The sequence below is a fragment of the Leopardus geoffroyi genome, chromosome E1 (assembly GCF_018350155.1).
Source record: "Leopardus geoffroyi isolate Oge1 chromosome E1, O.geoffroyi_Oge1_pat1.0, whole genome shotgun sequence".
Taxonomy (NCBI): Eukaryota; Metazoa; Chordata; class Mammalia; order Carnivora; family Felidae; genus Leopardus; species Leopardus geoffroyi.
The window spans coordinates 49,850,859-49,922,208 of record NC_059330.1 but is presented as its reverse complement, the minus strand read 5'-3'; the positions used below and the strand labels follow the sequence as shown (position 1 = coordinate 49,922,208).

The following is a 71,350-nucleotide window of genomic DNA, read 5'->3' as shown; positions in this document are numbered from 1 at the left end:
CCCTCCTCTGCGCTGCCTGAGGGTCTCCACAGGAGGGATTCTCAGTGTTCAGGGCTGCAAATGCCTCATTTAAAGCATCATAGGAGGTAATAACCCATCAAAACTGTAGACTCCTTTACTCCTTCTTTCTTTTTTTTTTTTTTTTTTTTTAACAATTGATGAGGTTTGGAGTGATGGGGGTTCTGGAGCCAAGGCCGAGAAAGAATTCTTGAGACGTCTTGGGCGCAAAAAAAAAAAGGTGATTTTCTTAAAGCATGGGGACGGGACCAGGGCCAAGAAAAGCTTCCCCAGGACCCGGAGGAGAGACCGGTTATATACTTGGCACTTGGGGGCTGGGGGAGATAAAGCCCTGAGGAAGTTTCTTAAAGAGATTTCCATATGTGAAGAGCTAACAGATTCCTGGAGGCTTAGCTATTGTCAAGCTAAGGTTGTTTTTCCCTCTAGGGAAGCATTAGCAGTAAGACCGCAGGGAGCGCCTAGTTACACTCCGTAGTTGCCAATGGGCTGCAGGTTATAAGGAAATGTTACCTGCCATTTCCTTCTGGCCTTGGTTCCCCACATCACTGAGGAGAGGGTGATATCAGGGGCTCCAGGGAACTGACTCTACCGGTTTCTGGAAATTAGGCTGTTGAGAAGATTGCCCTTTCCTTGTAATTTACTAAGGTATTCGTAAACTGATGGAGTCTAGCATGACTGAATCTCTATCAGTTAACTATCTGTTTTTCCCCTTCTCTTTGTTCTTGGGCAGCTGGGAGTGCCTGGGGAATATCACACTTAACCCACTGTCGTGGGGGGCGGTGGGGAGGTGGGGGGGGGATGTTGCTAGCTTGGGCTTTGCCCTCTGCTTGTCTCATGCTCCCTCATCAGAGTCAAATGGGAGAGTTCCCCGGGGTAACCAGTTCACTCGGTGGGATTGATGAGGGAGCATGCGACAGGCTGATGTGCATGTCCCCAGGTGGGATATGTGTGATACTCCTTGGACACTCCCGGCTACCCCAAAAAACAAGAAAGGACAACAAAACCACTGGTTAAACAGAGAAGATTGCCCATTGGTTTACCAGATAAAGGCAATCCCATCAATGGCCTGAAGTCCAGGAACTCCCTAGGTCTTAACGCTAATGCTTTGCCAGAGGGAAAAACAACCTTAGCCTGACAACAGCTGGGGCTCCAGTAGCCTGTGAGTCCTCTTTAGCAGATGAAAATCCCACTGGAAACTCCCCCTGGACATTACCTCCCCCCGAGTCCCAAATATATAACCCGTCTCTCCACAGGGTCCAGGCAGCTCTTCCTGCCCATGAGTCCTGTCCTCATGTTCTACTAAAATCACCTTTTTGCACCAAAGACATCTTCAAGAATTCTCTCCTGGCCGCCAGCTCTGAGCCCCATGAACCCCGCCGTCACCGCAAAACCTCATCAATGATCTCACAGTTCGTGGGTTCGAGCCCCACGTCGGGTTCTGCACTGACAGCGTGGAGCCTGCTTGGGATTCTCTTTCTCTCCCTCTCTCTCTCTGCCCCTCCTCTGTTCACATGCTCTGTCTCTCTCTTTCTCAAAATAAATGAACGTAAAAAAAAAAAATCTAATGCAATGTTACAAGGAATAACTAGAAATGGCAATGTACCTAAAGCGACCTGAGTGTTGCTGACTTCGTATGACAATGAAACAAGTGAAGAGTAATTCATACTGTTAATGTTAAAAAATCTATTTTCCCGTCTTGCTAATGTTGCCATAGGGGCCAAGGGCAGGCTGCTCCAAGATGGGCTGCTTTGGCATAAAGATTATTTCAAGTTAAAAGTAAACAAAACCCATTGTGACACTATATGCTAACTCATTTGGATGTGAATTAGAAAAATTAAATTAAAAAAAAAGTAAAGAAACCAAGCAGGTGCAGGAAAACCTCTCTGCTTCCCCCTCAACTGCCGAAATCTGCATTGGAAAGGAGAGCCTGTACCCAGAAGAGAACTGTTAACTGAGACTCCCCTTTACCTAATGATTAATGAAGTTTTGGGGTGATGGGAGGGTCCGGAGCTGATGGCCAAGAAAGAGTTCTTGAAGACGCCTTTGGTGCCAAAGGGTGATTTTATCAAAGCACGGGGACAGGACCCGTGGGCAGAAAGAGCTGCGCTGGGGTCGTGACGGGTAACTCACTACACGCCCTCAGGTTGGGAGGGGGTCAGGGATAGAGTCAGTCTCTAAGGTAGTTCGGAAGCAAGGTTTCCAGGACTTTGAGGGGCTAGCTGTTGCTAGGGAAACACCATTTATTACCATTTAATAAAACCTCAGTCATGGGACCCTTCAGATGTAGATGGGGTGGGGGGAGGGCATAAGCTTGGAGTCTGATTGCGGGCATATATCTTGGGGCAGTTGAGATAAAGGAAGTTTCCAAAGGAATTTTTATATGTTCAAGTAAACTTGCACGATCCTCGAGGTTGGGATAATGTGAAGCTAAGATTCTTGTTTTGTCCCCCAGCAAAGCGTCCTCATGGAGGCAGCCGAGCTCCCAGAGGGAGGTCACTCTGCCTGTTTCAAGGACTTGTCTGTCAATGGGCTGTAGGCAGTAAGGGAATTTAATTTTTCATTTGCCTTAGTTTCCCACATGACCGCGGGAAGCACTTAAACCCCTTTCCTTTGTTCTTGGGTAGCTGGGAGTGTCCGAGGAATGTCATACATATTCCCCCTGGGGGGGGGGGAGGGGGGTGCTATTAGCCTGTATTTTGCCCTCAGCTTGCCCCACGGCTCCTTCATCATGGTGGTCAGTTTTATGTGTCAAATAATGCCCAGTTATTTAATCAAACACTGACCTGGGTGTTGCTGTGAAGGTAACTTGGGATGTGGTTAATATCCACCATCGGCTGACTTTAGGTAAGGGAGATTACCCTGGTTAGTGTGGGTGGGCCTTGTCTAATCAGTTAAAGGCCTTAAGAAGAAATTTTGCCTCAAGACCATAACATCAACTCCTGCCCGAGTTTGTAGGCTGCTGGCATTCCCTACACATTTCGAACCTACCATCCCCCACAACTGTGCGAGCTAAGTCCTTAAAGTCTTAACAGGATACATACATATTCTATTGGTTGTCTTCCTCTGAACAATTGTGACCAATACACTACTTTTTTTTTTTTATGTTTATTTATTTTTGAGAGAGCACAAGCGATGGAGGGGCAGAGAGAGGGAGACAAGGAATTGGAAGCAGACTCCAGGCTCTGAGCTGTCAGCACAGAGCCCCACGTGGGGCTTGAACCCACAAACTGTGAGATCATGACCTGGGCCCAAGTCGGATGCTTAACCGACCGAGCCACCCGGGTGCCCCAATACACTACCTTTTGTTAAAAATATGGGCGCCCGGGTGACTCGGTCGGTTAAGCGTCCAACTCTCCGTTTTGGCTCAGGTCATGATCTCGGGCTGTGTGCAGAGCCTGCTTGGGATTCTCCCTCTCTCTCCCCCTCTCTCTCTGCCCCTCCCCTACTCACGCTGTCACTGTCTCTCTCAAAATAAAGAAATACCTTTTAAAAAATTAGAAAAATAATTCAGGGTGTCACAGGGGTAAACCCAGGCCTTACTGGTCAGCTTGTTGCCAAAGGGAACCGATTCCCAACTCCGAATTTGCTAATCCCACGAGCAGGGCCTGCAGCGCTCACTTGCAACGCAAGGTGGCGCTCCTGCTCTGCTCAAAAAGGTCCGGCTTCTCCGCGGCGGCCCCGCCTCCCAGCCCTTCTCCCCTCGGATTCCAAGACAACCCGATGACTCAGCAACGGGAATGAGGAATCGTAAAACTTGGACGAAGGATACTGCCTACGTGCCCAGTGTTCACAGGCTTGCCGTCACCACCAACTGGAAAAATAAATAAATAAACTTTTTAGATGAGCCCTTTCCTGGAAGTCTGGTCCTTTGGGAGTGTTTAGCCGGCTCTACGCAAATAACCCCTTGGGCAAGTCCCATAACCGCCCCCCACCCCCAGGACCAGTGAACAGGAAGGCCCCAGGGCTAATGGGAAAGGAGACTATGCGTTGGCTGAAGGTCGGCTGGCTGTGACCACCTGCCACAGAAGAGAGGCCACCTGCTTATTGTTCTAGGTTTTCTGTCTTTTCAAGTCTTTGGGATTGTCCTCTCCTCTGGGGACATAAGCCACTGTCCCCCAAGGGCGCAGCATGCCTATCTACCTGCGTGTCTGTGCACACGGGGCATGACTCTTCCCGATCCCCGGGTGTCAGCCCTCCCCTGTCCTGCCAGAGGATTCTGTGCCTGTCCTGCAAACCCCTCGGTTAACCCTGCTGGTGGTCAGGGCCGGATACCCTGTCATTAGGTCGTGTACTTGACCGCAGAGCTCAAAACATTTTCACAGCATAGGCTTGCTTAATCCTTACGATATTTTGTAAGAAAAGTCTGAGATGACTACTGAAATTTCTGCTTCGTGTCTGTGGAAAAGGAACTGGATATGTGGAGCGATCCTGCAGTGGTCACCCAGGAATTCAGAATTCGAATCAAGGACAATTGGGGCGCCTGGGTGGCTCGGTCGGTTAAGCGTCCAACTTCGGCTCAGGTCATGATTTCACCATCCGTGTGTTCGAGCCCCGTGTCGGGCTCTGTGCTGACAGCTTGGAGCCCGGAGCCTGCTTCGGATTCTGTGTCTCCCTCTCTCTCTGCCCCTTCCCTGCTCACACTCTGCCTCTCTCTCTCTCTCTCTCTCTCTCTCTCTCAAAAGATAAATAAACATTAAAAAAAATTTTTTAAAGAATCAGGGACAATTGACCTTCCATCAGGGGTGGCTGGCTTCTAAATCTCCTCCCCGCCCCCGCCCCCCACTAATCCTTTCCTCCTACACATGGGATATGTTTGCTTCTTATTTATACACAGTCACCTAAGTACACAAATCCATGCCTGTGTTTGTGCAGCTTGAAACAATGTGCCAATGATGTTGTGTTACTGATATAACCCCAAAATGGAAGCATCGCCTACCTTTTGCCTTAGAGCCTGACTTTTAAAATATACACGTGGTCTCCCTCTTAGAGATGCACAATTCAGGATAGCAGATTTTGAGAAGCCCTGAAAAAGCCTGTAGAAAATTAACTGCTTCACTCTATTTAACTATGTATTTTCCACACTTGCATGAACATAGATGACTTTTCTTTTCACGGTGCCCTTCCATAATTGCTGGAATAATATTCCCTGGAATGGCCTTTTGGAAATGCTGAAAACAATCATCATCTCTTTGCAGCATAGAGCTGGGAGTGTAGGGCAATGCCTCTCAACTGAGAGGAGTTCTAAAGTTCACAGAACTTGTTTTCTCAGAGTTGGTTGAATTTTTGGGGTCTGCTAGGCCATCTCGATGGTTGACAAAAGCCAAGGCCAGTGGCAGTTTTCCAAGACTGAGATTATGGAATAGAGTCGATTAAACAGTAGTCTCTCCTACTTCTGATGGACCCATCCCATCCTTTCAAACAGCACAGGCATCTCTACTCCAGGCCATTCTGTTGGCATCACTGGGGACCTCCCTTTCCTAGTCTTTTGGCTGTGTATTTAGGCTACCTTCAGTCTCTTGCGAGACAAGTTGAAAGACAAATTGAGGACAAGGTGATTCCTAAAAAACGGCTCAGTTCTGGGATGCCTGGGTGGCTCAGTCCATTGAGCATCTGACTTCGGCTCAGGTCATGATCTCGCAGCTCGGGAGTTTGAGCCCCACATCGGGCTCTGTGCTGACAGCTCAGAGCCTGGAGCCTGCTTCGGATTCTGTGTCTTCCTCTCTCTCTCTCTCTCTCTCTGCCCCTCCTCTGCTCATGCTCTGTCTCTCTCTCTCAAAAGTATAAATAAACATTAAAGATAAATAAATAATAAACAAATAAATAAATAAACTGCTCAGTTCTTCGTGTCTCCCCAAACCAAAGCCATAACCCCGGGGAAGTCATCCTTTTTTCTGCAGTGATAAAAGTCTAACTCTCCCTAAGAACACACCCTTCATCCCTTTGATTTGTCCAAAAGAGTGGGCAGCTTTGTACCAGATCCAGGCTGGTGACACTGTCCCTGCTAATCTTCCTAGTCCTAGGAGCTGGGACGGGGCACGTGCTTACGTGGACGTGTTTTGGTAGCCAGAGACCTCACAGCCATGCGTGTGTGTGAGTTTGCAAACTCTGTGGAAGTCTCCCGGCTCATCTGAGAAAAACATGCTGACTTAGAGGGATACATCTGCTGGGCAGCATGGCCGTCCCATGCTGGACGTTTCGTTCTGGCTTCTCCACGAGACTTGAGAAGACCTGTCTTCGCTTCGGGGCTCGTGGAGACGACATTCATATGATGATAATACTCTTAGTTCTTCAAACAATTACACCTGTTAAGCCTGAAAGGCGGGAGGACCTCATAGGATCAGCCCTCAGCCCCTTTTCTGGTAGGAACTTGATTTCTCTTGATCAGATATATTCCTTTAACAATGAATAAATTCCCCAACTCTACCCCACCCCCCAACAAAAACCCATTATATCCACAGGACGATTAGCACCTGCGTCTAGAGACGATCCTACCCAAATACTTCTTCCTTCCTGAAGCTTGGGGTCCAAAGCAGATGAAAGAGACTCCTTTGTGAAGATTTTAAGGGGTGAGAATCCGGGGCGCCTGGGTGGCGCAGTCGGTTAAGCATCCGACTTCAGCCAGGTCACGATCTCGCGGTCCGTGAGTTCGAGCCCCGCGTCAGGCTCTGGGCTGATGGCTCAGAGCCTGGAGCCTGTTTCCGATTCTGTGTCTCCCTCTCTCTCTGCCCCTCCCCTGTTCATGCTCTGTCTCTCTCTGTCCCAAAAATAAATAAACATTGAAAAAAAAAATTAAAAAAAAAAAAGAGGTGAGAATCCAATTAACTTGAATGACTTGAGTTCTATCCAGCTGAGCTATGGAGGAAGAAACTCATCTCTTAAAGAGTTCACTTTGGCCTGCCTCTTCCGGGAAGCCCCCCCTGACTACCACTCTAGACAGCTCCTAGGTAAGCTCCTCTCTGAGCCCTTAGCACCAGGGATAGATAGATCTCCATTCACCGGTGCGTGTGGCACAGAGTCGTGATGCCCTGCTCCTCGGCACGAGGTCTAGGAGTCATTCACCCTGGCGGGTCTAGCGCCTAATGGTTTACTAAACTAAACTGAACCTTCTAGGCCAAGGATTCTGGGGATTCAAGGATGGGAGAGGACAGACGCTGCCCATAGAGTTCATCTAGGCAACCCGTCGCCCTCCCGACTCAGCCTGCATCTGATGGTGGACGTGGCTCCTTCCCCCACCTTCAGTGCATAATGAGCTGTTCATTCTTACGGTGGGGAGACGACCAGGAGGACTGAGTATAGTCTGCTCCCACCATCCCCGTGCCAGTTTATCTGAAAAGTCTTTGTTGGGCCGTCTGGGCTCTCACGGACCTTCCAGCTACTACCCTGTCCACGGCAAAACATCACGAGCCTGTGAATCGGGAGCCTAATGCTAAGCATCTGGCCTGTGAAGTTGGAATGTTCAGTAGACAAGAGCCACAATCTTGGGACCAGCCCGCAGCTATCTGTACGCAAGATGGTGAGTGGGGACTCCCACATGGACCAGGGTGGAGGTTCTAGAGGAATAAGCGATATGTTGGAGCCCATTGAAATCATCTCAAGAGAGACGATTGTATATCTCTCTTTTCAGTTCCATCTACAGTAGAATTAAAATCTATCACAGACTATTACATCACACAAACTGGCCAATGCGACCAGCTAGGGCTGTTTTCACTTTCAAGAGAGCTCTCCGTTAGACGTTGACCAGCACACCCCTGGGAGAAACACACTTTCCTCTTGATCAGGACCCTCTGATGTTTGCACAATTATAAATAAAGGTCAGAGTTCTGTCCCAATCCACCTCTGGGCTCGATAACTGCCCGAATATGACAACCCACATTAAACAGATTCCCTTGACGTTGCATCGGCAGCTAGCAATCCTTTCTCCTTACATATTTACGTCAAATCTTGTGGAGAATTACTTCTATGTTTGCACACATATTTTTAAGCCGCAGTCACACAATACCAGCCACATTCACATCAGGCACCGTGCTCAAACAAGTTAATAATTTATGGCAAATGGATGGAGAGAAGGGCAGTGTTTCTAACTTCAACATCTTGCCAGAAATAAATAAATCATGTTTTTTAATTGAATCGGATCCCCATCTTGAGAGAGGTTCATGATTTCTGTTGGTTTGCAAGAATGTAAGGGGGCAGCATTTCTTAATTTGCAAGTCTAGCTTTCAGAAGCTGTCATATGGAACTCAACGATTCAGGCAGTTGCGCTGATAAACATTTATCGGTTCTCAAGTGCAGCCCAACAGCCAGGTACTCAGAGCCTAGGACGTTCTTCAAAGACGTAGGTGCTGTCCCTGAAGAAACATGCTTCAGCCAATATTTCTCTACGTCAGGCTGAAAGTCACATTATTTTAGCTTAGTGCTTAAGAGTACAGCCTCCATTGGGGCGCCTGGGTGGCGCAGTCGGTTAAGCCTCCGACTTCAGCCAGGTCACGATCTCGCGTTCCTTGAGTTCGAGCCCCGCGTCAGGCTCTGGGCTGATGGCTCAGAGCCTGGAGCCTGTTTCCGATTCTGTGTCTCCCTCTCTCTCTGCCCCTCCCCCGTTCATGCTCTGTCTCTCTCTGTCCCAAAAATAAATAAACGTTGAAAAAAAATATTAAAAAAAAAAAAAAAAAAAAAGAGTACAGCCTCCAGGATCAGACCCTGTTCAAGATCCCATTCCACCATATGCCAGCTCTGTGACCAGGAACAATTTACTTGACCCCCTTAAATTTTGTTTTCCTCATCCACAAAATGGAAGTAATCATAGCCCTTGTCTGTAACTTGTCGTGAGGATTAACTGAGATAATGCCTCCAAAACACGTCGGGAAATACCTAGCAGATAGTAAGTTCTCAATAAAAATAGCATTTACTATTCATCGTCTCATCGTCTTCTCGCCCCCACCCCAACCAGGACAGAAAAAAAAAAAAAAAAAAAAACCACGGCCAACTTCTGAGTTGTCACCCCACGTCCATTCTCTGCCATGAAGCCTTTCTCAACACCGTGCATCCCAGAAGATCATTTGTTCTCTGGCATCCATAATGCATGTCTCTCAGCATTCATAATAATCGTAGGCATTGACCAAAAAAGAAAAATTCCAAATGCTGTGTTAAGAGGGTGAGATTGAGATCTATCGCAAGTATCTTTGAAAGGCCAGTGGGAGAGAATCATTCTTCTAGTGCCTGTTGTCTATTTGCTTATCTTCGAGTCACCGCTCACTCTCCGAGGGGTCACGTACACGTCTCTGAGCTTCCCTGGGAGGGGACGATGGCTCCATCCAGCTGTGGAACCCTACCTCATCAGTCACCCGACAGCCACTCCCCGAGGACATTGCAGAGACCTTCTGGGAATCGCCATCTGTAAAGCTCCTGGGCAGATTCTCCAGCCATTCCAAGGGCGCAAAGGGTGAGCCTTGCTTTCACTGGCTCTTGCTGTCTACAGAACACGCCTGGCGCTCTCCCCACAGTGAAGAGAGAGTACGATATCCTCTTTGGATTACTTTCCCTTAGCAGAGAAACCCCACACCTTCCTCCTCGAGGGTGTGGTCCCTTAGCAAATCACCTGGAGATTCACAGCTATTTATACCACCGGCAGCAACCCAGGGACAGATCTCCTGCCAGATTCCCAAGCTCTTGGCTCATCATCCTGATTGGGGAGCAGTCCAATTTGGATTGGTTTATCGGAACATGGCGCTCGTGCAGAAGAGATCCTAGTTTAGTTTTCTAACCATGGTTTTTTTTCTTTTAATGTTTATGTTTTGAAAGAGAGAGAGAGAGAGAGAGAGAGAGAGAGAGAGAGCATGAGTGGGGGAGGGGCAGAGAGAGAAGGAGACACAGAATCCGAAGCAGGCTCCAGGCTCTGAGCTGTCAGCACAGAGCCCCACGTGGGGCTCAAACCCACAAACCATGAGATCTTGACCTGAACTGAAGTCGGTTGCTCAACCGACTGAGCCACCCAGCTGCCCTTGTAACCGTGTTTTATACTCAACTGCCCTTAAAGGAGATTAGAAGGTTTGAAATTGAAATCTAGTCAATAAGATGTTTTAAACAGGGTGAAGGGTGCAGGATCAAAGAATCACAATCAATTGATAAAGATTCTCTTTGAAAAGAAACCCTCATAAGAGTTCAGCATTGATCACTTTTTTAAAAACTTTCTCTCAATGTTTACTTATTTTTGAGAGAGAAAGAAACAGAGTGCGAGCAGGGGAGGGAAAGAGAGAGAGAGGGAGACAGAGAATCCGAAGCAGGCTCCAGGGTTTTCTCATAAAACCCTTTCAAAAACTCTTCGGGAAGCTACCATTATTGTCCTCAAAACTAAGAAAACATTACAAAAGCTTAGTGGGATTAAGCAATTTATACAAGGTCACATAGTAAGTTTTTGGTCTCTCTCCATTTCTAAAAACAAAACCAAAAAAACATAAAAAAAAAAAAAAAAAAAAAAAAACACAACAAAACTCTATCTGGGTAAGTCCAGTCTTTAAAACCCTGAAGAGGGGGCGCCCGGGTGGCGCAGTCGGTGAAGCGTCCGACTTCAGCCAGGTCACGATCTCGCGGTCCGTGAGTTCGAGCCCCGCGTCGGGCTCTGGGCTGATGGCTCAGAGCCTGGAGCCTGTTTCCGATTCTGTGTCTCCCTCTCTCTCTGCCCCTCCCCCGTTCGTGCTCTGTCTCTCTCTGTCCCAAAAATAAATAAACGTTGAAAAAAAAAAAATTTAAAACCCTGAAGAGGAAAAGGAAAAAAATATAATTCCAACACTTCTTCGATTGCCCTTCAACACAAGGGTGTTATGGGCTGGTTGAATGAGTACGATCTTAGCTCCTTTAGGGGTTTTCTGGTTGAGACACCTTCCCTCACAATTCCTGAAGCATGGACTGATGTCATCAACCGATTCTGAAAGTAAATTATGGTCTAAGTGGGTTTACAGTGGTTCTTGGTCTCACCTCTCAGGCTGGTACAATCTTCTGCCAGAACACAGGAGGGTCAGAGGTTCAAGACAGAGGCAGAATAGAAAAGATCAGAAACCTTCTGTTCCTCCCAAATTGACTTAGACTACCTTCCTGGTGTGGCCCTCTTGGCTTGTCTGGGAGGTCTCAGCAATCAGAGCCCTCGGCGTCCTGCTGACTCCAAAATAGACACTCCTATTACCTTTGTTAACACTCCCATACACCCCCACTCAAGCTACAGCCTCTGAAGATCATCTGATCATCTCCTGAAGATCACTTCCAGGGCTCCAGAGTGAAGCACCCTTGAGTTGTATGTCCTACATGGGCAAATGAAGACGATACAGAGAACAAATGAGGGTGTATCACGAAAGAGAATCTGCCTTCTCTTTTCTCCTGAAAATAGAAATTCACAGTCAAGGTTCTACAGTGTAAAAACCCGGCATTTAAGGATGCCTGGCTGGCTCAGCCAGTGGAGTGTGCAACTCTTGATCCCGGGGTTGTAGGTTCGAGCCCCATGTTGGGCACAGAGATTACTTGAATATAAAATCTTTTAACAAGAGAAAAAGAAAAGAAAAATCGTAGATGTGACTTAGAAATAGAGCCTTAACACTGACTGGCCGGCGAGAAGCCGGGGCTCAGCTTATATTTGTTTTCATATTCCCCAGAACCTAGGAAGGTCTCAATAAATATTAAATGATACACACAAAGATAAGATGCAAATCCATTCTGGATTCATGCCTCCTACAACTGCCAGAAACAAGCACCTGCCTTCCTTCATGCCGAGCCTGCATCAGCATAAGGCTCTTTCTGAAACACTATCCCCGTTCCACACATAGATCTTGGCCGACAAATTAAAAGGATTGTCATGGGAATGAATCACAGCCAACCCACTATTATATATTTAATGTCCAGAACCTTGTGGGTACATAAGCCTCTTAGAAGTGAGTTAGGATCTCCACGAGGCATTAGCAGAGGAACACAGATGGGTCGGTACCCAATCTGCATAACACTGACTGACATTTGTGGGATGCTTTAACGTCGACACAGTCCAGAACTCCATGGAAATGACGGCTTATCTTCTTTTTTTAGGTGATGAAGATCTAGGACATTCTCTGTCATGCATACCTACAGACTGTTAACACTGAAGGAGTCTTATATCTCACTGGGTCACCCTCCAGAGAAAGGAGACCCTCCTTCCCTGTGTCCAGCAGCCTGGCCTCCTTCTTCTGGTCTCTTGTACTGTGTTGGTCTGCTCGCGTTCATCACAGAGCCAATCTATACCAAGACCCCACTGTGTGGGTCTCGTATAACCAGTTACCACTAGGTTATACTGTGATTAAAACCTCTTAGTGTTTTAGAGCCATGCAGAACACATGGTAAGAGTAGATTTAGTCTCTCGGCTGCTCCCCAATTACATCGTCCGTTACTGACCTAAGCAATGGGACTAAGGAAGAGTGGGGTGAACGAAAAGGGACTATCATCCTTGCATAAGTCCATAAATGCCCAGACGCGAGCAGCCTGCTACGGACATCTACTTTGCAAACACTTAGCCCACTTGTGATTCTCTTTGTAGCTTAGCCTTCATCTGAAGTTTTCGAACAACAGTTCCTGGAAGCCTAAGTGGCTTAACACTTCTTCAATTGTGATTCCTAAATAGAAAACATTATCCCGTGGCAGAAGTGAGTGCTATCGGATGGAGAAAAGGAAATCCAAGCAGAGCCAACGTCTCCAAGAGTCTCTTAGGAGAAAGAAGAGAGACAAAAAGAATCTCTTAAGTACACAACTATGCCTTATGGCACGAATGCTTCTTGGGTGTTGAGAACTCACTCTCTAGTACCTGGAAATAAATTACTGTCATGCTGGTCGGGTCAAAGGCCAGGCTGGGGGACGGGGTAGGATGTCCACCCTCTTCTCGACTTCCCACCATATAACTCTTCTCAACCAGGTATCCCGCAGGGAATTAAGCCCTGATACCCGGAAGCATCTGCTGGAGGTGATGAATTAACTTTTCTCCTTTGCATCTAGCATGGTCGTAAATCTGTACTGAGAGCATTTTCTGTAGGGATTAATGCTTTCATGGAACCCAGGCTGAAAGAGTCTGCATGCAGGGGACTAAATTTTGTTTCTTAACAAGCATAATGTGTTCTAGGCCACCCAGTTTTTGGTCATCTGTCATGCGAGCCCTAGGAAACTAATACAACAGAGTTTTTGTAGTTTTCTATGTAAAGATATTAACATCTTGGTTAGATACATTCCTATTTTTTTACGTTTTTGATGCTAACATAAAAATATTATCTTGAAAAAATGTATTTTCTAATTATCTGTTGGTACGACATGGAAATATAATTGATTTTCCTATACTGGCCTTATATTATGTGTCTTGGCATAAATGTCTTTGGTGTGGATTTCTTTGAGGGGTGGGCTGGACTTGGTCTGTGGGATGTAGCTTGCCAACTCCTGCCTGGCTAACAGATGCGACATAAACATTCAGGCTGGATTTTCTGATTTTACAAGAGAAACTGGAAATAAGGAGTGTTCTTTGATTTGAAATCACCTGATTTTTAAAATATTTCAATAAGCACTAATTTGGTTGCAGGGGTGGCTCAGCTGGTAGGTAGAGCATGTGACACTTGATCTTGGGGTTGTGAGTTCAAGCCCCACGTTGGACGTAGAGATGACTTAAAAATGAAATCTTCAAAAAAAATAAACACTATTTTTTTTTCACCAACGTACTGGATGAAAAAGGAAAACAGAAAGAAAAAGGATCTTCCTGGCCCCATGGACCGTGGAACATATTTGTTACATCATAAATGTGGTTCTCTTTAAAAATGTAACGTACCCTTCTTTGTTTCCTTTAATGCCCTTTGCCTTGGCTTTGATATTGTCTGACACTAAGTGAAGATTCACATTTTCTTTTAACTTATATTTGCCTGGCATGCCTTCTCCCATTCTTTACGGTCAATCTCTATGAGTCACTTTATTTTAAACATATCTCTTTTCTCAGCTTATAGTTGGGTTTTACTCTGTAATCCAGCCATATTTTTTTAAATCTTGATGTGTAGCCCATTTACGGTTATTGATGTACGCAATACGATTCATTTTAATCTGCTTCCTCTGGGATGAAAGCCTGGGCTTCTGAGGGCAAGGACTCGCCTGCAGAAGAGACCAACACTGCAGCAAAGATTTAGAACACGCATGTGGTCAAGATGGCTACATCGATAGGGCTCGATATGTGTAAACACTCCTTGGGGTGTATAACTTTTGGTGTGCTGAATATTGAAAAGATCGTTCGCATTTATCGACAGTTACATCACTGATTCCCTTGAAAGAAAACCACAGAAGAAGAAGAAGAAGAAAAAACTATGCTTCCCTTCCTCCTTTCTTTTTCCAACGTTCAAAGGAGCCCGAAGCCAGCTGGGTGGTGGGTTTTTACGCTCCCCCCACCTTTCTTAGCTTCTGGCTGTCGAGCAGCTGACCGCAATTTCGAGAAGTGGAGAATTCAGGCATGTGACAGTGGGGACTCACTCTGTTGCCCAAAGCAACTGGAAAACCTTGCTCTGGCTTTACAGTCCTGCCACTCAAGCTGCCAAAAGACAGAAAAGGAATCGTGAGAAAATTGCCTCCTGATTGTAGACCTTCTATTTCTCCGTCCTAAGCAGGGGGTGGGATTAATAGGGGAGAGTTGTGCCATTCCTCAATCCACTAGCCCCTCTCCTATGTCACAGGCCCTGAATTCACTTCCTTGCCCCCTGCACTGTCCAGGTCCCCTGTATAAACCCAGATGGGCTGGACTAAGGGGGGTCTGCTGCCAGGAAATGCTGAGAAGGAACAGGAAAGCAGAGAACCTCTTGGGCAGGCTGTGGATAGGATAATGGACTCCCCAGCTGAACCTCCAGGCACCTGCGATGGAAAGAAACATCACCTCTCCTTCCACTGAAACGTAAGGGCTCAGAAGGATCCTTGCAGCCCAAGCTGGCAAGGACCCGAGGCTGTGTTTTCTCAGCCTTGAAGGCCAGCTGCGTTTTGTATAGCACAGCCCAGTGAGGCAGTGAGCCCGGTTACTTGAGCCTCTGTGAGGTCTCCTGTAAGGTTCCATTAGAAACTTCACACCGACCAGAAGGCAGTGATTCAAGTTTTAGGCTTGCAAAAGCCCTGCCCTGGGTCCTAAGGAGTATGTGTATATACATTTTAAAGTTTATTTATTTATTTTGAGAGAAAGAGAGAAAGTATGAGCAGGGGAGGGGCAGGGAGAGAGGGAGAGAGAATCCCAAGCAGGCTCTGTGCTGTCAGTGCAGAGCCCAATAAAGGACTCGAAATCATGAACTGTGAGATCATGATCTGAGTCGGAAATCAAGAGTCAGACGCTTAACCGACTGAGCCACCCAGGCGCCCCTCTCCCAAATATCTTAATGTTTTTTCTCTGCCAGGGGCCTTTGGTCACTGAAAGCCTCAGCACTGTGGAATGAATCCCGAGATGCTTGCTCATGGAATCTTCTGCATATGCTTCCTTCCCATTGCTGTCGGCTGCCATCTTGATGACCCTCTCTGTCCTTGTCTGTACTCTGCTCCCCCTGCTTCTACTAGCCGAGGCTCCTAGCAGACATTTACACACGCTTAAGGCCACCTGTCTCACATGCTGGACAGTCCCTCCCTCCGGGTCGTTTGTCCCCTTCAGAGGAAATTAGAACGAGTACAAATAAGAACATTGATGAGCAACAAATCGCAAAGATTGAATGTAACGTTTTGTTGGCGATCACATTTCATTTCAAGTATTCCTGAGCTCTATTTCTCTTATATTTGGCTTCCTGGTCTCTGTTATTGCGAAAACTGAGCGAGTGGCATCCCCTTCTTGGCTCCGTTCCCCTGTTCCTCCCCCTCTTTTGGCCAAGTCAGTGGAGTTTCTTTTCCAAAGCTTTTCAGGCATTTTTTTTTTTAAAAAAAGCAGATGGCAGGGTGAATGGGGATTTGCTCACCAGTGGCCACTGACCGCTGAACAGAAAGTGTTTCTCAAAACCAGAACATGTGCAAAGATCTGTATGTGCAGATTTTTTGAAGGCCTATTTTTATTTTTGAGAGAGAAAGAGAGAGAAAGAGGCTCAGAGGGAAAGTGGGACAAAGGATCCAAAGCAGGCTCCGTGCTGACAGCAGCGAGCCTGATGCGGGGATTGAACTCACAAACAGGGAGGTCGTGACCTGAGCCAAAGTCGGACGCTCAACCGACTGAGCCACCCAGGCGCCCGTGTATATGCAAGTTAATTGACCTCTAAGAGATAAACCCGACGGACATATTTACAATTTATAAAAGTGGAGAAGGATCAGAAGGATCATTTCTTGAGTGCACAAGCATACAGAGCCCCACAGTGGGGACTGGGAAAATGCCCGAAAGATAAAAAAGTATAGACACGTGGAGCTTGAGAAAATTTGGAGAACACCTTAACCCACCAACCAATGCATAACTGAAACAGTGTGAAAGCGGCAAATAAACACCCAGAAAGGTATCAGACGCACCCCCTCCTGTTCCCCAGATACCTAATTCCGACCCAAGCTAAAGTCCCCTGGTCAAATTGTCGCTCGATCCTTACAGATGGCCCAATGCACTCCAACCTACATGCCATCACCTCCCCTCCAAACCCTTGGAGAAGCGTGCCGTCACATGCTCCGTCTGGCACAGGGTTGTGCTATCTAGAACACTGGTGCAGCTTTGCTTTGCTGTTGATCAGCGTTTCCACGCTTGGTCTTTCCCCCCCCCCCCTCATTGGTTTGGAACGTTCTTGAGGGTTGTGTGAACCGCTCCCTTCTCCATATCCCTCAGAGCACAGGGGGACATAACACAGGGATCACAATGATCACTCAAGAAATATGGTTGATTCGTTAAGGTGTGTCCCATTTTCACCCAGGTCATCAGGAAATAACCAGAGAACACCCGCCTAGTTACTCACGAAGGTAATAATAACAATAATCCTATGGGCAGCTGGCAGGTATGAGTGCTTATTCCGGGCTAAGTGATATTTTAACCCACTCAATATTTAGCACTTACATTTTAATCCATTTAATGCTTAGTAACAAATCCGTGAAAGAAACACGTTTCTTATCCCCATTTTACGGATGAAGAAACTGAGGCACGGTGAACCAGGTCTACAGGTAATAAGTGACAGAGCCAGTTTTGGAACCCAGATTAACTGGCTCTAGAGCCAGGACTCTTAACCACTATGCGGATTATGTCTAAACCCTTCCAGGATGCTTTAAGAACTAGTCTCTGTGCCCGGCACACAGAAATAGACATGTTAATGTGTCAGATTTGAAAAACGTGGACGATACTCCACTACATACAGCATAAACACCTCCGTCTTCCACTGGTAACCCTTCAAGATTTTCGCCAACTTAGTCTAGACCCTTCTCTCCATCTTCCCCGCTGGACCACTTATAGGACCCCGAACACTTTCAAGACTTCCCTCTTTGGCAACTATGCCTAAATCTTACCACTGGGCGACCCGTGCACCCCAGAGCTATCTGCCCAAATTGTGGCTGCCTTATAAGACCCAACTTGGATCTGTCCTACCACACTTCACCCACTCCCTTTCCTTCCCCATCAGAATTCCCTCCCTCTCCCAATAATTAGACGGTATCTGTGACAACGTTACCCTAATGACTTGCATTCAGATAAGCTTCCATGCATGGGGTCAGAGCTGGTCAGCTGGTCGCATGTGAGGCATGTGCCTCAGGAAAAAAAAAAAAAAATTTTCACACTCCAAAGTTTCACACTCATAAATAAGGCGGGAAAAATGATGAAGGTTATTATAACAATAAGCCTGGATCCACTCAAATTTACTTTTCAAAATAAACGCTCCCCACTCAGTACTTTATCATTAGCAACAAATCACTGGTACACCTTTCACGACTAAATCGGACCCACCAGAGTGTGTTAAGAGCAAGGCTTCAAACCGTTGCACTAATTCTCTGGCTGGAAAGGCTCTGCAAGGCACCGATTACGTCCTTCTTTCTTCAAGAGCCTCTCCCCGTGCTTCAGCCATAGGAGAAACGTATTACCTGTGAATGGCATTGACCCGGACTACCTTGACCAGACTCCATCGAAGGTTTGGGGAGACCAGCTCCCAGGGCTGGAGCCAGGGCACGGGTTGCGGGGCGGGGGAGGGGAATTGAGCAGCTGGTAAACACACATTTACCGCACCCCCTCCGGGCACCAAGTCCTGCAAGGAGAACACCCCAGATAATGGATAGTGGAGAAGGGGCCCATCCCCACCCTCTAAAGAGGGTGTATAGGAGACAAGACCAACAAATATGTAATCAGCATAAACACGCAGAGAAAAATACAGTAATTCCAAGAGTATGTTGAGGGGGAGGAATGAATGGGTTAGGTGGGAGAAACGAACCACAAGATCACTGGGAGAGAAGACACTGGTCGTTGTGTCTCTCCCTCACCTAGTTATTAGTACCCGGAGAAGAAAGCCCCAGAGCGCAGTCTGGAGCGGACCTCGAAGCGACATTCTCACTGTTGGCAAAGGCTGGGGACCAGAGGCGGGCTCTAGACTTGTTAGACCTCCCTCAGGAGCATGGGGCTGTCAATATCCACCAGCCTACCACGTGAGAGTCGCCTATCCTCTCCGGCAATCCACCCCTGGCTCCCTCCCTCTATGGTTCTTTCCAGAACATTCTCGTAGCTGCCTGCTGTTCTTGGAAGGGAAGAAAATCCAACGCCGAATATATCTTAGCTGTGGATGACTGTCCCCCTCTTGAGCTCCTTGCTAGGAAGAAATCGTCGTGTGTAACATGGAGACCCAGCTGGCCGTTCGCTACCTCACAAAGTAGGTGGATGCCCCCCCCCCACCACCCAGAGAGAGATGCTCAATGACAAAGGAAGGTTAGGAGATGCCACGCTGGCTTCCCCCCAAGTTCCAATCATTGGTGATTATGTGGAAAAAGGAACCTTTCCGCTAATAAGCTGTCTTCCCCGTAATCATTTATAGTCACTATTTTTACATAAATCTCACAAAATGTCACTGTATATGAAAGATGCTTATTAACTTCTTCTTGCAATGTCATCTTAACGGACTCGAAAAATCAGCAGGCTCTCCCTCGTATATTTGACTAGCCCAAGAATTCTCAGATGATACAGCTTGGCGGTGTTTCAGCATGGCCCCAAAACCTGGAAAAATCTGTTCTTAAACCATACCCCTGAGCAGCTTTGCAAAAGCTATGTATAATCCCCTAAGGATCTAGGATTCCTGTTTCTAAAATAAGTTCGTGAATTAAACTGTTAGGGGGCACTGCCTTGTGAGTTCATAGTTTCAATATCATGCTGTGGCTGTTTCTATGACCATCAATGCTGTAGACTATGCTTCCCTCCCCCGATTTATATAGGAGATCCTAATGCCCAGGTGACGGTATTAGGAGGTGGGGTCCTTTGGGAGGCGGTGAGGACAGGAGGGTTGAGCCCTCGTGAAAGGGATTAGTGCTTTGCAAAAAAAAAAAAAAAAAAAAAAAAAAGACCACACAGGTCTCCTTTGCCCCCTCTGTTGTGTGAGGATACAGCAAAAAGACAACCAGCTAGGACCCGAAAAGTGTCCCTCACTAATCACCGAATCTGCCAGTGCGTTGATCTTGGACTTCCTAGCCTCCAGAAAGAAATAATTGCTTATAAACCCCCACCCCATGGTATTCTGTGATACAATCAGCAAAGTTTTCTAGCAGAGGCTTGTTAATGTTTTATCAGCAACAGTAGGATAGAACGCAAGTGTCCCCAGTGGCACAGAGGACCTGGGCTCCTATCCTGGACTCACCACTAACCAGTTATGCAGCGATAACATGAGCTCCCTGACTCATGTCATGTCATGAGCTCCCCTCGGCTCCCTGACTTCAGTTTCTCCCGTGTTTGGAAGGGAGGTTACCATAGATCCCACACAGAATTGTGGAGGAGATCACATGGGAAAATGCCCACGGGTCTCTTTTGTGAAGGAAGGGATGTATGCATGTGAAGCACGGTGCCGATGCTCGGATTTTTTACCCTCCCCGTGGTCACAGGGGACGGACCACCAGATTGGAGAGGGTCGTAAAATCCAAATCGAGGCTTCCACACAATTCCACCGCGTTCATCAAAACGTCACGGTGTGGCTGGGGCGCCTGGGGGGTTCGGTCACTCGAGCGTCCTGCTCTTGGTTGCAGCTCAGGTCATGCTCTCTGAGTTCATGGGTTTGAGCCCCATGTTGGACTGTGGGCTGCCAGTGCAAAGCCTGCTTGGGATCCTCTCTCTCCCTCTCTCTCTGCTCCTCCTCGGCTTGTACACACTCTCTCTCTCTCTCTCTCTCTCTCTCTCAAAATAAATAAACTTAAAAAAAAATGCCATAGCATGTGGCATTTGACCATTGAGCTTTGAACCCTGGAAATGTACTTTGGTTAAACCAAAAGGGTGAAAGATCCTTGGATAATATATGTGCCCTCACTCTTTTTATGAGTACTTCCCTCTGTATCAAAGCAGCTAAGCTTTTTTTTTTTTTTTTTTTTTCAACGTTTATTTATTTTTGGGACAGAGAGAGACAGAGCATGAACGGGGGAGGGGCAGAGAGAGAGGGAGACACAGAATCGGAAGCGGGCTCCAGGCTCTGAGCCATCAGCCCAGAGCCCGAAGCGGGGCTCGAACTCACGGACCGCGAGATCGTGACCTGGCTGAGGTCGGACGCTTAACCGACTGCGCCACCCAGGCGCCCCGTAAAGCAGCTAAGCTTTTAAAACGTCTTCCTTAAGGAACAAGGGCAAACTGTAACACTCTTCCATGTTCATTTGTCCTTCGGACATCATGTGAGATCAGCACTTTTCCATGCGTGTAGGATGGGCTCATGGGCCATCTGAGGGGAATCCAGATAAATATCTGCGCTCCCAATGCACCATGCATAAAACACTTAGAACAATGCCCGATGGGGCGCCTGGGTGGCTCAGTCGGTTGAGCGTCCGACTTCAGCTCAGGTCACGATGTCACGGTTCGTGAGTTCGAGCCCCTCGTCAGGCTCTGGGCTGATGGCTCAGAGCCTGGAGCCTGCTTCCGATTCTGTGTCTCCCTCTCTCTCTGCCCCTCCCCCATTCATGCTCTGTTTCTGTCTCAAAAATAAATAAACATTAAAAAAAAAAAAAAAAAAAAAAAGAACAATGCCCGGAACAGGGGAAGCATCATGGACGTGAGTAGCTTTGATGGGATCTGTGCAGAGTGAGTGGACTCGACTAGCACCTTGGAATTCTGACCTCCTTCAAAGCCCTTCCAGAAAGTCTAGGGGGTCCCCTAGTGCAAACAGACTTGCCCAGCAACCTTCCAGACCTCGGACACACCCTTCAATACCGGGGTAAATACAGTATCATTTACCAAATTCGGACCTGGATGAATTACAGTAGGTCCCTGCTGGGAGACAGCGCGGCACATGAAGCCAAGCTTTTGGAGTCAGACCGACCCAGAATCAAACCCAAGCGCAGACCCCTCCTAAGTCTGGGACTCTGAGTAGGTTGCTTGACCTGAGCCTCACTTTCCCTGTTATTCCGAACCCAGAAGATTTTTATGTTACCAAGTACTTACACATAATTTACTAAGTACTTAACAAATATCAACTTAGTTAATTCTCTGTACAAGCCTATGATGTAGGTACTATACTAGCCTCATTCTATAGATGAGGCCATCGAGGCACAGAGTGGTCAAGTAACGTGCTTGAGGTCACACAACTAGTTAGTGTCAGAGACAAGATTCCAAACCAGGCATTCTGGCCACTGAATCCACCAACCTATCCACTCTTGAATAGTCAAGCAAGAAAGTATTTGTTATACTTTTGCTAAAATGGAAATTTTATCCATAAAAGTAGTAAGAATCCCTTGTACCCAAGCACTCAGCTTCGACAGTTATCAACATGCCACTGTTCTAAACAACAACAAAAAAAACCCTTTCTCATTTGTATTTTCTTTAAGTTGCGATAAAAAACGTTTTGTCGTTCTTTTTGATCTTGTTTACCCCACTGGCTACATTTAGGTAATTGCCTTTGGTGTTCTTGCACAACCATAAAAATAAGATGGCGGGTCCTTTCCTTTGCATCGTACTTTTTTTTTTTTTTTCAACGTTTATTTATTTTTGGGACAGAGAGAGACAGAGCATGAACGGGGGAGGGGCAGAGAGAGAGGGAGACACAGAATCGGAAACAGGCTCCAGGCTCTGAGCCATCAGCCCAGAGCCTGACGCGGGGCTCGAACTCACGGACCGCGAGATCGTGATCTGGCTGAAGTCGGACGCTTAACCGACTGCGCCACCCAGGCGCCCCTGCATCGTACTTTTACAATGCCATTTTGCGTATTGCTTTGCACACTTGACTGAGAACTTTGACTTACTTCATTGAGTTTTTCAGCAACCATTTTGTTTTTTTAATTTGGATTCAGCTTCGTTAACATATAGTGTACTATTGGTTTCAGGAGCAGAATTTAGTGATTCGTCACTTACATATGACACCCAGTGCTCATCCCAACAAGTGCCCTCCTTAATGCATCACCCATTTAACCCTCCACCCCCCACCCGTCTCCGCTCCAGCGACTCTCAGTTTATTCTCTGTATTTAAGAATCTCTTATGGTTTGCCTCTCTCTGTTTTTATCTCATTTTGTTTTTCCTTCTATTCCCCTGATGTTTATCTGTTTTGTTTCTTATGTTTCACATATGAGTGGATATCATGTGATATTTATCTTTCTCTGATTGACTTATTTTGCTTAGCATAATACACTCTAGTTCCATCCACGTTGTTGCAAATGGCAAGACTTTATTCTTTTTGGTCACCCAGTAATATTCCATGGTGTCTGTATACCACATCTTCTTTTCCCATTCGTCCATGAGATTACTTTGATCGCATCTTACAAATGGTCAGATGAAGCCCAGAGAGCTTAAGGGATCCTCTCAAGGTCACATGCCTAGGAAATGATGGCATCTATTAAAATAAAATTTGAGTTTTAAGGTTTCTAATTGACTTATTCTCTGGATATCAACATACATGGAAAAAATAGTGGATTCTGGAATTCAGTAGACTTTGGCACAAATCCTCATTCCTCCTCTTATGTACGACTTTGCACTAGCGACTCTGATCTCCAACTCCTCATTATTCAAACAGGCAAGTCATACTTACATCACAAGTTTTCGCAATAAGTGCGTTTTAAATAACTATGTAATTAATTACACTTTCAATTATTACATTTTTCAAAATATTATATTATGGATACACCCATGCATACTGTGTATCATCTGGTATGTATGCATGTTATCAATATCTGCACATATGGAAGTGTGCATGCGTGTGTGTGTGTGTGTGTGTGTGATCCAATACTGTGACTGTTTCACGCAGACGCCCATTAAAGGTAGGTTCCCCTTTTCCCTTCTGGATAAGATCAGTTAGAAGAAAAATCACTCAGCAGTTGCCTGTGATACTTCCAGATCTCCCCAAACCTTTTCAGCATGAAGACATTCGCTGGGATCCCTGGGTGTTTTTATTCTTTCCCCAGATTGTCTACTTGTCTGGTTCTCTGTTGCCCTATCACACGGAGACGTCCCAGACTTGTTCTATTACATAATGAAAGAAACCCCGCTATTTTGGACTTGGTGCAAAGCCCGTTGCAATGCTCGCATTCAATATGCTTTGGTTGAATGACTAAACACATGAATGAGGTTATCTAGGCATCTAGAGAAGTATACGAGCTAAGAAATTCGTGAGGATTCTTTTCTCTACATAGGTGAAGTCATTTCCATTGGAGCTAATAGTTTCTTTCAAGCAGTACTACTTGGGAAACCTGTTTTAATGCATAAGGAGTAATAATATTGAATCTTCATATTGATCATCTTATACAAGGAGCTATTTTTTAAGTAGAAGAAAAATTTACTCTTTTCGTTTAAGCGTCTCTCATTCTCTTTATTCTCTTTTTTTAATATTTATTTACTTATTCATTTATTATTTTGAGAAAGAGAGAGCATGAGTGGGGGAAGACAGACAGAAAAGGAGAGAGAGAGAGAGAGAGAGAATCCCATGTAGGTTCCATACTGTCAGCGCAGAGCCCAATGTGGGGCTCGAACTCACCAAGCATGAGATCCTGACATGTGCCAAAATCTAGACTTGGATGCTTAACCGACTGAGCCACCCAGGGACCCAATCTCTCTCTCTCTTTTTTTGTTTGTTTGTTTACTTATTTATTTTGAGAGAAAGAGGGAGAGAATGTGAGTAGGGGAGGGGCAGAGAGAGAGGGAGAGAGAGAATCCCAAGGAGGCTTCGCACTGTCATCACAGAGCCCGACGTGGGGCTCTGTCTCACAAACCTTGAGATCATGACCTGAGCCAAAATCAAGAGTCGGACGCTTAACTGACTGAGCCCCAGGTGTCCCTGTTCTCTCTCTTTTTAAAAATAAAGAGGATGCGGGGCGCCTGGGTGGCGCAGTCGGTTAAGCGTCCGACTTCAGCCAGGTCACCATCTCACCGTCCGTGAGTTCGAGCCCCGCGTCAGGCTCTGGGCTGATGGCTCGGAGCCTGGAGCCTGTTTCCGATTCTGTGTCTCCCTCTCTCTCTGCCCCTCCCCCGTTCATGCTCTGTCTCTCTCTGTCCCAAAAATAAAAAACGTTGAAAAAAAAAATGTTTAAAAAAAAAAATAAAAAAAAAAATAAAGAGGATGGAGGCAAACATCAGCCTTTCTCCGTCCACATAATTACGACTCTTGAGTTTGTGAATTACATGAAGTTGTGTCATGCCTAATGCTTTGTGTTTAAATCGGAATCCATTTCTCTACCTAGACAAGAACCAATGATCCCCAACTTATGCTTGTAGGACCAGCCCACGGGCAGAGGGCATCATCTCGAGGGACGGATGTGTGCACTCTTGTAGACCCCGCGCTCGTAGCTGCTTCCCCAGTTGAGCAACGGCTGCTCTGTAAACCTCTTGTCAGGGGGTCCTTCCGTAGTCTCTTAGCCCATGGTCTCCCGTGGAAAAGCGGTGTCTCCTCCAGCATCCTTCTGCCTGTTCCTCCCTGAAGAAGGCTGGAGTCCCACAAAGCTCCAGTTCGGAACCTCTCCACGGATGGAGCATCTTTGGGGAGAGAAAGAAATACGGTGCCAGATGAGCATGGCCTCAAGGCACAAGGGTGCACTGGGGGTGGGGGAGGGAAGGGGGCGCCGGTGGCCTTCCTATGCGTAGCTGAAATGGTGAATTTGGATTTAAGACACCAAAATTCTAGGTCCAGTTCTATCATTAACTGAAAACTTCCTCCTCTGTATTTAGAAAAAAAAAAAACAAACAAAACCATCTTCTAACCCCAGGGTTTTAAGCGACATCGGAGGGAGTCACCACCACCCGGTGTAGTAGGCTTAGGTTTCTTGGGTTGTTTCAACAGCCCGACGCGGACAGTTGGAGATGAAGTAAAATGACACGGACCAGGCCTGGTCTCGTTATTTCACTGTTTGGAGCCTTCGCGCCCTGTCACAGAGGGTCATGTCCTGACTTTGCATCTTTCTGAAAGGCTGAGCTTCCTGATGAGACGTTTGCTTGCATCTCTAGTGTCTTCAGATGCTGTGATTATGGTGATGGGTTGAGGCCAGTGGTTATTTGGTAACTGCCGGAAGCCAGAAGCTGCCCGGTGAGGCCCTTCTCCCTCACTCTGCGACTGGAGAACGGGGCGAAAACCTTCAAATATCAACAACCGGGTACAACGGAGGAGTGGCTGATCATAATGGGTGCTCGGGTGGATGCATAATGGGTTCGGGTGCTCCCTGGTGAGCAGCCAGCGGAAACTCCCGGGGCATCTGGTGGCAAGAAACAGAAACTCACTCCAGCTAGCTCACAAAGTGGGGAAAGGATTTGAGGGTGTCCACGGGCATTGCTTGCCATCTGTGAAACATGACCCCCATCCCTGGGGCGCGGGTACTGAAGCCTGGGGAGCCGTCAGGAACTCGGGCAACTTCTCTATGTCCCCCCCACCCGCCTCGGCGGGGCCATGTGTGACCTTGTTTTGGCTGCACTGCCTCACGGCCCTTGTTTTGGGGCCAGCTTCTGTAGTCACTCACTCACCTGCACGGCACCTCGTGACTCACGTCTAGAGCTGCAGCGCGTGACCTTTCCGTTCCCCCAACCAGGGCTAACGGCTTCAGTTTCTGCGCCTCAGTTTCCAACTTCTAACGTTTATTTATTATTGAGAGACAGAGAGAGAGAGACAGAGTATGAGCATGGGGAGGGCCTGAGAGGGGGAGACACAGAATCCGAGGCGGGCTCCAGGCCCTGAGCTGTCCGCCCAGAGCCCGAGGCGGGGCTCGAACTCTGAGCACTGCGAGATCAGGACCTGAGCCGAAGTCGGACGCTTAACCAGAGGAGCCACCCAGGCGCCCCTCCAATTTCTAAAGCTCTCTGAGATTACCCATCTAATTTGGCTGTCTCCCCACAACCTGAACCCTATCAAAATGACCACATCAAAGGGTGGTCTTCTCGCGTGTATACACAGTCTCTGTGTTGTAACTCACTAATTTAAACACTGCACAGAACAAAATATAAACAGACGTACTCAAGGCGTGTTTAAAGTGTAGTTTATTACACAGCATATATGTTCATTTTAGAGAAATTAGAAAGCACAAAGGAGGATATAAATAACCCATAATCTAGGAAATTCTATGTATCTCTTTTGCATGTATAAATATAGATACTATTTTTACAACATGAAATTACATTACGCTTATTGTTTTGTGACCTCTTGTTACTCAATCACCTATGACGAGCGTCTTTCAACTTGTCATCCTTTCAAATTAAAGAAAACGGAGATTTTGATCCGGGGATGTTAGTTCATATTTACTGAACATCTTACTCGTGTTTTTCTACCTCCTTCAGCGCCTTGAGCTTATTGAAACTTCACAGGGGCACAAAACAGGAAGCGTTATGATCCCTCTCTTGTAGATGAGAACTCAAGGCACAGAAAGGTTAAGTCACTTCCCCAGAGCCATTCAGATGGAGAGTATTAGCTCCACGCCATCAAGCAAGAGAGCCACATTCTTTTTTTTTTAATTTCTGTTTAAGTTTGTTTTGAGAGAGAGAAAGAGAGACAGGGGAGGGGCACACAAGCAGGGGAGGGGCAGAGAGAAGGAGAGACAGAATCCCAAGCGGCCCCCAGGCCATCGCCACAGAACTCGATGCGGAGCTCGAACTCAGGAACTGTGAAATCAAGAGTGGGACATTTACCCAACTGTGTCACCCCGGGCTCCCCAGAGCCACACTCTTAACTGCGACATCGTAGCAATTCCTCACACAAGTTCTAGTCTTTCCTGGCACAGAGTTTTGGGGACAGGAAAGAGAGACCAGGCAAGAGCCACGGAGTATAAGAGAAAGACAGAGCTCAGTTTATTAAATTCCATCACCAGAGGAGACGGACCTCAGTGGTCTTGGATCGCCACTAAACTCAGGGACGTTTTATGTTCCTTTCCACCAATATATGTGTGTGGCTGACAAGTGACCAAATAAAAGCATCCTGGTTTCTGGAGAAACTGGTGTGTTTATCCATGTGTGGGATATTTCAACTCCTGGACACGCCCGGGAGTCCAAGGGTTTCCCCGGAGAAAAATGAAGTCATCAGAGTTGAGTCTGTTGGTAAGACTACTATAGAAGTAGAATATATAGACTTAGAATTCCAAAGACTTAGAGGCAGGGAATAATCAGATTGAAGACAATTTTCTTAACTAAAATGTCAAAAACAAGGCAGGGGAAAGGGGCAGAGAGCAAAGAAAAAGTATAATAAATAGAAAAAAGAACATGGCAAACATTAATCCAAATAGAACTTCGTCAGTATACAGATACATGGATTACACTAGAAAAGTTCTGATCGAAATAAAGATGTTCTTACCATATAAATGTCAGGTGGAAGAAACTTTAACGGATGTTATGTAAGGACAAGGAAGGTTATCACATAATAAATTAGAAAACTATAAGAAACCAGAGACAGCAAACGTCAGCAACGTAGCCTCAAAATATTAGGTTGAGCCATATGAAACTGTCAATATTTGATGGATGTACGAAAGCGTGATTTCATATGAAGTAATAGTAAAGTAAAGTAAAAGTGATATCATAATAGACTTAGGAAAAATTGAATTTCCTAAAGTATGATTTTAACATTCGTCTGTTACAACATGATTGATCACGTGATCAAAAGATTGATAATGATGTTGGATATTTGAATAGCATGAGTAAGACACTTTATAAAATCCACATGTTTAGAACTTTATCTCAACTCCTAGATAATCTGCATTCCTTTCAAATTTACAGGGAATACTTCCAAAACCTGAGCACATGCCAGGCCATAAAGGGCATCTCAAATAATATCAAAGCATTGATAAAGCATATGGACTCTATTGTCTGACCACAAGACAAGAAGGTAAGAAGTCATTTCTGCCCTACCTACAACCCCCAGCCCCCACCCCACCAAAACAAAAAACAACAGTTAGGACTACCTTGTATGTTTGGAAACTTAGTGATTCTCAATTCTTCATGGGTCGAAGAGGAAATCCTGACAGAAGTTAGAAATAATGCCAAGCTGATTTGTCATGGTCTGATTTTTCCCATTTTGTTCAGTTGCTGTGATTTCACGTCTGTCAATGCCAGGAATACTGATACGGTAGGCGTTGGGAACCAAAAAGCCTGGGTGTCGGTGGCAAGAACTATAAAGTCTTAAACAGTTTCTTTATTGCACCCATTTGTCCACAGATCTTGTGTCTAGATTTCATTTGGTATTTCCTCCATTTTATTCCCTGGGATTCCTCTAAGAAGCCCCCTTTCCTTCATGGTTGAAAAGCCCACAGATGCATCATCCTGTGTTGAATACTTCTCAAGTGACCCCAAAGCTGTCATCACCCGAGGCTTTTCTGCCAACTGTGGGGATTGCTGAGAAGACACCCTTGGGAGTATTTACACAGACAACCAAATGACATCTCAAAATATCAGCTGCTTTCACCTCTCACAAACAAGCTTCCCAATCCATAATATCACGTCCAGATCAACCCTGGTCCGCCATCTTGCTGAAATAAATAGGCGTCTCCCCTGCTCATGGATGTGGGCAGATCTGTGCCTCTTTAGAGTTCCAAGCCCATGGAGGTACATGAATAGGCAATTGTTTAGAACAGCGCCTGCTTCCAGATCAGGGAGATACCCATAAGAACAGGGGGATGTATTTTGCTTCACCACGCACTCCCCAACCCAAGTAAAACGCCTCCTTAAAATGGCACGTGCATTAGAACACAAAAGGGAGAAAACATGCAGAGGTAAGCAGACCTAAAATCCCTTCTGTAGGATGGAAGCTTGTTTAAACAGGCTTGGGGACTCCACCCACAACCTTCTAACATGAACATCATAATGTCACCATTCCAAAGGAGGCCAGAGCCCCAGAATCAGGGTCTAGGATGCCAGAGAAAGGATGGAGAGGGATGCCCATGAGTCCTGGGATTTTGTACAAGGGCAAAGGCTGAGGAGCAGGAAATAAAGTGTGAAATTCTATCAACACTGTTGAATCTGGACACCATCCTAAGAATGTCCCACTTCACCAGTTGGAAGGTCTCCCAAGTAAGCAAAAGCTTGACACCATATGACAATGTCAGGTAACCAGCTCACCTCTCTCTTCCTTTACGTCACCGGGGACAAGTTCTGGCTGTCAACAGCACTGGCTTTCTTATACGCGGGGTTCGGTCAATCTGTTAGCCGATATTTTAACAACATGGATAAAGAAGCCATAAAAAAAAAAAAAAGTGAATGTCTTCACCATAAGGTAGAGGGGATATGGATATTTCTCTGTATTATTTTCCTTGCATGTTATTATATTGAGATGACTTAATAAGAAAAAGTCAACCATCCCTCACGTGACTCAGCACCTCTGACACCAAGGTCCCATGTAAAGGGTCAGTCTTCTGAGGAAGTCAAGGACGGGGCATCAAAATGTACACGACACATTCGGAGGCGTGAAAAAATGAAGCTCATTGTGGGTCATCCCCACTCTCTTACTCTGGAGCTCCCGTTCCTCCTCGATGGCAGAGAGAAAACAAGTTTGTCAGTCGAGAGTAACTTATTCTACTCCTGTTTGAAACCTTTCACTTTGAGGTAAACTCAGCCTCATTTGGGGAAATACTCTGCCACTTCAAAGGCAGTTTCTTCCTTCTCTCCAGGGGCCACTGGCCGCTCCTCCTCCCTCCAACATGGTATCTGGGTGCAGAGGGAAGCCGACACACCCTTTCGGTCGGGTCCTTGGTGTTCTCAGCTACCAGCTGGTCTTGTCCCTGGACGTCCTGGGCTGGTGTTCCTGTACGTGTAGCAGATCTCACTGTCCTCTGTGGGTGTCCAGCTGGCATCTGCTGCTGACACCCCGGGTCCCTGGGGGTCCCTCAGATCCCCAGCTCCGGGTGCTTTGTCGCCTCTCTCTTCCTTGCTCTGACCACAGGCTGGTGGCAGGACACAGCTACTCTTACTCCTTGGCGTCCTCTCAGCAGGGCAAACAGAAACTCTGGGTCTCCGGGACCCCTCCACGCTGGCTGTATTACCACCTGCGGACCATGGTAGGCACAGCAGGAAAGCACAGGGCGGGGGGTGAGCCGAGATGTGCTGAGTGCCCCTCAAACCATCTGTGGTTTTCTGTGAGGGTTCCTAACACCTCATCACCCCAATTTTGCTTACGCCTGGTGGGTTGGGGAAAGGGGAAGCTTGAGGGGAAGAGGCAGCCGCTTCTCAGTGACCAAGCTGTGGACCACACCCAGGTTCTACCGTCTCGGAACTGCCCTCCTGTCTCTTGTAGCAACATTTTCTACTTCCTCTTCCTGTCTGGTGGAAATCGCCCATAAATCTTTTCCTCTGTCATTCCGCACTTTGGCTTTCTTTTGATCTAGCCTCACTCTTTCCATGTTAAAGGAGACCCCGAGAAATGCAGAAAACTCTTTTCTTTCTTCACAAAGCTTGATTTCTCCATTGCCGTGGATGCAAAGTGCCATCTTGAAATTAGGACCCTAGAAATGACTCCGTTTTCTTCGCTTTCTGCTGTAAGGATTCTAATTTTCTCCGAGACAGCAGAAGCTACGTCAACCAGTGACTTACCTCGTAGAATAAATCAAAGTGGTGTCGCAAAGGTATGGGAGAGGTATAGGGGAACAGTGTAGTCATTACCTAGACCCAAGGCCCGATGACCTGAGGGAAGGCCTATGACATCCTGAAGGAGAAAGTGTGGAGAGAGAACCAGTTACTTTCCGGTAGGGTCCTAGCAGGTCAAGCGAAACCCTTAGGGAAGGAGCCAGCCAGAGGAATACATACCAGCATCTTTATCTTCCTTCTTTGGATCCCCAACTGGAGCATCCCATTGGCCAAACCTACCTAGACCCCAGAGGCAAGAGAGTCCATTGATATAACCCAGTCAGTCAGCTCCAGGATGGGGACGAGTAGAGGGTGGAGATAACAGGATATCTACCCACAAAGCTTATCCCTGAAAGGAGAGTGGGGAGCAAATAAAGTACAAGAGTATATGCAAAAGGAAATCTCCGTGGTATTTTTCAAAAATACTATGTCCCTGTGACATAAGTCTGTCTTACCCACGGTTTAACTTCCGTCGGTGTCCGTCGAAGCGTGTATTTCCATTAGAAGCCCACAAATTCTCAAAGCGTTCTGATGACAACAATCGCTGGCCCTGAGTGCTTTCTGTATGCCAGGCACTGTGGAAAGACTTCTTGTTGATGGGATGTACTACTCAAAAGAACCTTCTGGTGGGCACCTGGGTGGCTCAGTCTGCTGAGCATCCCACTCTTGATTTCGGCTCAGGTCATGAGCTCACATTTCATGAGCTCGAGCCCTGCATCGTGCTCTGCACTGACAGTGGGGAGCCTGCTTGGGATTCTCTCGCTCTCTCAATAAATAAATAAACTTAAAAAAAAAAAAAAAAAAAGGACCTTCTGGGGTAAGCATTATTACCGTCTCCATTTTACAGGTGGGAAAAATTGAGGCTAGAAGAGTGAAAGAATTTGTCCAAGGTTATACAAGCTAATCAAGAGTCCGTATAAGATCTAAGACCAGTCTGTCTAAGAGGGGCCGAAAGCTGAGAAGGCACGATTGGGAACTGAAAAAGGCACCCCCTATCATAGCATCAGCTGCTTCTAAGTCACAGCTGACAGTCACCGTCTGGAATGGTGGGGATCCCACGTCACCAGCTCTGATGTCTCAAGAGCTGCTTGTGATGCACGTTGCATGGGAAAATTTCTCATTTTTGTTTTTGTTTTCTAATGTTTATCTATTTTTGAGAGAGAGAGAGAGAGAGAGAGTTTGAGCGGGAGAGGGGCAGAGAGAGGAAGAGACAGAATCAAAGCAGGCTCCAGGGTCTAAGCTGTCAGCACGGAGCCTGATAGGGGGCTCACGAACCACGAGATCATGACCTGAGCTGAAGTCGGACGCTTCACCCGACTGAAGCCCCTGTCTCCCTTTTTTAAGTTGAATTGTTCCGTTCAAATTTGTTAGCCAGTTTCACCGATGGATGAGTTCAACACACTACCAGGCTTCCAGTTTTCAGACTTTGTTGGACGGCGACAGAGAAACCCCACCCAGCACCCCCGCACCCTCCGCTCCGCCACCCACAGCGTTTGTTTTCCATCACACCGACGATCATTTTGTGGGAAGCTTAGCAATAACGATATGATGGGCTGCTTGGGGTTACCAGCATGAAGCACATACCACGATAAGAACTTCACCTCAGTTCACCTAAGTCATGCCGCCTAAACTCCACAACCCTGCAACTTGCGTATATCACTACCCATTTTACGGGTGAAAACATTGGGTTGGGACCCATTAGGTCACAAGCCTGAAGTCGCAAAAGAGAAAGCAACAGAACTAAGGGACCACTCAGGCCTCTCAAAGTCCAGAACTTAGGCTTCTTCTCTCCGAAGTGAAAGACTTTCCCCTTGCACAGCTCTGAGACTGTAGAAATGCAAACCAGAAACCCAGAGGGACGATCGATCCTTGCAAGTCGGGTGCCAGTGAGAACTTCCAGATGATGCATTTTTGCACTGCAGGCTGCTCCCCCATGATCCAAATATTGGGCTTCCTAAAAGCACCATCCAGAAAAGAAAAGGAGATGAGCAAACCGAAAAGGAGATAAGCCAAGTAAAGAGTGGGACTGCGTGTACTCGGAAATAGGCAGGCTGGTGGAAAAACAAACAGAATCTGCTGAAAATTAATAGGAACACAGAGACGCAGCTGAAGAAATGTTAACAGATGCCTTGGTTCATGTTTTCTCATCCGTGATTTTCAGAGAAAATCATTTGTAGGGTTGCCGTATTAAAAAATGGGTTCCGGGTCGCCTCAGTCGGTTAAGCATCCAGCTCTTGATTTCAGCTCAGGTCACGATCTCCCGGGGTTCGTGAGTTCAAGCCTCGCATCAGGCTCTGCAAGGACCGTGCAGAGCCTGCTTGGGATTCTCTCTCTCCCTCTCTCTCTGCCCCTCCCCCTGCTCGCACTCACTCTCTATCAAAATAAATAAATAAACCTTTTTTAAAAAGGAGTTCCACTCACTGAAACTCAAAGGACACTATTAAAATACGTCGATTGTATCATCCCCTAGGCATGCCTTTCAAGCTCCGAGTACTTCTTTCTGTCTACGTCATGATTCTCATCCTCCTTTCCGGATGTTTCCGCCACCCTTCTCAGCTGTTCTCCCCTCACCCACTCCTCACCTAGCAGTTTTAGTCCAGCACAGAAATGAAGTCTGATCCAACGAGAAGTTGCGGGGGAGAAGATTCCCGGTTGCGTATTTCCATGCAGTCTGCCGCTCGCTGGATTTATTGTCAACTCTGGAGCCATCTCTCATCTCCCCAGCTTGAGTTGTCTCGAGCTCCACTGCCCATTCTTCCAAATGTCTCATTACTTCTAAAGTCATAACGATAAATGATAAACCTTACCCTTTCTTTTGTTGTTGTTATTTATTTTTGAGAGAGAGAGAGAGAGAGAGAGAGAGAGCACAAGCAGGGGAGGGGCAGAGAGAGGGAGAGAGCGAGAAACCCAAGCAGGTTCAGTGTTGTCAGCGCAGAGCCTGACCCGGGGCTCAAACCCACACACGATGAGATCATGACGTGAGCTGAAACCAGGAGTCGGACGCTCAACCAACTGAGCCCCCCAGGCTCAGGCGCCCCAAGCTTTGTCGTTTCGAGAGATTTACTGCCAAGAGGCTTCTTCATTTCTACCCAGAGCTGAGAGACAGGTCTCCCGGTTCGTACATTCACAATGGATTTCCAGTCCCCACCTTTCCACAAAGCAGCCATTTCCCCCCTGAGACCGCCCCTTCCCTGTAAGTAACACTGGCACCCCCCTGTCGCTCGGGTCAGATCACCAGCGGGTCTCTGAGTCTTCCTGTCCCTTGTCCCCTCCAGCCAGGGGGGCTTGTCAAGCCCACCCCCCAAACCTCTCCATCCCACCCTCCTCTCCCCACCTCCCACGACACACCTCTCACCTCAGCTGATGCAGCCATCTCCCTTCCAGCCTCACCCCTCCCCTTCCCCTCTCTCCCCACTCTTCTGCACAGATTAGCCAGCCTAATCCTCACGAAATGCAAATCCACGCATGGCATTGTCTCCTGGCTTTCTGGTTGCTTCTGGAATAAAATCTGAAACCCTGAACATTTCCCACGGGGCTTTGCCTGACCGACTCTGGCCTCTCTCCAGCTGCATTTCATGCCACTTTCCCTCTCTCTGTCCTCTCCAGCCATGCTGGCTGGCTTTCTCTTCCTCAAATAGGCCAAGTCCTGGACTGTTTCAAAGCCTTTATAGTCACCATTTCCTCTGCCTGGGTGCCCATCGCCTAATTTCTCTTTGAACAGCTTGTTCTTCCCTTCAGGTCTCAGCTCCTAATTCTTTTGCCCAAAGAGCCTTTTTCGGACCACCCAGTCCAAAGGGTTGTCCTTGACAGTTACTGGCTCCCTTGTTTATTTCCCTTCTGGCACCTTTCACGGCCCACAATTACTTCACTTATATATTTACTTACTATCTTGTTTCCGCTCAACTTCTAAGGTAGAGTTTGGGACATCGTTGGCGGGGGGGGGGGGGGGGGGGACCCAAAAAACAAACAAACAACAACAAAAAAAAACCCTTGAGTGTTGAATGAATGGAGCCCACGGGCACTCTCCCACAGTTTCGATAAAGCACAGAGTCAAAGTGAAGAAAGAGATACCACCGTCTCTGTGTGAGAGCAAACATCCAGTTACACTTATAAAAACATGCTCTTAAGCATAAGTTAAGATCCCAAAAGATATTTGCTAACCGACTATGCAGAGCTGTGGAATGAGATGCAAAGATAATAAACACATTTGATATGAAACAGATGGAGATCTGGTCACTGGTTCCTTGACGTGGGGCCCTTTAAAAAGTATTCTCTTCTCTTCGACATTTCGTGAGCATGTTTTTTAAGTGCCAGAAAGTGCTGTTATGGAGGACATCCCCAGCTCCCCCCACAGTCACCAAGGACAAGACAAGGCTTAATTGTGTCCTGTGGACCTGCTCTCGTTTGCATATCTACCTGGTAAGGGCACAGCTACAACTTTATAAACAAGCATCTCAGAGTGAGTGAAGCACGTGAGGGTCCTTGAATAGGGCACTGGAGACACGTCTAATAACATATTTATTGAGTGTAGATTTCCTTAATGTGCCAGAATATGCCTGAGGGTTGTCAGTACACATGTTACAACTTGCTAGAAAAGCTGGAGGTATCTCTAGTGATCAGACACAGAGCAGATGTTCTTTTCAGCTTAAGAATTTGGTTTTCCTGCAAAACTGCCCAGCTATTTGCAACTAGGCAGCAGACGAACAGCTTAGATCTTTGGAGAGCAGCAAGGGAACCGTCCTCAGCGATTGGAAGCCTCAGGAACTACAATGCCAGGAACCAAGTTGAGACTCACGAAGGAAAAATGACGCACCTTTTCAAAATGTGGATGGCACGGAAAAATGTTTAGGTTTCTGTCCAGTATCAGCGAGGCTAGCTCAATGACAGGCGCTAACATGAGGCTCCAAGGGTAGACGCTGTTATTTCTATTTCTGTAACCCTTGTCTTCTAATTATCACCTCCGGCAGGCTGGCTTTCAGATTAAATTATTTTGGCTTTCGGGGAAAAAAATGAAACCCGCCCGAGATGCTGCCACATAGCGCTAACCACAGCACGCCAAAGCAAAAATCGTGCTCTGCTTTCCGAGCCCTTCCTGGAGGGGCACATTCCTGACGAGGCTCAGCTGGGACCCTCATGGGTACAGAAGCACCGCCCTTGACTTTCTGCTCCTAACTCTGACCCTGGTCGTCACTGCGGATCTGAGCTTGATTATCCACGCCCCTCCCGCCCTGACGTTCCCTTCCACACGACTCATATTTTGGGTCTACTGTCTTTTGTCCTTCTCTACCCTTACCCAATGCTTTGTCACCTACCCACCCTCCATCCATCCAGGCACCCATCCAACAGACACTGAGGATCTGCCTCTTGCTAGATCTGCACTACGTGCTGGGGAGCCGTCCGTGTGCAAGGGAGAGTCTATGACCTCATAGAACATGAAATTGAACAGCGGAAGTAGGTATGAAAACAGACCATTTATTGCGCAACTGGTCATCATTAACATGGAGATACTTCAAAGATGCCAGGGACCCGAGGGAGGGCCGGTCTACATCTAAGGGTGAGAACTGGGGGGGTGTCACGGACAGCCCCATAGAGGAAGTCATGAGTAGGCGTTCCCTGGGAGGAGGGGAGCACGAGGAAAGGAAGGAGGGGAAGTGTTACATTCCAGACAGAGGAGGAGAGACAAGCCCATCGCAGAGGCCCGAGAGCCAGAAGCATCTCCAGGGCACTGGGATGGCTCACCTGGTGAAAGTGCACTGGTTGGGAGGTTGGGGGTGGTGGGGGGGGGGGAGGGGGCAGGGGGTGAAACAGAAAATAGAGAAGGGAACAGGGTCAGATCAGGAAGGACCTTGTGGGTCTTGTCCAGTGGGGGGCACTTGGATGCTTGAAAATCAACAACTGTTTCCGATTTCCCCAAATGCAAAAAATTGATATCATGGGAAGTGGGGGTGGGGGGAAGAAACAGAAAACGCAGTTTGATGTGCAGCATATTCATTGTACCCCTTAAAGAGGAAATTGCTATGGTGACGGATGGTAGCTACAATTGTGGTATAAAGAAGTCGAATCACTATGTTGTACTTCTGACACCAAGGTCACAGTGTGTGTCAGCTATACTCAAATTTTTAAAATTATCACAAAAAAGAATATCGGGGCGCCTGGTGGCTCAGTCGGTTGAGTGTCTGATTTCGGCTCAGGTCACGATCTCCCGGTTCGTAAGTTCGAGCCCCGCGTCGGGCTCTGCGCTGACAGCTGGGAGCCTGGAGCCTGCTTCGGATTCTGCGTCTCCCTCTCCCTCTGCCCTTTCCCCTGCTCGCACTCTGTCTCTCTGTCTCAAAAATAAATAAGCATTTTTTTAAAATTAAAAAAAAAAAGAATATTGCTTGATATTAAAAAAATACCAGATGTTCTGGATGTTTCCCAACCTCCCATGTCTCATCCTTGTAAGAACCGTTTTCTTTGTAATACGTGTGTGTGTGTGTGTGTGTGTGTGTGTGTATAATTCTTCAACAGCATCCCTGGAAGCATAACACCTGTTCTCTGATCGTTCCACTGCTTGGGGGGTATTCCCACCCTACCCTCATTACTGCTCTAAAGCAAATACGCAACGATAAGCCGACAGAGTCAATTTCTTTTCTTCCCAGATTAAATGAGTTTTCATCACGTCGGAAGTTCGGGTTCAGCCACTGCCTCTGACAACCACACGCTCGGCCACCCATCTGGGGGCCGCGTCACCCAGAACCTCACACTTGATGGTGGGTTTTTCTTTTTTTTTTTTTACGCTTAGAGTCCCCCACGAGAGGAAGGAGGAGGACCTGCCTGCACACCAGCCCTTGCCTGATGGGCAGACGCGGCCGAGGGGGGAAGGTGTCCAGATCGCTAAGGACACAGCCGATGACGAGGCTACCAGGGAAGACCCGCCTCTCGGCAAAACAGAACCGGGAAAAGACGCCAAGGGTAAGGCCGGCCCGGGGCTACCGACCCGGTCCCCGTGTATTTTGCAGACACCCTTCGGGTTTATACGATGGGGTCCTGGAGCCGGGGCCTCTCACGCAAGGGTAGGGCTGCTGGGGTAGGAAACAGAGAGTCTGCAGAGCTGCTGTCACGAATAGGACCGAACTTCTGGCTCGAAGGCTCTAATTGGCACACTTAGGTGTTGTCTGGGGCCGAAGGGGTTGCAGCGATTGGAATGAAAGGCCTATCAGCTGGGTGGCCACATCCCGTGTTGTGGGTCCCAGGGTCAACCTCATCTTCTCTGCGACAGGATCCGCTATGCTGCTTGGGAGGAAACACAGAGCACAGCGTCCCCGGGGGACGGCCAAGGATGGCCTTTGCTCTCTGGTCAAGGGACCGCAACCCTTTTCCCATTCGACCATCGCCTTTACTTCTGCCGAGTTGGGCTGCTTCTAAGCCCAGCAAAGCACAGTCCTGAGCCCCGGACGCTGGCCACTGCGGTCGTATGAGGAACGAATCACCTAGTGTCAGTGGTAGGCGTCTTCAGAGCAGGAGGCAGTGGCCACGGTGCTGATCCACGCACGGAACAGCAGCTACGCCAGTAGGAAGCATGCCTCCTTTGTTTTCTCCTTTGGCAAATTCTTTGTCTTCCTCCTCTCTCTGTCCCTTCTCCCCTGCCTCACCTACCTATTACCCAAGGAGTGATTTGTCCTTGCCTGTGGCTCTCCAGCTCTAATTTACCAACCTTGAGTCAAATAGACAGAGCAGCCCGCACTGCCTGCGCCCAGGGAGCTGGGGGAGGCACAGGGGTGGGTCATCTTTCCTTCCACGACGCTCTGTCGAGCTAAAGAAGTCAAACCTCTTGCAAATGCATCTACACGGCATTTCTGCTAAGCGTGCCTCACTGACAGGGGACGGAAAAGCAAGGGGGTGTTTTTAAGGTGAAAAGGTATCTTTAAGCCTCATCATCATCTAAGTGGAAGATGCGACCTTTTCTGATCATTAACACGGAGCTATCACTCACTCCACGAGCTCAACAGAGTGACAAATTACAGTTGCCAGAAGGGGATACATAAATTCTCCTAATTACCTCCAGAGACCTATCCACGCGGAATCAGAAAAGGTTGTAGTTATGCAGACATGGCTCTTTTTTTTTTTTTTTTGCAAAGGTTGGTCTCACTCCCCAGGACTGAAACTAGCAATTAAAGAGAATTGTAGGGTAAGGAAAGAGAAGAGATATAGCAAAAGTAGGAGAGAGAGAGGAGACCCTTTATTTTGGGATAAAGGCCTCAGCCTGGAAGCCAAACAAATTGAAAATCTTCATTGCAGGCCCAGCTGAGAATAAACTGTCAAGTTCAAAGGCGTGTGGGAGAAGCCCCTGGCCTCCTCCCATCTCTGAGCTCAGATGCTTGCTGAGGGCATGCACAGAAGCCCAGGGCTTTTCCAGACACCTCCACATTCCCGAACACTCCCCACCTTCCCAATTTCTGTTCCTTTCCGGGTCTGTTGAGGGCTCAGAGCCCCCTTTGCTTTTGGACTTTAGTGTCTCACACAGCAGCCATTTATCCCAAGCCAGCTAAGTGACAAGAACTTTAGGGAGTGTACAGGAGACAAAAATGGATTCGTTCTTTCGCTCCCCGAATCTTTGTTGAGCTCCCGCTCTGAGGCGGGCTCTGTTCCAGTGCTGAAAATACCGCGGTGAATAAAACCGATAGAGATAATCAAAGACACTAATGCAGCGAGTGCATTAAGGGGCCTCGTTCTGCGCTCCCGCTCGTCTCCAAGCCTCACAGAGCAGCGTTGGCAGAGGGCGAATCGAGCCGCACTCCCACCCACTTACGGTCCAGTCTGGGCCAAATCGGTTCCCTCGGGAGAATGCCAGTGCTTTTTGGCTCCCTAAGAAAGGAGCGCTTCTGGAAGCTTCGGAAACATTTATCCTGGGAGCCTGAGGTTCGGAATCCACAGGCTGCACCCACGTGAGCCCTTCTGTTTCTGATTTTCTTCCCACTTGAAAGTAATCGGGCTGGGGGTTTGTACCCACTTCTGACCCCAAAAGGCTCAGGAAATTACAAAGCAAGTTTTCCAACAGATGCTTTCACCAGCGTCAGACAGTCCTGCACAGCCGCCAATTTGCTCTCACTACATCGCGCAAGCCTGACGCCTTAAGAAGTAAAAGGGGCCTGAACCGAATGGCCCCGCTTGCTTGAGGAGTGCCCAGCTGGGACTGAGAGGCCACCTTCCGCTGCTTCAGGCAGTAGTCCTAAAGCCACAGGAGGCCTGCCAGGCGAGGGATCCTGGCAGGAAACACCCATAGGTGTGGGCTATAAAGATCAACAGTGGAGTGTGTGTGTGTGTGTGTGTGTGCACGCACGCATGGGTGAGGCAGAGGGGGAGGGACAGAGGGAGAGAGGGAGGGAGGGAGATTCATAAATGTTTAAGAAACGGGCGAAATGGGCTCCCTTGGAAATGTGTGGTTTGCACAGCAATTTTTGGAATCTCAGGGCAGAGAGTAGCTGGGGTGACTGAATCCCAAGAATCTGCAGCCACTCCCCAGTCGGAATGCCATGTGTTGTATGAAATCCGAACCACAGCCCTAGCCCACGACCCGCCTCCGCTCAGGGGAGGTGGGGCAGATCTGGGGAGATTTGGTGCTCACAGCACCCAAGAAGCACCAAGGTGGAGAGGCCTTCCAGGTTGTAGTCTGACTGCTAAGAGCCTGACACATAATAGACACTAAGGAACACCTTCTTAATTCATCAGTGACGTCACTGAGCAGAGGAGCAAACGCGTGAATGCGGGGACCCCGGCCCAGCAGCCCCGCAAGGAACAGTTCGCTCCGAAATGCCAGCAGCGACGTGACCGTCGTTGGCAGCTGTGACTGTCAGCGTTGTAAGCAAATCCAAATCCAGAACTGCCTTCTGGAAGCTTCCGTCGCTCGTCCCAAGTCCAACCGTTGGAGCCGGGGTGGGGTGGAGGGGAGATGGGTTTGATCACTCTTGGGCCGGGCAGTCTTTTAGAGAGGTGAAGATTACTGCCGTGTTCTGCCATTGGGTTCTTTTTTTTTTTAATTTTTTTTTAATGTTTATTTATTTTTGAGACAGAGAGAGACAGAGCATGAATGGGGGAGGGGCAGAGAGAGAGAGGGAGACACAGAATCGGAAGCAGGCTCCAGGCTCTGAGCCATCAGCCCAGAGCCCAACACGGGGCTCAAACTCACGGACCGTGAGATCGTGACCTGAGCTGAAGTCGGACGCTTCACCGACTGAGCCACCCAGGCGCCCCTGCCATTGGGTTCTTCAGTCAAAGTACTCCCACCTCCTTCGGCCACGCCCCAAACGACAGAGTTTTAGGGTGTTAATTCTTGCACCATCGTCGTCATCATTCTGTGAATGAGCTGCAGTCTGGGTGCTCCTGAGCCAAATTCAGTGATGTGGCTGTGATCGGACCAGGAAGGGAAAAGTGGGTCTGTCCCCTTCCTGTTCTAGACCCTGTCGCTGTTGATGCAGGCGACAGCCTCACTGGCATATTCAGTGGCTTTGGCCCATCTATCTCACCCCAAACCTGAAAGTACTTTTTAGACCCCAAACAGTTGCTCCGTGAAGGGTTACTCAAAGACAAAGAGCAACTTCTTCTTGGGTCCTCTGTGCCTTAGACCAAATTAAACACATCAGGTCCCATGAGTGATTCGTTATTGTGGTTGAATTCTATTTCAACCACCCTATTCCCCATCCCACACCATTATCCATTGTGCATTCTTCCCATGACTCAGTAATGAAGGAAGGAGGCATCCCGGAGTTCCCCCTCCCTCACCGATTACAACTCCAGAAAAGGATTCTTAAATTGTAATAAAAGTGTTGAATTATTCCTTGCATGTGTTGACACTGGACAGCTGGCCAAGTGTTTTTCAAATGCTTGGGGAGTTTGCTTTATTTTTTAGATTTTTATGTCAAACAGAATTGCACTTGCCCTGAAGGGGTAAAAAGAAAAAATTCCACCAACAGAGAGAGGAGTGTGTTTCCCCCATATGACAAGATGTCCAGAGGAAGGCAGTGCGGGACCGTAGGGAACTCCATGATGACATCAGAGACCCAAGCCTTTTATAATCTACGTCTCCTTATCCTCATGTTCACAACATGGCTGCTCGCCTCTGTGCATCACATTCACAAGCCAGGCGGAAAGAGGACATGTTAGTGAAGAGAAGAGAGAAAGATACATTCTGGCTGACTGGACCAACACAGTAACTTTCCAAGACACCCCTTCTCCACTAACAGACTTTTACACACACACACACACACACACACACGCACACACACACTGGAAAAGCTGGATTCAAATGTGCATTACTACTAGAAGTAAAGACTAGCTTTTCTTTAAAGAAGGGAAACTCTAATAATCATGATGGTCTAAACTCAGAAAAGTAGGTCTGCACCCTCTCAACGGGAGCAAAACAGATGGGCATCACCATGTGACCACGGCCACGTCTTTTGTTTTTTTCTTGAGGTCTCTTTGATGTTCGGTAAACTGGCTTTTGTGCTCCCGGTCCTGATTAACAGAGTTTTCATCATCCCTTCTCCTGCGCGTGACTTACAAATGTGTCTACTTGTGGGGATGGCTTGGACTGCGAGTCTGAAAAGACACCCTTTCCGTGCCTGTGGCCCTGATCCCTACCATGTGCAAAAACCCTATGTGGCATAGGCAAATCCCTGTCACTTCTGACTGCACTTTGTTTCACAAAGCAGCAGGCCTCGGTGTCTGCCTAGCTTTTGTCCCATTTATAGTTCACAGAAAATCAGTGAGCTCCTGCAGATGAACCTTATTTCGCAAGCTGATGGCAATGTCGCGGGTAAACAGCCAGGGGTCAGAAATGGCGGGGTTCCCCTGGAGGCTCCACCGTTCCTAACGTGTGACCTTGGCCAAGTCCTATGACTCCTCTGCACTATTATTCCTTCACTGGTGTATAAGTTTTCTGGTGCCGTGTAACAAATTACCACAAATTTAGCGGCTTAAAACAATGCCCGGCTTAGCTGGGTCCTCTGCGTGGGGTCTTATCGGAGGCCCGTCGCCTGAGCCCATTTGCTTGCAGCCTTAGAAATCAGGGTGGCTGGCTTCTGTACGGTCAGCATGACTTGAGTCTCAAGTCCCCTGAACTTCTTTTAAAGGGCTCACCTGATTAGGCCAGGCCCACCCAAGAGAAATTCCTTTTTCATTCATATCTACTCCACTGATTGGGGACCTAATTCCATCTGCAAAGATCCCTCCATCTTGGCCACAATGGGACGTAATGATGCACCGTATCTCTTCATATTCACAGGTCCTGCACACACTCTAGGGGAGGGGACTCTACAGGGCATAGATAATAGGCGGCAGAATCTCGGGCCATCTTAGAAGTCTGCCTACCACACCCTATAAAATGAAGACACGAATATGACCTATCTTATATGGTTGCTTTGAAGATGTAATGAGATGGCGAATATAACAGGAAGCATCCTATAAGCCGCAGCTGCTATAATTACTCTAGCATTTCTGAGTATCTATTACACGCAGCATTTCTGAGTGTCTATTACACGGCAGGCCGCACGTTAGGAGCTGTGGATTCAGAAAACACTAACGTAGACCTTGGTCCAAAAAAAAAAAAAAAAAAAAACGAATCATGGCGTTTCTCTAATATTCCCCTCACCCCCCAACCCCGTTCAAAAGCTGGCAAACAGCAAAAAAGCTTTCAAATCCAACTAAATGACTTTTGGATACAGAGACTCAGGGGTTTTGCTCACTTATTGAAGCCACTGTCAAAGATAAAAAGTGCTGACTTCAATAGAATACCCTAATCCATAAGGATTATTATTTCTACCCTTAAGAACTCCCCCCCCCCCACTGGTTTGGTCCCTCCGTAGTTCTCAGCCTTGACTGCACACGACTGACTCCCCTAGATGGCTTTTTCTGGGGTCCCACCTGCCAAAACGCAGATGCATTTGGCCTGGGGTGCACCCTTGCTTTGGAATTTTTTAAAGCCCCCCAGGACACCCCAACACATCGCCAGGAATGTGAACTTCAGCGGGAGCCCAAGTCTGATAGCTTCCCAGGGTCTGAAAGCCAAACTCCCCTTAAAGAGAAACCGCCGAGGACAAGACAACCAGACATGTGAGCAGCGATAAAGCATTTTCCCATTTACTTGTAGCAAACATTGAAATTCAACACATGTCACACCTTTCCAAGGGGCTCTCCCAGGTCCCGGCTGCTGTTCCTTTTAGCGGACAGCCCACCCCTGGGTGGGGACTATCTGGGGTCGCGATGAGCACAGAATAAGTTGCCCACGTAGCCAAGAAAGGTGCTCAGCTTGTCTTCCTCATGCTCGTTCAGTGCTTATTGGCTCTGTCGCCTGCATATATGGAGCACCTACTGTATGCCCAGCTTCAGGCGGGGTGCTGGGACTTCAAAGACCAAAGTCTGCCTTCCGGAGCTCAGAGACTAATGCCAAGAGGCAAACACACCCTTCTTGTGCCAGATGAGAAGTGCTTTCTGGATCGAGGGCCCGGAGGTAGATTTTCTGTTGTAAATAATCTTTTTAAAAGCCTTCTTAGGGGCGCCTGGGTGGCGCAGTCGGTTAAGCGTCCGACTTCAGCCAGGTCACGATCTCGCGGTCCGTGAGTTCGAGCCCCGCGTCAGGCTCTGGGCTGATGGCTCAGAGCCTGGAGCCTGTTTCCGATTCTGTGTCTCCCTCTCTCTCTGCCCCTCCCCCATTCATGCTCTGTCTCAAAAATAAATTAAAAAAAATTTAAAAAAAAAATTAAAAAAAAAAAAAAAAAAAAAAAGCCTTCTCAGTCTTCTAAGACGATGCGTATCTCTCTCCAGGGTTTGATCCCTGCAGAGAGCAGCCTCTTTCTGACTTCCCTTCCACCCCCCTGGCAGCCATTCTTTCCCACCCCCACCCCCAAGTAATTATCATCAAGGAGAGGAACGTAAAAACTGCCAAAATGGCACAATTATTCCATAAGAAAAGAAGAGCGACCTGAAGCCCCAGCTTCCTCTTTTCCCATCACTTCTAACCCTCCAGGGTTTCTCTCCCGTACAAAGGGGCATGCTCCAGAACCCCGGGAACGCATCCCGAGCTGGGTCAGGGCTGGCTCCTTCTACCTGCTGAGCCGTCCCTGCTTCCAGCAGGACTGATTGCCAATGCGGCAGAAAGCAGACACTTAAGGACTGGGGAGGCGTTGGCAAAGCCCAGGGAAGCTGGATTCCTCGTTTGAGATAACACTGAGCCCGTGGCAGCCTGGGGTTGGAAAATCAGGACTGGCTGTGGTTTGCCTGGGTCTAGAGGGGAACGTTCCCTACCCCCCCCCCCCCCCCCGCCCCCTGAACCAGAATAACATATGCTCCTACAGAGACCTGAGAGGGAGGTCAGCTGGCATCCATGGCCTTCAAAACCCCTTCCCCCTTATAAACACTCATTGAAAGCTTACTATGTGCAAGACCCTGGGGCTGGGCTAGGCTAGCCGCCTCCCCCCCCCACCCCAGCCTCCTTCCACCATGAAAGGTGTTCAAATATCACAACCTTGCTGTGGTCTTAAGGATTAAGTATCATGGTGGACCCCAGAAAGAATCATTCGGAGTTATTTCTTTATACCTACTCTGGCATCCTGGGGAAATGGCTATGTCAAGCTTGCTTCCTTCTCTATTTTTAAATTCTGTTGGAAGAGTGAGACCATCCTGGGCTGCTGCTAAAAGCTTTCAGGAACCACACGAGCAGTTACCAGCCAGACCCAAGCCTCCCACCCTGGCTGTCCACAACCTCAGCTCCTAAAATCTAGAGAAAGGGAAATGACCCTAAGACCATGGCTGGCTCGGCAACCTAGAGATAGAGTCCGGCCGTTATTTATGCCTCTGGCGCATGCGTGGGGGGGGGAATAAACATCTCCGTCCAACATCAGGAAGTGAGGTTAGATGGAGGCCGAATTGCCTTCCCGGTGCCTCAAAGCTGCCAGTGCGAAAATTAGTGATTAAGGGTCAGGATGATGAGATCGCTTACTCTAGGACTTGGGAGCCCACGCATAAGGGCTAGAGTATGAACTGGATGACGTCGAAGACCCTGGGAACCCTAGATTTTGTCACTGAGTTAGGCCAGCCAGCCCAGGCTCGGTTTGCTGAAGGCTTGGTCACGGGCCAGATGTCTATCTTGCATCGGGATTTTGAAATCGCTGAGAAAACTCCAGAACACTCATTTCTATTTTGGAAATCAGTGCTTGCCTTAGGAAATTGTCTCCTTGCAAGAGGGGGTGTATTGAAGCATCCACTAATGGAGGGGTTGGCAAACGACAGCCCATTAGGCCAAATTTGTCCTGCCATCTGTCTCGTGTGACTGGCAAACTAAGGATGGTTTTGCCATTTTTAAATGGTTGCAAAAAAGAAATCAGAGGCATAATATTTTGTGATGCATGAAAATGATCTGAAAGGTAAGTTTGTTGCCCACCAATAAAGTTGTATTGAGCTACAGCCACACCTACTTATTAACTTGTTACCTATGGCTACTTTTTTTTTAAGTTTACTTCTTCATTTTGAGCGGCAGGGAGAGAGAGAGAGAGAGAGAGAGAGAGAATCCCAAGCAAGTTTCACACTGTCAGTGCAGAGCCCCATGCGGGACTCAAACTCACAAACTGTGAGATCATGACCTGAGCCGAAACCAAGAGTCAGACGCTTAACCGACAGAGCCACCCAGGCGCCCCTGGCTACTTTTGTGCAGCAACAGCCACGTTGTGTCGTTTCAACAGAGGTCACATGGACCTCAAAGCCTAACATAATTACTCTCTGGCCCTTCCAGAGAAAGTTTGCCGACTTCTACACTAGTATGTAAAAAACAATTCTGCACAAATACAAAAAAGTGAGAGGGTCACATAATTCAGTCTTTAATTAGCCTAATTAAATGACCATCTTGGGAGCCCAGGATGCTCTTCTCTACTCAGTTAAACCCCCACGGCAGTAATTAACTCGACTCATGTGGCAGCCGCAAAACAACTTGCCAGGGATGCACCAAGCACAGAGAATTGCCCACCATGCCGATCACATTCCAGAAAGCAAATCAGAGTATCGGACAGGTTCGATGAGTCTCCCACAACAAGAGCACTTTCATTCTTGGCTCCTGGGTTGAGGGTCTGCTTCCTTCTCTGCGGCGAGAACCTCCCTTGTTAATCTAAGGGTCGGGGTCAAACACAGAGACATTAACCCTGGTGGAGGCGGGGAAGGGGCCAGCACCGCGCACGGAACCTACAACACGGCATTTCTCTCCTCTCCTCCTTGGAACAGACTGGAAGCTGCCGATCCCGCTGGGACCCGTTTATCCACCGTTAATCTCGAGTCTGAGCACCACCAAAGCTGTGGGGCGAAGCTGGGACTTGACTCCTCTGATGGCAAAGAGCTTAAGAATCCCTGACGTGAGTCTTCCAAGGGCCCCCCCTTTTCCTTATCCTTTGCACCCTGGGAAGTGAGAGAATGCCCCACGCAGGGGTGGGTTGAGCCAACAAGGTCCTGACAAAGACAGGAGGAAGTGGTTTCTGTGCCCTGCCGTCTCCCTCCCACCCCCCCTCGCCTCTGCCACCATGCAAGACCAGTGCAGGGAGAGAAACACAGGTCATAACGTATCATGACCTCATCAGGGTTCCCCAAAGAGACAAAACAAGCAACCCTCCCAATCGGACAGTTTTCCAATGCTCCGAGGGGTCTTTTCCACCCCAGGGCACCTCTGTTCCTCCTCCCGGCCCCGAACTTCTACCACACCCCCACCGTGGAAGATGTGAGTCTTCAACACCTTACCTTGCGGCTAACGGGTTCGTTTTGCTCTGTGAGTGAGACGTGTTTGAGAGGTTTGGGGGTCACCTACCCCTGTTGTCTCAAAACCCGGGAGTGGCCTTCTCCCAAAGGTAACTGCTTGCTCACGTGACAAACTTCTGTCGCATGCTTACCGCAGGACACGTCGTCCTGTAGATGGACCATCCGTGCGGACGGATGAGACAGAGGCCCTGTTCTCACGGATCTTAGTGCCTAGCCGGGACATGGTCGAGGGGAGAGACACTCACAGGAAGTCAAGTGGGGGACACAGACCCTTGGGCTCCGTGTATGGAAAGCCCAGAGGAGGACTTTACCGCAGCTGAGGGGTTAGGACTTAGCTCTGGTGGAGGTGCACTGCACCGGCAGCCAAAATCGGGGCCCTGACAGATGGATGGGGGTGAGTGGGGGTGGGTGGGAAGGCAGGACAGGAAGGGGGGGACAGACACCCAGGCGGAAAAGGAGGCACACGCCCACTGTATTAGAGACGTGATGATGAGGCCGGTGATGCTGGCTCTCCCAAAGGAAAGCAACGTGACAAGTCAGGGACAGGGGAAGAGCCCGAAGAGGCCGGGCTGGAGGCCTCGCATCGCGCAGGGGAGATGCGCCCTGCCGTCCGGAGGTTCTGGCCCAGTCCCGAGGACTCGGGGTGGCCCGGCTCCTTCTAAGCTCCAGGGGTTTCAAGCCATCGTCCTTCAAGGTGGACCCCCTTGGAGCAGAGTCACCCCCCTGAAGCTTCGCAGTGACTTTATGCTCGAGAAGGTAACGGAAGGCCCTCAGGAAAGTCCTCTCACCCGGCGGGGCCTCAGTTTCCCCATCCGGGAAGCGGGATGTTTGATTTCCGGAATCCCTAGGGGCCGCTGCTGTCTGTCAGCTCCTCCGCCCGCCTCCAGAGCTGCTATCGCCGCGTTCTTCTGGCTCCTTACGGTCAGGGCTGGAAGAAATAAAACAACACGCATCTTTGTTTCCTGCTGTGTGGGAGGCAGGAAATGGCCGAAGCCCCTAATTGGGATGAGGTTCCTGCGGCCTGTCCAGCCGCCCACTCCTCGGCAACCCCCACCCTCGCAGGTGTTGTCGGCCAGAAAGGAGGGCACCCTCGGCCATCCGCGGCCGGAACCCATCTGCTGCCATGCGGCCGACCACGTCCCTGCCTCTGGGGGGTGTGAAAGAAATCGTGATGCAGATAGAGTCCCTCTGCCACTCCACTTCAGCTACCTGAGCCTCCTTGTGGCCCTTCCCACAATGGTAGCCACAGGCCTGCCACAGGGCCTTTGCACTTGCTATGCCCGCTGCCTAGACTGCTCTGTTCCTCCCTCACCTCACCTCAGCAAGGCCTTCACTGGCCACCCCATCTAAAACTTTGCTGAGCCTCCTCTGCAAACAGGGAGGGCAGGGCGTGCCTGGGGTGGGGGTGGGGGGGCTGTGATCAGAATCTAGGCTGAGGAGGTACCCGCTCCTCGGAGAAACAGACATGCAGGTGGAATGTGACGCTCGGTGGTCAGGCCGATGAGGGAGGGCAGGAGAGGGAATGGGGGGAGGGGGGGAGGGGGGGAACCCAGGACACCAAGTGAGAGTGGGCGCCACGGCGGTCAGAAGGCAGGGCTGGCACGGCCACAGCTGTGGGCACCCAGCAGGGCAGCCCCCGAGAGAGGGCTGGGTCCGGGCAGAGGGCACACGGAAGGGAACTCAGGCTTGGGAAACCCACCGTGCACCCATGGCGGTGTCTCTCCCAGCGGAATGCAGACAGGGCTCCTTTGCGCCTTGGTTTCTGACAGAAGCAAGATTAGAATCACGAGACAGGACCCTCCGGTCCACACCACACTCTGCCTCCTGCCTGCTGCCTCCAGGAAGGATGGCCTTCAACCCGTAGCAAGCTTGACTCTCCAGTTTCATAGCCACCAGGCCCCTTCGAGGCTGGAAAGGGACCTTGTAAAGTCATGGCCTTCCAGGTGGGTGGGGAGTCAAGGTCCTGCGGTGAGTGACAAGCTCCTGAGGAGAGCTCAGTGCCCCGACCTCACTCGAATGTGCCAGACTCCCAGCAACAAAGGGAAGGAGGGCCCTTTTATCTGCCTCCCGAGGCCACGGAAAATCAAGAAAGGTAAATGGAAGTCCAACTGATAAGCGAGAGGCATGGACAAGAGCTGCCTGTTTTAAAAAGTATTCTTTGTCTCGGCGCGAGCCCAGGGTGCTTGGTAACCACATGTTACCTCGGCCCCTCACTGCAGGTGCCGGTGGCCTGTGTGCCCCCGCAGGGCCCCTTCTGGCGCTCTGTGGACACGAAGGCAGAGAAGAGACTGGCCGGTCGGAAGGAGCGCCGCAGCCGCTTTGGGGACGTCAACGTGCACAAACGCTACCAGCGTGGGAAGATCTTCAGCCCCTTCCAGGCCCTCGCCACCACGGTGAGCCCCCTTCTCCTTGGAAAAGCTTTTCGTTTTTTGTTTTTGCTTTTTAAGTCTTTTAGGGAGAACGGCGACAACCCCCAATTCTTTGTCTTTTTTAAGAAATGCGTTAGTCAGCGGCGGCCGCAAAAATGCCGCGTAACAAACTGCTCTAACATTTGCCGGCTTTTACCATCGCCACCGTCTATGTTTCTTACCTGCTGGCCTGCAGAGAAAGTGGCTCGTCCCTCTTCTGTTGATCGCAAGTTCGCAGGGTAGGAGGGAGTAAAGAACTGAGAACAGTGATCCTATCTACCACAAGAGATGAACTGTAGCCTACCTAAAGGTCGGTAACCTGAGGTTTGGGGAAGTTCCGAAGGCAAGTGGTTGCAGGTGTGGTGTTCTGAAATAAGAGAGAGAGGGCTCTGGGAAAGGGAAGTTTCTGTGATAAAGGAAGAAGGTTCTGGCTCCCGTTCCCCTTCCTCACCTGTGACCCTCTGGACTCCAGTCAATTTGAGTGGGACCATCCCCAAATGCATTTCCTTAAAATCATTACTGTGCTGTCTTTGTGATACTTTCTAGACATAGCTTCTTATGATCCTAAAATATGAGTGTGCGTATGAATCACGTGGGAAGCCTGATTAAAATGCAGACTTCCAGGGGCACCCGGGTGGCTCAGTCGGTTAAGCGTCCGACTTCGACTCAGGTCATGACCTCACAGTTCGCAGGTTCGAGCCCCGCGTGGGGCTCTGTGCCGTTGGCTCGGAGCCTGGAGCCTGCAGCCTGCTTCGGATTCTGCGCCTCCCTCTCTCTGTGCCCCTTCTCCGCTCATGCTGTGTCTCTCTCTGTCTCTCAAAAATAAGTAAACATTAAAAAAAAAAATTTTAATAAAAAAAATGCAGACTTCCAGGCTTACAGTGATTTCCATTCAGAGGGTTTGGGTGGGGCCTTGGCATTTCCTTCCTTAACAAATTCTCTGTTCACCACCTTTCTGGGGCCCTCCTTCCCAACCTTGTTCACGTCAGCCCTGTGTCTGGAGGGAGCCAGTATGGCAAGGCCACCTGTAGCCCAGCACAGCTCAGGAGTGTGCCTTCCACCCCAGCTCTGGACCTTTCTTCTCCCCCGTAGCTCTCAACCTTTTCCGAGCTTCAGAATCACCCGGGTGATTAGCCATGCTAACGCCCAGGTTTTTGCCCCAAACCCATTAAACCAGAAGCTCGCTGGTGTGAATTGGGAACAGCAGCACCAATGTGTTGTGCCCACATCGTACACCAGGTGCGGTGCTAAACGATGGCGTTTTGGGTGATGGGGGGGTTCATGGGGTCTGGAGCCAATGGCCAAGAAAGAAGTCTTGAAGACATCTTTGGTGAAAAAAGGTGATTTTATTAAAGCACAGGGGTAGGAAGAGCTGCCCTGGGGTCCCAACGGGTAACTCGTTATATACCCTCAGGTTGGCAGGGGGTCAGGGATAGAGGAAGTCCCTAAGGGATTTTGGAAGAAACCTTTCCAGGACCTTGAGGGGCTAGCTGTTGCTAGGGAAACGCCACCGTTTAATACAACCTCAGTCATGAGACCCTTCAGATGTAGATCAGGGGGCCATAAGCCTGGAGTCTGGTTGCCAGCATGCATCTGGGGGCAGTTGAGATAAAGGAAATAGACTTACAGGGTCCTCAAGGTTGGGCTTACGTGAAGCTAAGGTTCTCTTTTGCCCCCAGCGAAGTGCCATTATCCAGGCAGCTGAGCTCCTAGAGGGAGGTCACTTTGCTGGTTTCAAGGACTTGTCAACGGGCTGTAGGGAGTAAGGGAATTTAAGTTTTTCTTGCCTTAGTTTCCCACATCACCATGGCAAGCACTTAAACGCCTTTCCTTTGTTCTTGGGTAGCTGAGAGTGTGTCCAAGGAATATCACACATATTCCACTTGCGGGGCGTGTGGGGGGCAGCCTGTATTTGACCCTCATGCTCCCTCATCACTAAAGACCTTACCTCCAATCCTTAACCTTCATGACCTCTACCATGTTAACATCACCCTCACGATACCCACGAAGCAAGAAAAGCTGAGATATGGTAAGCAACTTGCCCAAGGCTGTCAGCGGTCAGGGCAGAGCCGGGATACGAACCCGTGCACTGGAGCCAGGGCTCCCCACCCCCACACTCTATTTCATTGCCTTTATTCTCTGCCGCCTAGGAGATGCGAACACTGTCATTTCCCCAAGACCTGCCCACGAATCCTCACGTGCAGAGAATGGGCATTCCACGCCCCGCGGATGGGAATCGCCACGTTCTATCCCTGTCCTCCACGGAGCCGGGCGCCAGAAAGGATGACAACAACCCCGCGAAAGAGAAGGCAGCAAGTCACATTAAAATGCCTTTATTCCCCCCAATAGTTAAAGCAACAAAATCTAATGACACGAAATAATAAAAATTTTAAAACTGCGATCTGGCCCCTTGCTGCAAGGCTTTGCATTGAGACACTTAGAGCCCAGCGACTCAGGAACGCGGAGACGTTCTCAGGCCTGACTTAACATTTAGATAATTTGAGGAATGCCACCAACAGGCCTCTGTGGGAATATTTTAGAGAGGATGAAACCGTTAGGAGCCGCGATACTGAACTAGAAATGAATCCTTAGTAGGCACATGATTCTCCAGAAGTCTAAAGATGCAGAGAAGGGATGGTTAGAGTTCAGTGAATCAAGGACCCCTCCCTTTCTGTCCTCCTGGTCTACCATCACAGAGTGTTGGATGACAACCTTGGGGGTTCACTCCTCATGGTGAGAAAATGGTTGCCGCTGCACCAAACACCACATCCACACACGACCACGTCAAACCCTGGAAGGCTGACGTTTCTCCTCATGCGACAAATGCATGCAAATGTGTACACACACACACACACAACCTCTCCTGGGAGCCACTTAGCATATTTTTCAGCAATTCTCCTTGGCCAGGATGGTGTGGCTTACCCATGTCATAACCACAAGGGAAGCTGGTAAGGAAGTATCGGGTGTTTACTAGGACGCAAGTTCTACCGTCAGAAATGGAAGGTAAGAAGATGGCCGATGGGGAAGCAATCAATGTCGGCCACAGTGCACACTCACTGGTTTGCAGATCAGACCGTTACAGTGAGAAACTTCTATTTGTGCTGAGTGGAAACCTGTCATGTAATTTGTAAGCATCCACCCTAAGGTTGCTCCTCTAAGAAGCTTCCCCCACCTTAAGTAGCTTTCACTTTCCTTTGATTTTAAAAGTAATGTGTGCCTGGAGGGGCTGGGTGGCTCAGTCGGTTGAGCCCCAGACTTTTGATCTCTGCTCGGGTCAAGATCTCACAGTTGGCAAGTTCGGGCCCTGCGGCGGGCTCTGTGCTGACAGTGCAGAGCCTGCTTGAGATTCTCTCTCTCTCTCTCTCTGCCCCTTCTTCCTCTCACTCTTTCTCTCTTGAAATGAATAAATAAACTTTAAAAAATATTTTTTTAAAAAAGAAAAGGCAACAGTGACCTGAATCACATTGTTTCGAGATAAGCGGTGTTTGTGTCCGGGAACATTTAGGTCGTTTTTCAGTCTCTCGCCATTATTGGTATTGCCGGGTTTCCTTTGGGTCTAGATCTCTTTCCCATGGTTTTCACTGGGTTCTCTTTTGCCCCCGTTGCCTGACATCTCTTGGAAGGGCCACCTGGACCACTTCCAGATCCCTTCCCATGTTGCCATGGTTACCGAAGCCATTGCATGGGCTTTATTACAGCACTATTCACAAATATCTGGAGGGCTCAATTTTCTTTAAATGTTTCTCTTTTTTTTTTTTTTTAGAGAGAGAGAGACTATATGCAAGTGGGGAAGGGACAGAGAGAGGGGAGAAGGATCCGAAGTGGGTTCTGCACCGACAGCAACAAGCCCAATGTGGAGCTTGAACGTACGAACCGTGAGATCATGACCTGAGCCGAGGTCAGACGCTTAACCGACTGAGCCACCCGGGCGCCCCCTTCATATATTTCTGAACTGTGTGATATGCAGAAGATATAATTCCTCTTCTTTGGGGCACAGGTCCTCTCTTTTTTTTTTTCCCTCAGGATTTCTTTTCTTAATTTAATTTAATTTAATGTTAAATTCCAGCGTTGTTAACACACAGTGTTGTATTAGTTCCGGGTGTACAATACAGTGATTCAACACTCACGTACGTGGCCCCGTGCTTGTCACAAGTGCCCTCCTTAATCCCCATCACTTGTTTCGTCCATCTCTCCACACGCCTCCCCTCTGATAACCACCAGTTTATTCTCTATAGCTAAGAGTCTGTTTCTTGGTTTGTCTCTCTCTTTTTGTTTCCTTTGCTCATTTTTTCTGCTTCTTAAATTCCACATAGGAGTGAAATCATATGGTGTTTGTCTTCCTCTGACTTACTTTGCTAAGCGTTATACTTTCTAGATCCATCCATGTAGTTAAAAATGGCAAGATTTCATTCTTTTTTTTATGGCTGAATAATATTCCATTATACGTATATCCTTTTATCCATTCATCCATGGATGGACACTTGGGTTGCTCCTATAATTTGGCTATTGCACATAATGCTGCTATAAACCCAGGGGTGCATGTATCCCTTTGACGTAGTATTTTTGTATTTTACTTCCATACTCTTTTCCAGAGTGGCTGCGCCAGTTTGCATTCCCACCAACAGCGCATGAGCGTTCCTTTTTCTCTGCATCCTCGCCAACACTTGTTGTTTCTTGTGTTTTCGATTTTAGCCGTTCTGACAGGTGTGAGGCGACATCACAGGGTAGTTTTGAGTTGCATTTCCCTGATGATGAGAGATGTTGAGCATCTTTTCATGTATCTGCCGTCCATCTGGATGTCTTCCGTAGAGAAATGTCTGTTCATTTCTTCTGCCTATTTGTAAATATCGGATTATTTGTTTCGGGGGTGCTGAGTTGTAGAAGTTCTTTATATACTTTGGATACTAACTCTTTTCATCTGCAACCATGTCCTCTTTCAACGTGGGGTAAACAGCTCCCTTTGCAGGTATGTTGGCTGATTGCCTGCTTGTCTTTAATCTTACAACATTTAAAATTACACAGGCAGACTTTTATATTTCGGTGTTTCCCATTTTGCGTAAGCCAAGGACTCAGGAACGCAGAGTTCTCTGGCCAAATCTGCCCTGCCTCCTGTTTTTATAAATAAAGTTTTCTTGGACACAGATGTGCCCATTTGTTTATGTATTATCTACTGCTGTTTTTGTGCTAAGTCAATAGGAGAGTTGACTAGTTGCAAAGGGGCCCCGTGACCCACAAAGCAGAAAATATTTACCATCTGGCCCTTTACAGGAAAAGCTTGCTGCTCTGTCTTAAGCCAGATTCCCCTTTATAATTTCTGGCTCAAGTATCTACTTCGCTGATCTCAGGTTTTTAAAATTGCCTTCAAGTCTTGAGTCTATGATTATGTCCATCTAGATTTTCCATCGCAAACATGAACTCAAGTAACAACAACACTAACCGCTAAAATTTATTGAGTACTAATACTATGTACTAAGTGTATCGATATATCCACTTTCCGCGACCACACTATGAAGTAGGTACTAGTATGATCCTCGCCTTTCAAAGAGGGAAAACCAGAGTCAAGGCAGGGTAAAAGAACATGGTTGATAAGTAGTAGAAGCAGAATTTGGACCCAGGAGATGATGCTCCAGAATCTACGCCCTGCCGATCGTGCTACCCTGCTTACCTGGTGTTCATTCTCCCCCAAAGCTGGCCTCTCCCTTATATTCCCAGCCAGTTCTTCCTTACTGGTTTAAGTCCCAAGTAGAAGACCCCCGTGTGGTTTCCTCTACCTTCTGGGAGATGAAGTCACCAGCAAAGGAAGTCAAGAACTTACCCAGTTCCCTTTCTAGAAGGATCCATGGTAGACAGCTGTCTAATGCTGCCCCCATCACTGCTCCACTGGCCCGCGGGCTGATTGGCCACCCGTGTTAAGAAACCATGCTGCACATCTTGTGCACAACCTGGCAGGTTATGTGTTTAAGCTTCTATCTTTTTCTCCTTTTATTCAAACCATGAGCCGCTCCCTCCCACCTGCTGCTTCATTCGGGGAGAAGACCTCATACGAGAGGGCAAGCTCCGTATGGGTGCCATTGAGCGTCTGGCATATGTTCTACCCACCCTGGGCATGTTTTCTTTTAAACAAGATGCAGCCTTTTGCCCAGACCGAAGCAGAGAAAAAGCTCCGTACCATTACAATGGGAACCAAAGAAAGCTTGAGACCCACAGAGGGGCTTTCCAACCCTTCGACCACGCGCCCAAGCTTTAAAGGAAGAACTTTAAAGCTCTTCAATTTAATTCATAACTGACAATAAATCTGATTTATAGACAACTTGGCAGGAACCCACTAACACACAAAGCAAGATCTGCATAGACAAAGCTTTCTTCCACTATGGGATTTGAGCAAGGCAAGATTCCTAGAAGTAATAATGGTTGCATCAACCAGCATCTCCTGAGTAACCACTTTGTTCCAGGCACCCGTGTTAAAAGCTTTTGCGGACCTAACCTCATTTAATCTACACCATTGTTCCACCATAATAGTCCACTGTCATTAAGGATGGGAAAACTGAAGTTGCAAGAAATGATAACCGTGCCGGCACCTACCTGCCTCCTCTCGCACAGGCATTTGAGGAACACCCTCTACAGCCTGGACACGCTCTCCCGGCTTGCCCTTTGCACAGCAGCCCCGATGAGCCGTGATTTATATTCCACACTTGTTCAGAACCAGCACACACATTCTCGCCCCATTCTGCCCTGCGGTTTATTTGTTCTTCGCTCCTTTCTTAGCTATCTTGATAAAGCAACCCATGCCTTTCTGACAAATGCTAATGGATTCATCTGTCACTGCTTGTAGATAACAACGTCTTTCAATTTTGGCTGCTGCCTTCTGGGGCTCAGATGTAAAAGCGAGGGCACCAACTCCCCGGCAGCCGAGGGGGGCAGGCAGGTTCCGCGGGCAAGAACCTTGCAAGGCAGACGCTGGGGCTCGGGGAGTGTGCGATTCCGTGAGTGGGGGAGCTGAAGGAATGCGGGGGAATAGGTAGAAAGCTCCTTGCACGGTTAGAAGCTTAAGGCTGGTTCAAGGACAGGCTCTGCCACTCAAGACCATGACCTTGGGCAAGATGCGTGGGATGTTGAGCCGTCTGGCTCCTGGTTAGAAACCTTTGTGTGGCTTTTGAGGCCTGATCACAGACGGGGAATTGCAGTCAGACTCAGGTCCCTGGGGCCCCATGCTTTTCTCATATTTGGTCCCCGGCCTGGCGCCTTCATTCCTGGGTCTCTTTACCCCAGGCCTTCCTTGGGTAGACAAGCTCTTCCTCAGAGCCCCTGCCGGCAGAACCAGGGGTGAAACCACGACATTCCCCCACCCCCACTCGGCCCCCAGTACTTTTCCATCCCCAGTCTTCTTCTCCGTTCCCCCTCTGACCTCAGAGTCTGCAAAAATGCTGGGGCCTTTTATTGGGGTTCCCTCAGCAGTGAGACACTCACCGCCTGCTGTTCCATGGGGGAGAACGGAACTGGGGGGGTCAGCGTTGGCTCCAGTTTGGGACCCCTGCTTACACCATCGCAGTGAGGAAACACTTCACTCTCGTTTTTGCCTTGTTACTTGAATCAGCCATTCAGACACCCGGCGACTCAGCTCATGACCGACGTGCCCTCGGCCTTTCTCGGGTGACAAGGGGAGACCTGGGCGAGCCTCTCACTGCAGCCATGTGTAGGAAGTGTCTGGCACGTGATGAGGACACAGTGGTAGTTGTCTGTTTTTTCCATATCTTCTCCAAGGCTTGATTCTAAGTCTCACATCCAGACTCGTGTGCAGGTGTGCACGCATGTGTGCATGCATGTGCACTGTGCATGTGTGCATGCTTGTATGTGCGTGTGCGCTATGTGTGCATGTGCTATGTGCGTGTGTGCATGTATACCACGTGTGCATGCTGTGTGTGCACGTGTGCATTGCGTGTTCACTGTGTGTGCAAGTGCCTGAGTGCTGTGTGTGCATGCACGAGTGCGCCTCTGCACTGTGTGTGCATGTGTGCATGTGTATTTACACTGTGTGTGCATGTGTGCATTGCGTGTTCACTGTGTGTGCATGTGCCTGAGTGCTGTGTGTGCATGCATGAGTGTGCCTCTGCACTTTGGGTGCATGCATGCATGGGTGTGTACACTGTGTGTGCATGTGTGTGTGCATTGTATGTTCACTATGTGTGCATGTGCCTGAGTGCTGTGTGTGCATGCATGAGTGTGCCTCTGCACTGTGTGTGAATGCATGCATGTGTATTTACACTGTGTGTGCACGTGTGTGTGCATGTGTGCCTGTGCATGTGCACTGTGTGTACATGTGTGTGCATATTGTGTGTGCATGTGTGCATTGCGTGTTCACTGTGTGTGTATGTGCCTGAGTGCTATGTGTGCATGCACGAGTGTGCCTCTGCACTTTGGGTACATGCGTGCATGTGTGTGCCCTGTGTGTGCATGTGAGATGTGCTCTGTGTGTGCCCTGTGTGTGCATGTGTGCAGTGTGTGTGCATGCTGTGTGTGTACGCTGTGTGCATGTGTGTGGATGTGTGCCTGTGCACGTGTGCTGTGTGTGCATGTGTGTGCACGCTGTGTGTGCATGTGTGCATTACGTGTTCACTGTGTGTGCATGGGTGTGTACACTGTGTGTGCATGTGAGCATGTGCGTGTGCTCTGTGTGTGCATGTGTGCAGTGTGTGTGCATCCATGTCTGTGTGCATGTGTGCCTGTGCATGTGTGCTGTGTGTGCATTGCATGTTCACTGTGTGTGCATGTGAGCATGTGTGTGTGCTCTGTGTGTGCATGTGTGCAGTGTGTGTGCGTGCATGTGTGTGTACGCTGTGTGCATGTGTGCTGTGTGTGCATGTGCCTAAGTGCTGTGTGTGCATGCATGAGTGTGTCTCTGCACTGTGTGTGCATGCGTGCATGTGTGTATACTGTGTGTGCATGTGTGTGCCCTGTGTGTGCATGTGAGCATATGCATGTGCTCTGTGTGTGCATACGTGCAGTGTGTGCATGCTGTGTGTGCATGTGTGTGCGTGTGTGCCTGTGCATGTGTGCTGTGTGTGCATGTGCCTGAGTGCTGTGTGTGCATGCACGAGTGTGCCTCTGCGCTGTGTGTGCATGCGTGCATGGGTGTATACTGTGTGTGCATGTGTGTGCCCTGTGTGTGCATGTGAGCACGTGCATGTGCTCTGTGTGTGCATGCGTGCAGTGTGTGCATGCTGTGTGTGCATGTGTGTACACATGTGTGTGCCCTGTGTGTATGTGTGCCTGTGCACGTGCACTGTGTGTGCATGTGTGTGAAGGCGTGTGTGCACATATGTTTGCATGTGCACATCGTAATGAATTCAAGAGGGAGGGTGAGGGATATGACCGGGGGTGCAAAATCCAACGCAGCAGCCCCTTAGTCTGCAAACGCTCCCTTGCACCAACCTGGGAGCTCTGCCTTTCTCTCTGCCATCTTCCTTTTCTCCCTGAAAGTGAAGAAAGTCTCCTGCTCAGAGGAGCAGAGCCCCCACCCTCCCCACGGCCCCTCCGCGAGCCTGGGAGTCACTGGGACGGACTGGGCTGGCACCACTGCCGGCTGGGAGAAAGCTCTAGCCACTGGCTATTTAACGAGGAGGAAGCAGGACTGGGAACTCCCAAATAAATGGGATTGGTTCCATCTTTCGGTTTCGGGGCAGCTTTTTATTTGAGACTCCAGAAATGGTGATTTTTTTTTTTTTTTTTTTTTGTCCGTTAAACGTCTCCATCTGCTTTGTCACTGTGACCTCCAGTATGTCACTGGATAGAATAAAGATGTGTGCCTTCAGAAACCCTCCCAAGGGTTTCCAGGTGGCAGGAAGGAGAGGAAGTCTGTGGAGCTGTGGGACGAGGCCTGCCCGGGCTGGGGAGGGTGTGTGGCCACAGCTGGTAATCCAGACAGAGGGCCTCTCCCAGCCCTGGGGGTTCACATCTGCACAGAAGTCTGGGTCCTGAGGGTGACAGGTAAGGGACGGAGGCAGGCGACCGGGGAGTGAGGAATCGTGAAGACGGGGCCCTCTGAGCTGACACCCTGCGTCGACCTCCTGAGCGGCTCTCACATGCCAGGCCCCGGGCATTAACAGCGGGCGTGACAGTGTCCCCGCTCGCACGGAGTCCTCGGTCTACCCTCCCAATGGCCCCATGCAGTCCATTGCCTACACCCCCACCGCCCTGCTCTGGGGTCAGAACATGGCAGTCACCACTGTGGCCGGGCCCGACTTAGTCTCTCCTCTGACTGTCCCCGCCTTGAGCCGGCTTGCGGGGGGTGGGCAATGCCTACTGCCTGGGGACCAGGGGCCCGAGTGTCTCTTCCACAGAGATGATGTCATGTCGGCTGGCAGGTGTCTGTACCTCTGGCACGTTCACTCGTTGGGCACATGTTTGAGGGAGTACCAGGCACGGTACAGGTCTTAGGGGGGCCCCCGGGAACAAGACAGATGCGGTCTCGACTCCCCACACCAAAGGGCCTAGTGCAAAGGACAGGGCAGCAAGTAGTCGCCATAAAGAATGCTGCACGAGAGATCTCCGCCGGGAAAGGCAGAGTTCTACGGGACTAGACTTTCCTTGGAAAATCAGGGAAGGCTTCTCTGAAGAAGTGACATTTAAACTGAGACAAGAGGAGTCCACCATAGCGGAGGCATCTTCCAGGCACGGGAACAGCTTGTATGAGGTTCTAATGGTGAGCGAACACGACACTTTCCAGAAACTGGAAGGGGCCCACGGCCAAAGCTCGACTGCACCTCAAGGGCAGTGGGCACCCACCCAAGGGTTTCAACCACGAGAGACCCACGGTATTTCGCCTATTAAAACGATGACCCTCCGGCACCCGGGTGGCTCAGTCGGTTAAGCGTCCGACTTCAGCTCAGGTCACCATCTCATGCTTCGTGAGTTCAAGCCCCGTATCCGGCTGTCGACTGACAGCACGGAGCCTACTTTGGAACCTCCGTCCCCCTCTCTCTCTACCCCTCCTACCCGAGCTCTCTCTCTCTCTCGAAAATAAATGAACACTAAAAAAATAAATAAATAAACAGATGCCCCTAATCAGAGCATCAGAGACAAGAGATTCTAGTTAGCAGACCAATGCCATGGTCCAGGCTAGAGGTCTGGCAGAAGACGCGGAGAGAGAGCCACAGGTCAGAGGCCCAGCCTGGGGTCCACCGGCAACACCTGATGTTCCAGTAAATGTCACAGGTGAAGGAGCAAAAGGGTTCCAAAATAGCTGCTAGGCTTCTGGCTTCAGCAGCTGGGAGGACAGTGGTGCTGTTTGCTAGAACGTGTGTCTTTGCCCGGACTGGCCTGGAGACCTCCATACACCATCTGTATGCAAGACTGAACTCCAGGGCCCCAAACACAGATCTAACAGCGACTACCCAAACAGGGCCCATATAAAAATGGCGAATAACCTACACTTTTATCCTTTTATTAACGTCAGGTATTTCCTTTTGTCGCTCATCTTTTCTTTTCATTTTTTTATGTGTCTTTATTTATTTTGAGAAAGCACGTGTGCGCGCAAGAGAGAGCGAGCGAAGAGGAGGGGCAGAGAGAGAGAGGGAGAGAGAGAATCCCAAGCAGTCTCCACACCTCCGCACGGTCGGCACGGCGCTCGATCTCCCAAACCGTGAGATCCATGACCTGAGCCGGAATCAAGAGTCGGATGCCGAATCGGCTGAGCCACCCGGGCGCCCCGATACCGGGTATTTTCAAACAAGGCCGCTCCTTATAAGCACCCCTGGGTCCCAGATTATCCACATCCTTGAGAGGCAAAACAAAACAAAACGAAACCGTGAGGGTTTCGTTTTGTTTTGTCCTGAGGGCTTCGTTTTGTTTTGTCCCTATTTCTTGCTGACGAGAAGTAACCGCGGCCATATGCTCAGAAAACGCCCAACGTTTGCATGTTTCTTTTTTATTTAGTTTTATCTGGTTGAGCCACAGAGCCTTCAGCTCCGGAAGCCTATAATCTTCACTTCGTGAATAGCCATGTAATTGAGCAATTGCAGTCATCGCTGAGGACTGCTGTGTGGACAGCAGGCTTTGGGGTTTTTTTCCAACGTTTTTTTTTTTTTTCTGGAGTACCAGGAAAGGGAACACGCGAGCTGAATCTCAGGCCCCGGTGTCCTTGGGAATCTGCAGCCTTCCGCAAAGAATAACGAAGGTGAGGAAATAGGGCTTTGGGAAGCAATGATGAAACCCTGCGCCTAGCTCCGGAGCCAGAATGATCTTCCGGATTTTTTTTTTTTTTTTTAATTGAGAGTTTTGGGAATAACTCAATCTGCTGAGAGCCCACTTGAGTGCTTAGTACGGTCTTTCTAGAACCCTGCACCATGGTGATTACTGTTGGCACAGGGTCTCCCGGGCCTCTGCACATCACCACCGCACAGTAGGTCCATATTTCAACACTACCGGTTGATGTTAATATCCTTCATCCTTCAGACGTGCCAGCAGGCCGGGAGCTGGGGGTTAGTCAGGCTGTTAGTAAGTCACTGTGAGACACCCGACCCCAAGCCAATCCAATGCTCAAGAAGATAAAGCTTCTCATTTTACCTTCCAGTTGTGGGTCTGTGTGTCAAGTGCAGAGAGTTCTATAGCCCTGAAACGACACCCTTTGTACCTCCCCGCCTCTCCCTCTGGGCTCCAGACTTGCCTGGGTGTCTCTCGTTCAGCGTGTCCCTGCCCAAAATATCACACTCCCTCCAACGTCTTTATTCCTTCCCACATTCCCCAGATCAGTTAATAAGGTTGCCAAGCTGTTGGAACTGGTAGTCTCAGGGTCAATCTTAACATCTGTGTGTGTGCGTGTGTGCACGTGTGTGTGTGTGTGTGTGTCGCCCACCTACTATTCCAACCTTCTAAGCATCTTTCAAACTAATTATGTCCCCCGTCTCCAGCCCCCCTCCACTATCTTGGTTTTACACTCACCATCTCTGCACTACACTTATAATATCCCTAGAGCCATTCATTCATCAGAAAGATTTTTCTTTTCTTTCTTCTCCTATTTTTCTGAGGGCCGCCTGGATGGCTCAGTCGGTTAAGCGTCCGACTCTTGATTTCGGCTCAGGTCGTGATCTCCGGTCCACGAGACCGAGCCCCGCGTCGGGCTCTGCACTGACAACGTGGAATGGCTTGGGATTCTCTCTCTCCCTCTCTCTCTCTGCCCCTCCCCAGCTAGCGTTCTCTGTCTCTCTCAAAATAAATAAACTTTAAAAAAATTAAAAAGTCTTAAAAGAAAGATTTTTCTGAGGCACAAATGTGAACTGTGTCTGGCAAAGGAGTGCAGGAAGGGAAATAAAACATGGTACCCAGGCTTTGAACATCGAGTGCGGGTCTGCACTAACACGACAGCTGGAACCAGGGACTGGCCACACTGCTAACGAACGCACACGGTGACTCAGGGGCGAACGTGCCTGTGACAGAGGGCAGACAGGAGGTTTGCCAGCCCCAGGAGCTAAAAGCGACTGTCAGCAGACTCCCCTGCACCTGGCAGGCATTGCCCTGAAGAAGCACCGTGTGTTTTGAGTAACTGAGGCAGTTCCGCCCACCAGTCTGCGAAGAGCCATCCTGCCGCCATCTTGCAGGGAAACCCGAGGAGGGCTTGGTTCAGAAGGCTTTCCCCGCCGGGCTGGGCAGATCAGTTCCTGGCTCTCATTCAATGTGAACACGAATATATTGCACACCTGTTGGGTTCCTGGCCTTTTGCACTACACTGTGATGAAAATTTTTTCAGGTATTTCTTCAAGTATTAGATGTTCTCCCTCCACTCCCTCCAGTCTCCCTGGGAAAGGTCGGGTTTACACCTGGAGTTACTAAATGCCACAAGACCATAGGAGATCCATCTTAGATTGTATAAAATTAGCTGGGAGTACAGAGGCAACTAAAGAAGGGACGGAGGGTGGGCGGATGGGTGGATAGAGACGGATGGACGGACAGCTGAATATTCTCTGGACTTGGCGTTGCTTCAAGCTGAGCAGACGCACGAGAAAATTATAAGGCTTCGAGGTGTCAATCTTTCAACCCTCCAAGTAACGTAATGATTTAGGCCAATTTAAGACACTCGGGGACCCTTTAAGGAACAACACCGATGAGTGAGAGGTGAAGATTTTGGGAAGCTTGCACGTATGGATATTTTTTGGTCCCCAAATGACACCTCCTTTGCCTGCGTCAAATGCCAGTCCTGGCAGGAAGCACCAGCAACCTCTCACCACTTAGGAATGAAAATAAAAGGCAAACAGGAAACTGTGTTTATTTTTTACCACGAGTCAGCCAAACTCCCACACCTCTGCGGTGCGTTTCCTCTGTTGGGTGTTATAAAATGCAGCAAGAGGGGCGCCTGGGTGGCTCCGTTGGTTAAGCGTCTGACTCTTGGTTTCAGCTCCAGTCATGATCTCACAGGTTTGGTGAGCTCGAGCCCCACGTCGGGCCCCATGCTGACAGTGCGGAGCCTGCTTGGGATTCTCTGTCTCCCTCTCTCTCTGCCTCTCCTCCACTCACGCTATCTCTGTCTCTCTCAAAATAAATAAACGCTAAAAAATATATATATATAAATAAATAAAGTGCGGCAAGAAAACGACCCCTCCCTTTCTCCCAAGGAGCCCACTGGCACCCTGATGGCTACAGAGTGTGTGCAAGACAGCGGCGAAGCAGGGGCGCCTGGGTGGCTCCGTCGGTTGAGTGTCCGACTTCGGCTCAGGCCACGATCTCACGGTTCATGGGTTCGAGCCGCGCATCGGGCTCTGTGCTGACGGCTCGGAGCCTGGAGCCTGCTTCGGAATCTGTGATTCCCTCTCTCTCTGTCCCTTCCCTGCTCACGCTGTCGCTCAAAAAAATAAATAAATGTTAATAAAAAAGAAGAAAAAGAAGAAGACGACAGCAGTGAAGACGACGACCAGTGAAGCCTAACTAGGGACAGGTGCAGGGGGAAAAAATGTCACATTTTCCCCCGGGGACTCCTCACGAGAGTCATTTTTTTTTTTTTTTTAAGTTTTTTTTTTTTCAACGTTTATTTATTTTTGGGACAGAGAGAGACAGAGCATGAACAGGGGAGGGGCAGAGAGAGAGGGAGACACAGAGAGAGGGAAACAGGCTCCAGGCTCTGAGCCATCAGCCCAGAGCCCGACGCGGGGCTCGAACTCACGGACCGCGAGATCGTGACCTGGCTGAAGTCGGACGCTTAACCGACTGCGCCACCCAGGCGCCCCATGAGAGTCATTTTGAAGCCCCCTTCAGAGGGGACTATGTCGCCACATAACTATGTTAGCAGAGACCAGGTAGCATTTGATGAAAAACCCTCACAGAATGATGGAGTCCCAGGGTGGACCAAGCTGCCGATGCAAATCGTTCTGTACTCAAGTGACTTCGAAGAAAACAACCAGACCCGTAGGGCCACGGGATGAGCTACACACGTCTCTAAACCTTGCTCACCAGGGCTGGTAAAGTTCCCCTTCGAAAGATCGCTTTGCTCATTAGTCCTTCAGTGAATTTCCTTCGTCCCGTAGAGACTCTTCTTGAGAGAAGGTGAAACACGAGTACCTATTTTAATTTAGACCGCTCTTTTAACTTCATTTAAAATTACTGTTATCATGCCCGGTCTCCGTAATGATGCGCCTCGGTCGGCCAGAACGTCTCTGAGGTGCAGGCCTTTAATGAGGATCTATCTGAGTCCGAGGGATGTAATTTGACCAGTCTACCATGAAGCGTTCACCAGCTCAGCGGGGCCTCGTCCACACTTGCCCTGAACTTCCCTTGCCCCTCTGAGGATGTGCCCTGCTTGGTTCTTGCCCATTTTCTCCCGCCACAGGCACCTGACTGTGTCTTTCGGCTCGGATCTGCCTGTCTCTTCTTCACGTAACAATAGCACAGTAGCATCATAGCCAAACGCTAAAAGTGGATTGAAGAAATATTCTGATTCATTCTCACATGGGTAAAAATATCATCAGAAGGCCGTCCAGTTGAGAACAAAAGTTACATGAAAGTGTAGACACTCTCCACCTCACACTGTGGGTACCGCTGCTATCGAAAAACAAAAATCAAACCCAGAAAATAGCAAAGGTTGACAAGGATGTAAAGAAACGGGAAACGCTGGGGCACCTGGGTGGCTCAGTCAGTTAAGCGTCCAACTCTTGGTTTCAGCTCGGGTCACGATCTCACAGTTGGTGAGTTCGAGCCCGGCATCAGGCTCTGTGCTGACAGCCCGCTCACACTCTCTCTGTCTCTCTCTCTCTCTCAAAATAAATACATGAACTGAAAAAAAAAAAAAAGAAAAGAAAAAGAAACTGGAAACTGTGCCTTTTTGGCAGGAACGTAAAATGATACAGCCACTGGGGAAAGAGTATGGTAGTTGTTCAAAAAATTAAAAAAAGAACTAACAGTGAGTGAGATAAAGGGGATTAAGAGTATACTTATTGTGGCGAGCACTGAATAATGTACAAAAACATTGAATCATTATATTGTACACCTGAAATTAATATAACACTGGATGTTAATTATACTTCAATAAAAAAAAAATATTAGAACTGCCGTATAACCCACCAATTTTACTGCTGGGTATTTATCTAAGGAAATGAAAACACTAATTCAAAAAGATATCTCACACCTCCCTGTTCATTGCAGCGTGATTTACAATAGCCAAACTATGAAAACAACCTGAGTGCCCACCAATGGATGAATGGATAAAGATGTGGTATATATACACAACAGAAAACCATTCGGCCACACACACACACACAAAAAAGAACAAAATATTGCCATTTGCAACAACACGAATGAACCTTCAGGGCATAATGCTAAGGGAAATGTCACATAAAGAAAGACAAATACCGTACGATCTCACTTGCATGTGGAATTTTTGAAAAACCAGCAAAACCCCCCCCAAAACAAAAAACCCAAGCTCGAAGTTTCAGAGAACAGATTGGTGGTTGCCAGAGGCAAGGGATGAGGGGAGAAAGAAATGGAAGAAGAAGACAAAAAGGTACAAACTTCCAGTTATAAAATAAGTCATGGGGATCCCACGTAGAGCAGAGTGGCTATAGTTAATAATGCTGTACTGCATCTTTGAAAGCTGCTAAGACAGTAGATTTTTAAAGACATCATCGCAAGAAAAAAAATTTGGAACTGTGACGGATGTTAACTAGACATTGTGGTGATCCCTTCAGGATGTACACAAACATCGAACATTACGTTGTACGCTTGAAATCCCTGTTATATGTCAACTACACCTCAATAAAATAAATGAAGAAATAGAGAATTTATTAATTTTCAAAAGGTAGTCTGAGGCCTCCAGACTCTGGAAATACCTGCATGGCCTGGGAGCTTTGCCTGGAAATGTGCTCCAGATTTCCAGAGCCATGGTGCAATGTATAAAGACGTCAACCCTTGGCACGGAAGCTGAAACAGAGAAGGGCTCACACGTGCATCATGGCTACTCCATCACCTCGCTGGTTTGCCTCCAACCTGGATCATTCTCTCTGGGCTTCTTTGGAAGGTAGACAAGTTAACATCTGGAAAAGGAAGAGCCACAGCCTTCAGGAAGGTTTTCCAGCTGTTCCTTTCAGTTTATCAAAATCGTATTGCCACTGGCCCCTTCCCTTCTCGACTAGCCGATCTTTCTTTCTTAGTGCCCCCACTGAGGTTGCAAGCACCATCTATCTAGATGCCAAGCAACAGATCAGTGTGCTGTGATAACTGAATAAGAAATAAAGGAGTTTCAGGGTGCCTGGGTGGCTCAATCAATTAAGCGTCCGACTTCGGCTCAGGTCGTGATCTCATGGCTCGTGAGTTCAAGCCCCACGTCAGGCTCTGTGCTGAAAGCTCAGAGCCTGAAGCCTGTTTTGGTTTCTATGTCTCCCTCTCTCTCTGTCCCTCCCTGACTCATACTCTGTCTCTCTCTCTCCTTCTCAAAAATAAATAAACATTAAAACAATTTTAGAAAGCCAAAGGGAGTTTGCCTTGGAGTGAAGGGAAGCCCACGTGAAATCGGTTTAGCAGCCTTTGAAAATGAAAGTTGGGAAGGAAAAGTGGAAGGCATATTCCTTCACGGGTCCGCTTTTCGCTCTTACCACTGTCCTGTCCAGAGCTTAAAATACACAGTGAACTACTTGGTTGGTTGAGATGATGTTCACCCTGAAATCAAACCTCCTCTCGGGAGTCATTTGCTGTTTGCCTTTTGGCCCCCAAGACCCTGACCTCGTATCTCAAACCAAAGGAAATGTGGAGCAGGAAGACAATGACAAGGCAGAACTTGAACCTTAACTGTAGTTTCCTCAGGCTGGATGAGTCTGTCCTTAACCCCACTGTCCTACTATTTGGTAGGTCACGGCTGTCATGAACTCGCTCACATCTGGCCCTTGTCTGGCCTTGATTTAAGAGAAGCAAATAAGTCACAAATCCTTATGGGCAAAGATAATTGCCATGGGACATGTTTTTCCTGACCAGTCCTTTTTCCTCATTGCCCCTGGATTCAAGAGGACGCCAGCTTCCAAGCCTCAGCCACAGCCATCTCCCCAGAGTGGGCGTCCACATCCTTGCCCTCTTGGCTTTTCATGTGGCCATCAGCTAATCTTTGAATTCCTCCTCCTCCACCTTCCACTAGATATTTCCTGGCGCTTAAAAGACATTTGCCTTTAGTGCAACAACTCCAAATTGTCCAAGTAAAGCCCTTTATACTTGTCCATTTGAAGTCTGTTTGAATTCATAAGTTGATGAATGAAGTGGTCTATTATTTTCACAAATACTTATGTTGTGAGCTGGCCTAAGGGCCTTATTCAGCAGGCAAGTTCCTTTTGTAGGTAACGATAGCTGCTGAAGTTTAGAGTGGGGAAGATTCTCTAACAACCTTCCTGCTAGGTTACAAGGAAAGAAAATGTCAGACCAAATTCTTCCAGTCCGTGGACGTTTATTCAACACTTATTGGCAAGCAAATACAAAACAGTATATGCAGTCAGTTCTATAGACTCCAACTAAGTCCCAGCTCTCTGTCTTTTGGGAGCTATGAACACCACCCTTATTAGAAAGCATTGGCCAAGACAATTACCACAACGTTCCAGAAGCAGCGTTCAGTTACTCTCAGTTGGGTTCAGGCAACCAGAAACATTCCAAAGTCAGGGACTGAAGACAAGGTTATTCTCTGACCCAGCTTCAGATGCCCACTGGAAGAGGCCACTACCTTGCAAGCTTTTCATACCCCACTCACGGTAAGGGATGTCTCCAAATCATGTCAGGCAATACACAAAACCCGAATGCTTCCCTTTCCCCAATGAGAGCTCATTCAGAACAAGCCTCGTGCTTGTTGACAAGCTATTACTTTTACCAATAAAAGTAATTCTAACGTCATTATGTTATCTAGCAATTTCCATTGGTTTTAGCCAACCAGCCTGTAGGAATTTGTTACAGAAGCCCTTGGAAATGAATACAGCCTCTAAGATGAGATATTTGCTTGGTCGGCTACATGGATCAGGAGCTCAGAGACTATGGTACGTGGACGGCAAATGAACACAAATAGATGGTAATGTAAGGAAAAGGAGGGGATCCTATTTCCTGGGAAGGAATATGTAGTGAGTCGTAGGGCAGAACTACAGGCAAGATCAGTATTCAAGGTCAGGCCACTAAGAGTGGCCTGCAAAGGATAAGGAGTCTGGAAGGGTAAAGGGAGAGGAACAAATGTCTTTAAACTTGTTACACTAGCTCCAGGAGGGAATCTACTTTTGGAAACTTGCAAGGTGGAAGTGAAAACTCTGAAGAAGATGAATTTAGGACACTGCGGAAAATCGGGTAAGGTTGAGCCTGAGAAGCTCGTGAGACTGAAGGAAGACAGATCAGGGACTGGGTGCGATGTAGGAGAACCGTAGGAAGATCGAAGAGTCCAGGACGCCGAGTTGTGTGGTGGTGACCATGGCGGAAGTGACATAGGGAGAAGGAGAGAGAGAGGGAACTGACCATTGAATGTGGCGGTAACACGGTCTGGGGGATGGAATCATAGCAAGCCTGCATCCACAGTACGTGGTCCTCAACAGCAAATCAGAGCAAACCTGATGTATCCAAAATAGCCATTTTTTGCTAAAGCAGATCTGAAACTCAAGGGGTGAATGATGCCCTAGAATGTCAGCTATTTACGGACTTGCTGGGAAAAGCCCCTAACTCCGATGTGCCCTCACTTCTTTTCAAAATGGAAATTCCTTTGAATTGACTGTATTTCTGCATAACTGGGGTCTGCATAACTATATTTTTAAGCCCACATGGATTTGGGAGTTCTGCCTTATTCTATTACAGCCTATAAAACTCTAATAAATACTTGGGGCGCCTGGGTGGCGCAGTCGGTTGAGCGTCCGACTTCGGCCAGGTCACGATCTCGCGGTCCAGGAGTTCGAGCCCCGCGTCAGGCTCTGGGCTGATGGCTCAGAGCCTGGAGCCTGTTTCGGATTCTGTGTCTCCCTGTCTCGCTGCCCCTCCCCCGTTCATGCTCTGTCTCTCTCTGTCCCAAAAATAAATAAACGTTGAAAAAAAAAATTAAAAAAAAAAAAAAACTCTAATAAATACAGACCTCCTTACAGTCTCCCAGCTACTTTAGAAAAAAAATAGAAAAGAAAAATTAACCGCCTCCCCCCCAAAAAAACAATCCTCACTGAATTTTGATGATGATCTTAAAACTTTCCCTCTGGTAGCCAAAAGTAATTACACTCGGTTGGGGCGAAGAAATCTTCGTTTTCTAATTATGGAACAGATGTTTTACTGAAGCAATTACCCCTATGCCACCAGTAAAAACTAATCTCACAAGTTGATCTTTGATTCAGGAAATGGCTGTGTGATTCTCCCCGCAACCTATCCTAAAAAAAAAGGGGGGGGGGGGAGTCGCCATTTATATGGGCCAAATGTATCGCGGAGAAGATTTCCCTGCTTTTCTAGAATTCTGAGATGATGAATTTTGGGAGCAAGTGCCTGTCACCTCTATTTCTGTGGAGTGGCAAACCATTTCTACTGTATCTTGGCGGGAGAGGAATGTGATGAGCACACATGTGTTGGGTCTCAGGACCTGCACATGTC

The 71,350-nt window shown here is 48.5% G+C and overlaps 1 protein-coding gene across 2 annotated transcripts; it reads left to right on the top strand.

The window, feature by feature from the left end:
* Positions 1 to 28,557: 28,557 nt before the first annotated feature.
* Positions 28,558 to 52,701, top strand: LOC123603976. Of its 2 annotated transcripts, none has more exons than XM_045489544.1 (5): positions 28,558 to 29,614; positions 37,909 to 38,078; positions 47,370 to 47,497; positions 50,141 to 50,287; positions 52,453 to 52,701. In XM_045489544.1, exons 1-5 carry the CDS (start codon positions 29,547 to 29,549, stop codon positions 52,681 to 52,683), a joined length of 744 nt encoding a protein of 247 aa, XP_045345500.1. In that variant the 5' UTR covers positions 28,558 to 29,546; the 3' UTR covers positions 52,684 to 52,701. The 2 variants fall into 2 exon arrangements, with proteins under 2 accessions (XP_045345500.1, XP_045345499.1); XM_045489543.1 differs by having other exon boundaries at positions 28,560 to 29,614; positions 50,114 to 50,287.
* Positions 52,702 to 71,350: the final 18,649 nt, after the last annotated feature.

Bases quoted from the DNA above. Each gene is read 5' to 3' on its own strand.
- LOC123603976 (XM_045489543.1), top strand. From the start codon at position 29,547: ATGTCCCACTTCACCAGTTGGAAGGTCTCCCAAGTAAGCAAAAGCTTG. The intron at 38,079-47,369 runs GTAAGGCCGGCC...TCCTTGGAACAG, and splicing joins ACCGGGAAAAGACGCCAAGG to ACTGGAAGCTGCCGATCCCG. The intron at 50,288-52,452 runs GTGAGCCCCCTT...TCTGCCGCCTAG, and splicing joins TCCAGGCCCTCGCCACCACG to GAGATGCGAACACTGTCATT.